We start from the raw sequence: 72,089 nt of genomic DNA on the forward strand, positions 1-72,089 counted from the left end.
GATAGAAAACTATTAACACTAAATTCCAAACTTCGTCTCTTCACAGGCAACACGTTTACTCAGTGACACAAATGTCAGCATTTAACCAAAAATTATAACCTTTATCACAAATTATAATGGTACTTCTATTGTTCTTACAGATACCACGAGTTGAAAAGCCAGTTTAATGGCCCTAGTTCGGTCATTTCATGCTTATATTAGAGTTTATTGTCCGAGTTTATCTGCGAACTTCACACAAATCTTGCTAAAACTCTCAACTCAATGTTTGGAAATATTTATTGTTTCATTTCAAACGTGTTTACCCCAATCGCAAACATTTTCTTTATTTACAACAGCACTAGAGAGTGTAATGAGGCCCTATATCAGTCCGCATTTTAAACTTCTATGACTAAGAGCACCGAAGTATTCCGAGTGACATGATGTATAACCACTTTTCGCGACCTTTTGAGCACCTTCTTGAAAATCAATGGTATATTCCTATTGTAATCCTGAATAAACACATAAATAATATCACAATTGTTCAAACTGGGTTCAAATGCAAGAAAAAGCTTGTTTTTCATGGGTCACATGGTAATAAAACGCTGATATTAAAGAGGGTAATAAATATGTCATTGTACGCTGCGTAAATCCATTAACAAAGACATTATTTCAGTCGTTCACGTGTTTTTGTTTTTTGTTGTGTTTGCACAAAGGGGGCATTTCAATGGCAGTTTCTTCTAAATTCAGACATGCATTAAAATAATACATATGCTCTCTTTTTAATTATATAACAATGTTTATTAAGGGATTTTTTTCAAATCGCAAAATGATTAATGTTGAACATGAAGACAGTCGTTTAGAGGTTATGGATGGGGGCATATATATTTTTATTTATAAATCACGTCGACAATGTGTGGTATTGGTGATGCTTCATTGAACGAAAATGACCATTCCGTACTTGATTTTCTATTTTGTCAATAAACACAGCTCCAGGAAAAGCAATGTTATGGTTCAAGTTTCAGTGGTATAAGCGTAATAGCAAGATTACCGTTATTGTATCAAACTATCTAACCCGAGCAGCTATGCTAATATTACTGCCAATTAATTAAATGAAAATAAAGCACATTAATATCGCTTATTCGACGTGTACCACTTGTTTTCTTTTCACCAATTCGTGGGCACTTGAGTTCCATGATTTACGGTCATGAGCGTTAATATTCTGAATATGACACTTGCGCCGTATAAGTGTGTATTTGCTTTTTATGAACATAAACCGCATTTCAAGCGACCTTCATTTAACAACGGAATACAAGGTTCAATCATATCATTTATAATTTTCTTTAAAAGTACATATAAGTGATACGTATTCATTGTTGATTTTTTATTTTATTTTAATTATGTTTCATTGATCCCCGGGGGTCTTCTTCGACAACATTAAAATGAATTGGACACACTTGAGCCAGTGAAAGCAACAATATGGTATATATCGAATTTTAAAAAGTACCTTTTTATCCAATGCTTAGATAATTTTCCCAAAGGTACCCTAATGAGTTGTGTAGGTTGTTATATATTTCTAATTGAAGTTTAACTGCTTTGAGCAGTGCTATGTGAAAAGGGAGCTTAATGCATGTGCGTAAAGTGTCGTACCAGATTATCATGTGCAGTCCAAAAAGGCTAATCTGGGACGATACTTTCCGCCTAAACTAGATTTTGCGAAGAAGAGACTTTCTTTAAATAAAACATATCATTAAAGCGGAAAGTGTCGTCCGTGATTAGCCTGTTCGAACTGTGCGAAATCTATCGGCAACTTCTCCTAGCACATCCAACTTCTCACAGCATATTGGGTTTCCGGGGGTGATTATATTACCCGTTTAGTGCGAAATGGGTCGTATGCCGTATCCAAGCAGCTTAGCTTATGCCCAGCTTGCACACTTGCGCTGTCTAGGCGGGAGCTACTGTGCCCGCTATAAATTCAAGAAATGTTCCGTCGTCTCATAAGCGGTCAAGGTAGCTCCTGACCAGACTACGCGGTTGCGCAGGCTGGTTTGGAGCAACGCTTTCGCATATTACATAAGACAAATGCGTGCATGTCACAGCTCATATTTATTTTTTTTATCACAATAAACATAGCATTTATTTTTGATGTTTCGTGATGATTTCTATTTTTTATGTCTGATTGTTTCCGCGATAAATGCACAGTTAGCTCCCTTCGAAGGCGCAAAAAGCCTGCGTTTGTTTAAGTTTTAGTTCAATTGCTGCATGATTTTAAACAGCGAAAATGCATTTATAAATTGAATTTTTCCCTTGAATACAATTTTAAGTCACCTATATAAGGCTAACCGGAAATTTCGAAATATGTTTGTTCTTTTATATTTTTAACAACGTGTTCTGTCTTTCAAACCCGTCGATCCTAACTAATGTTTTAAATAATTTAGTAGTCAATTTTCATATAAAACTCATCCATTTACAATACATACCCAATACATGATGCAAAAACTTTAAACATGTGATCATTCTAAACAGAAATAAGACGGATGTTTTACATACATTGTATTTAAATCAAATTATGTACAAATGTAACCATATTGAATTCAGAACTTACATTCCGCTATTATTGGCGCTATATGAAATGGTATGGAATGTGATTTAGCAGGAATATACTCATTTACTTAACTTAATGACAATTAAGCACATATATCTTGCCTACTTACAATGAAGAATATTTTGATTGACGTCTGAATGTGTGATATGACCATGTCGATAATTCTTGATTATGTTATTGACCATTGAATCGCTTACTGTTTTCATGATAAATGTTTTATCATGTATTATGTGACTTATAGGCCCGTTTGGGCCGGATGCATGCCTTTTTGTAATTGTCTGTTGTTATTTCTATAAATGTTTGCACATGTCACTTTAATAAAATATTTACTTACTTACTTACTTACTTACTTACTTACTTACTTACTTACTTACTTACTTACTTACTTACTTACTTACTTACTTACTTACTTACTTACTTACTTACTTACTTACTTACTTACTTACTTACTTACTTACTTAAAGATCATTCGATAGCTCGACTTGAGATGCATACACGATTAACGAGCTGTTAGGTAAAGGAAAAGGCAATATCTGGGAATATTACATGTAAGTAATAAAAGCTGAAAACGATTTCTTTATATAACAAAGAGATGTGGAAAAACAATGAGTATTTGTTAAATTTACTGAAGACGTAACGCTTAACAAAATACTTACATAAATAACATGTCTTTCGTAATTTAACCAAATTATTTCATTTATTTTTGTTTCGTGTTAATGTTAAGACGATTATTATTTGATTAAACACTTAATCAAAAGCATCTAACGGATTATATTCAGGTCAAAGAGAAAATACTCGTTAATGTGATTAAATGATAATCCAACACTGTATAGCAATGAAATGAGGATATGAAAGCAAATACAATTTTAGAATTTGATTAAAATTGGTGTAGCAAATCATCCTTACTTAAAGACATTCGTTCACATACAAAATAATGCACTTAACCCATTTATGCCTAGCGTCTAGAAAAAAGGCATTGGCAAACAGCGTAGACCCAGATGAGACGCCGCGTGATGCGGCGTCTCATCAGGGTCTGCGCTGTTTGCTTAAAGGAATTTCTTAAAGAAATATTCTAAATATAGAAATAAATAGACTAGACATCCATAATTTGGGAAATAAATTGATCCAATTTCGAAGGATGGGAGAGTCCACTAGACATGAATGGGATAAAGACATTCGTTCACATAGAAAATAATGCACTTCAAATAAATACGTCCGTTACGTACACAAACATATAAAAGCAATATTAATTTCTTAAAATGAGATATTAATATACACACAAAAACATACACACGGACGTAAATATTGACAAACAGAAAGGCTGACAAACATAATTCGCCCTATTGGTGCAAAAACGTATCATGTGACATATAAATTGAATGCCATATGGTACCTTTTTGCACCAGTTAGGCGATATAGACAACAGTTGTTTCTTACATAACGCGTTTCTGATTGAACAATAGGGCCATCAGTTCCCTCACACAGTTCAATATCCGTTGGCGCCAATTATATTTAATATGTGACGGATCCAATGAACAGTGTCCTTCAATAAATGTTAGCTAATTTGATCCGCTTCTCAATTTCACACTTTTGAGTTTTCTTTCTAGCGCCGGACAAAACTAATTGTTTTCCAATTTAGCTTAACATTTGTCCACGGGCAAGCAGCAAATAGAATTACCTTAAAAATATTGCCGTCGAAATGGGAAAATATTAGCTGATCCTAACATATTCCGTTTTTCATTGTTAAAGGGGCTTGTTAAGCTAAAGAGCGTAATATGTCTAATTTGAGGGTCCCCACTTGAAAACGAGGGCCGGTGTCACATAAGTGGGTGTGGTAGAATTTAAATGGGCACTGGGCGATGTGGAAAGGCAACATGAGGTAGAGGTAGCGGGTAATACGAGAGTTGACATCGAACATGTGGTATGTTGACAAAGGTGGTCATGAATAAATAATACCAGTTTCGTTGATTCCAAATTCGAATTTTATGTTGAAGTCCCTATCATTTGATTTGCAAAAGTACATGGAAATGTGAATATTAAGCGTCCCCGACATCGTCGGAGTTGTTAATCTAAACTGTTATTTAGCTGATGTGTTTTAGTCCGACTGGAAAAAACGAAATCATAGCGGTTTGATTTAAAAATCGATAAGCTATTGTTTAAAAAATGCTTTCATTAATAAATCATTTTCGCAATATTGCCGTGCACGTATCGACTGCAACATGCAAATGTGTGTATTCTGAAACATGAGCCGTTCCGGTAACAATCCGGAATGTGTCGCGAGAGTAGACTTACCTGTTCCGCAAAGTAAACACCGTCTGTTTTGATTCCGACAAGCCTCAAATTGATTTTGAAGGAAAGCACTTAGTGACACAGGAGATTATCTAAATAAAGCACAAATGATTCCATTCCATGCTGCTGCAAACACAAACAAATTACGTACTCAAGGGGGGGGGGGGAGGGCTTTTCTATGCAAAATTGATATTATGCATGAAGTGGATTAAATTATAAACATAACGTGCTATTCAAAGCAGAGAAGTGTCAATAGTTAGAAATAGTTGCACCGATAACTGAAGTAATGTATGTTCAATTGTCGCTTGAATAAACTGTAATAACCCTTGCACACATATGGATTAAATAGTTTCTGGGTCGTGAGGGAACGCCCAAATTATTCTTGCAAAGTTTTGTATTATTTCACCATAAAGGGAACTTAAAAGCTATTTCGTTTCACGAGCTATGATATTCAGTGACACCCGTTTATACGGATTTATCTGCACCGAAAAACCTTTCGTAGTGACTACAGTGCAATGAGTTGATAGTGAAGAGACTATTTACATAGACCCTGTGATGTGAAATTCATAATCGGAATGTAATGAGTAAAGATAAACATGCATTGTGTTTGGAACTTTTAAATATAGAATCATTGCCTGCTATGACAGTTGAATGCGTAGAGTTTGTGACGTTCGATGTTCAATATTAAAATGTCAATCTAGTTCAGAAATGGATTGGAAAATAACGACACCTACTAATATAGGCACGCCTTTCACCACCCCCCCCCCCGCCAAAAAAGGCCCATTAACTAATACTAAGTTTACTTTGTGGTCTAATCCCCCGGAAAAGGAATGATATGGTGTGTGTATTCCTGCATTTCCAGAATCTTTATCAGAATACAAAAGTGAAACGCCAGCTGTGGAGCAGTATTGCATTTTCATTATATACAATTAGTTGGTGCTTTATTTAAGGCAAGTGACCAAACAGAACGAAACATCACTATGCAAAACAACATACACACATATAAGAATAAAGCTTTGGAACGGTCAATGCAAAGCATTTGGGGTTTAAACCGGTTTTAGAGCGCTCAACTTCTCAAAATTTATAAAACTTATAAGTGTAAATAAAATTTAACCTCATAGCATTGCAACACCAATCAAACAATAATAAAAGGGAATTAAAAGGCATTCATTTTAATTACCATTTAATTACTCAATGGTTGGAAAGAGACCAGAGCAACAGAGTTACAACTTTTTGAGGAACGATAAAATGAATTTACGAACAAGTGTCAACTACATCCCTTCTTTTTAGAAAAAACAAAGAATATAACATCATAAAATTAATATTTCAGATCATCATCGCGCAAATACAGGAAGAAGCAGCAATAATGGGTGTAAAAGATCCATATTACATAGCTTTGTTGTTTATGTGAATGCTTAAGAATCAAACATATAAAATGGTCATTCCATTAATAATTCCAAATTTTAAGAGAAGAAAGATATAGTGAAAGTAGAAATGTCCGAAGGCATCTATCTCAAAAGGTGCGTTTGAAGTTATGTCATGCAGGGTCTGAGATACAACTAAATAATATAATTATTTCATCACATGGAGCAATTTATTTACCGTAAATAAATATCAAATTAAAATACATGTTTTATATTTATAAAAAGTGCTTAAGTAAAATAAGTGTATTGTATGCCACTATAAATCTATGATTTGCTGCTTCATTTTGAAAATAATAGGTGTGAAATATGTTGAATTACACTAGTAGTAAGAGCATAAACATATTTTCCTGTGTGGAATGAACAGTATCTCAACAACAATATTTTCATGAAATAACTATGTGTATACTAAATAATAAATTGTTTTAAAACTGATTCTTATTTTTCGCCTCATGTGCTTTTTTTCTCTCTTTCGTTTTTTTCTGAGTGGGGACATTTCTAAAATCGCTTCCGTTTGTTCGGCAGCGTTATTTGTTTGATCAAAGGCGGACCATGTTTTGCAGCAAGCTTCACGGTAAATTACCGTTATCCGCTTGTGCATTGTCAAATATTTTTTCCACATACAATATCAAAGCTATATGACCATTAACGCAGGTGGTTCGTCCGCCATCTTGTTCTTGAAGCTCTTCAGTCCGGTGAGGCGAAAAATTACAATATTCTCGCTCTCGCGTGATTATCAATGAGACTTGAATCAGACGACATTTCACAACGGTACTTCAAAGCTTAAACCGTTCGTTCCTTATGGCTAAAAGTCAGGCTGCTTCTCTGACGGGTGAAAGTACGACCACTGGCCGTGAAATTATAAATTACATGGTCCAGAACGAGGTACCTCTCAGTTTAAAGGCTATTCATACGAGAGCCCAGCCTATTTTCGAATTTGGCCAATTACAGTCGCGATGTGGTAATAGTTGTCGACATGTGAATTCACTGACATGATACGGCTCTCTCTTAAAGGACGCCCGATTGGTAAACGTCAAGATATTCGGTAACAATGCACTTAATTAAGTGGCACTTTAATGTTCTTCGTAAAAGAAATGTAATTGCGATTTAAATGACTGACATCAGTAAGTGGTTTTCTATATACATGTATGTATGTATATACTAAAAATTGCAAACAGTAATTACAATGTTGATAAAAAATTCATGAATAATACTCAGGAAGACTTAAGCTACCACTTGAATGTGTTTTTTTTTAGTTTTCAAGACAAACATCAATAAACAGCAAGTAAAAACATGCTAGTTATAAAATGTCGCACTAGAAAAGGTATAAATCATATTTGCATTATTTTTCGTCACCTTCCGCATAACGAGATTGCTAAATTGTCCAAATTTACGACAATTTAAATATCAATGTCTAATAGTATTGACATTCTACTATGATCGTTTACAAGCGAGAATTCTGGATGACCACTTCACACCCCTCAATACATAACTTTATTTGAAAATCGCCCAATTGCTGTTCTCACGACTGTATAGATTTTAGCATTTTCGGATAACTTTTATGCTTTCTGCCATACTTGTGTCACGGATTTATTTTATTTGAAATTGGAAATTTATGAATTTGCTCAGAGATAGGCGAAACAGCAATGTTTGTTTTGACTCATGTTTTATGATTCTGAACAGTTTTCCGTTTTTATTAATGCCAAGTCCGCGTTTTAGACGTCGCTTAAACCTACCCGAAGCTGTGACAGAATTCTGGGTGTTATATTTGCTTTAGCATCATGTTTTGCCGCAAAATCCCTCATAAGCCATTAATTCTGTTTCATCTCTGTTTTTATAGGGCTCGTGAATCCTTTTTTTATAGGTTTTTAACCAGTTGTGCGTCACAAAAGTATCTATGTTTAGATTGTAAAGCAATTAAAATTCACATTACATTTGTTTTTGTCGGAAATAACACATCTTTGTGGTTTCTTTCGTTTATTTGTGAAGAAAAATATTTAGATATAAAATGTAAGAAAGGTAATATTATGTTTGGCAAAAGCATGTCCGTTTTATTGAATCGTGAACAAACTCGGTTATTTGTGCTTTAAACTATTTATAAATGATTTTAATTCTGCGTGATTTTTTATTTATAGTTAAAAAGGCAAGTTGTACAAACAACGGCCCGCGACTCTCAACCGAAATAAAATTGTAGTTTAATCCATGTATGCCTAGTGGACTCTCCCACCCTTCTCAATTGGATCAATTTATTTCCAAAATTAGGGATGTCTAGTATATTTATTTCTATATTGAGATTATATTATAGCATCATGCGGCGTCTCATCTGGGTCTACGCTGTTTGCCAAGGCCTTTTTCTAGACGCTAGGCATAAGTGGGTTAAAACAGCATCAGTTTTAATTACAGTGAATGACATTTATTTCATTAAAAAGGTACTTCATTTGTAAGAAATTCATTTAATTTGGTTTATGTTAGAAAGCGCGTGGTGTCAAAAGAATTCCAACGACTCCTGTTATTACTGTTATAACGAGTTGTATTTGTTGTCAATATATTTCTGTCACGTTTTGGAGGGATGTTGGTTTGTTTGATGTCTATTAGAAACATTTTTTTTGTTTTTGTAAAGTTCTAGTTACTAACACGGTATTTTATTTCTTGTATACATGTATATATATTCTTCCTTTTAATGACTTACTAGTACTTGTTATTGTTATCATAGCCATTCACGAAAAAAGTATCCATTGGAAATCTATTTAATTGTGAATTATTTCAAGGTCCTTAAAGGGACAGCCTTTCACTTTGCAGAAACAATATAGGAAGCTATTAGTGGCTCCATTCGGCAATTGGTTGACCGCGATCACAGAAATAGTTTAGATTGTTTTAAATAGGAAAACTTTTGCAGCGATTCGTAGCTCTCTGCCGATACTTGAAATTCACGGTGAGTAGTTGCTACTTAAACATCGTTCATTATGATTTTTATTAATTAAATAATTACACATATATTCGTGACAGTTGCCCATTGCATAAATATATCCTGAATTTTGCGTTTCGTTATTGCTAGATTAATATGAATAATTTGTTTATCATACCATATTTGTTTACCGGGTTAATCAATTGATTCACTTATATGTGATATCTGAATGGTTATTATTATCACGGGGCTATTACAAAACTTTCATGCAGGTCCGTACCCAGGCCATGGGCCCAGGGGCCCGGGCCCCCCAGCTGGCTGTCGAACTATGATTTTTTTTTTATAATCGGCCCACTGCAATTTTTTCACTCGTGCAAGGACCCACAGTACACTTTCCCTCAAAACAAAAGAGCAGCTATGTTTTATTGTCCCTGATAAACAAGGGGATTAACGCTCGCCAATCGAGATAAGCCTCTAGGTAATGTTTTCTTATCGCCTTGTACACACATCCCCGATCAGTCCCCCATTGTGATCATGAATGCTTCATCTATCGATGGTTGATGTAACATGTATTTTGATAAATGCAGCGAATGGAAGCAAATGCTACAGGAGGTCGTAGACTATGGTCTGATAATTGCCGACTCAAGTTTTTTCCTTCTTTGAGAAGGCCCTAGACGTATTTTTCCCCTCTAAAAGTTTAATTGTTTTTTTAAACCTTTTATTGGGAATTTTTAAGTTCCAATATATACTTTTTGCATTTAGAATAGGGCCCTGAATTTGAACCGGAACAAAAACACTGACAAAGGTATTAAAACTGAGTATTTATAATTTTTGAAAGGAAATCACTGAAAAAGACTACGATGAGATAGTTAATGTGTGTGTTTAAAAGAAAAAAAGATTCATAAATTTGCCGAGCAACAGATAAGAATTTGGCAGAATTCAGTATTTAAAATAATTAAGTACCGAGAATTGAGTAATATCAACCTTTTAATGGCTCATTATTAAAAAAATGAAAATTGAAACAACAAATCGATCTCATTATATAAGTTATTATATAAGTTAACCTGATCCAGTGTAGAAAAATATTGTATAATTAAATTATCTCTTTCCTTGAATTTGTTTGAAAACAGTAAAATATTTTAAATTTATTATTTAAGACTTTCATTATTTCCCCCAAAAATTAGGCATTTCGCGCATTTTTTTTTCCTCAAAAATGGCAAGGTCTTTCCCAAAAAATCAGATTAAAAAAACCTGTGACGTTATTGATTAGTGAAAAAAAAATGGTGGAAGCAATACGAGAGTTGATGTGGATAATCGTCAGTTTAAACCTGTAAGTTTCGGAAATCTAAAGCTTTTAATATTGTTGTGAATTCACACCAATGTTTAAAGATAAAGACTTCCGAAATGTGCTGATTTACTTGTTATATTCCATTAATTCATATCACAAAATACGTTTTTTATAAGCATTAAAATTCACCTTGCAAAGTGCCTAATTAAAAAAAGTTTATATATAGGGAGGGGGGACCCCTCCCAAACCCTCTCCGGTTGGGCCCCCTAGTAAAAAAATCCTGGGTACGGCCCTGTCATGTGCTCTTAACTTCAAGTTGTGTAAAGTATCGTATCTTAAAAACGGAGATTGAACATCGATAATTAACCCATTTATGTCTAGCGTCTAGAAAAAAAGGCCTTGGCAAACGGCGTAGACCCAGATGAGACGCCGCATGATGTGGCGTCTCATCTGGGTCTGCGCCGTTTGCTTAAAGGAATTTCTGTAAGAAATATTCTAAGTATAGAAATAAATATACTAGACATCCCTTATTTTGGAAAAACATTGACCCAATTTAGAAGGATGGCAGAGTCCACTAGGCATAAATGGGTTAAAAAAACTCATTACAAAATTGACCACACGTGACCTTTATTCCAGACTACATGTTTATGGCAACTGTTTTGACCAATAGATACACGAGTACCGGTACCTGGTAGTTAAGGGCTAATTTCACACCAGCGTTCCAAGAAAGATGCGCCTGTCTGATTTCCACATGTTGGTAGCATTCAACAGACCACTGTCATAATTTTTAAATGTTAACATGCTTAAATGTCAATTACAGGTATGCCGCAACCGTTTCGGTGATAGTGCTAGTCTTTGACGGTCCAAGAGAATCCATCTGGACTGTGAACTGACGATGAATTAAATAAAAATCTGCGGAATGCTATTTGCAATAGTCTTGAAAAATGGCGTCCGTAAAATGTGAATTAATGATTTTTGAGCCGTTATGTTAATGCTCGAAACATATTGCTGAATCAATTATGGCGCATTTCTCGTGCATTAATGGTGTTCTGTAACTGATATACCCAGTTAATCAAAGAAAATACCGAATTAAATAGAAACATTATGGGCTCAACATTATTTTCTGTTCAGTGATACAAGAGACCTTTGTTATAAATAAGCAGAACTAATACACACATTTATGCTGTTTTTATTAGTTTTATTTATTTATTTATTTTACAAATGCAACTTGTATATATGAATTAAAAAAAATGAAATACAGTAAATGTAAGAAAATGGTCGAAATGAAACGTTGAGTTAATATAATAATAATCAATAAGAAATTTAATATGAATTATTTTTTTCTCTCCTTTTATTCTTAACTTGCTTACAAAAAGGGAAGCAGCATTTGTTCATGACGTCAAGTTTATTCGTTGCATTTGTCGATAGTCTTCAAAACGTAAATAACAAAACACAACATTCAACTCCATTGGGAAATGTGTGTGAACGTAGTAAATACTTTCCGATTATACCAGACGCCAAATAGCCAAAAACAGTAAAACTGATTACGGGATACATTTCAATTACATGTATATATATATTATACACGAACTTGAATTTAATTGTACATCGAAAAATGAATATTTGAAGATTAATAGGTATTTTTCCCATCATTTTCTTGCAATATAGTAATGTATAGCGTAGGCAATCCAGATAACATATATATTCAGACCCAGATTTTATTTGTTTAAATGTTACTGTTTCTGAATGTCAACACCAGAAAAACTTAACATGTTTAAGTAATAATTTTTATTGAAAACGCGGTCACTACTATGCATGTTTTCGGATTGTCATCAAGTTGTTCTAATACTCTGTGTGTCATTCCATCTTTTGCACTTTCTCGTCAAACAGCTACATCGGATTCATCTCGGCCCCACACTTGGTTCTGAAAGAATTTCAAACACATGTACACGCGTTTAAGTCACGTGGATGTTTTCACAACCTTTTCGAACGACTATCTATTGTACCATCCACTCTTTGACATTGTGTTCACCGTTGCGAACTTAATTCATCTTTGTGAACATTAACATGAATATTATTTTGTCGATTTAAAAAAAATTGCTCATTTCGACTGATTTCCTCTTGTTTTAAGTCAACACTGCTCAACCAATTGGCTTAAATAAAAGATTCGATTCACCCAGTAAAGGTGGTAGGGCATTTTTTGCTCACCCTGAGGTGTTAACAAATCACAACCTTGGATCATACGTGTATACTAATTTATTTATTTCTGTGGTCATAAAAAATCTTATTTATGTTTGTTAATTACATGTTTTCCGTTTTGACGGAGCCTTATGCACATGTACATGTTACGCAACGTCCGATAAATCTGACGCAGTAATGTTTGTGTTAATGTTACCGTTTAAGTTCAATACAATTTTAAATCAAAGCGCTGAAGGCACTGAAGTTGTTCGCTGTTGCCGTCCTTGATTAGCTTGTGCACATTGCACAGGCTAATCAGTATGCACAGGCTAATCTTATTTGACATTAATTAAGCACCGTTTTCCCTGAAAGCAGCCAATATGTACAGATTTCAATGATAAACACTAGACTGGCCAATGTCGTCTTAAATGGGCCTTTTCACAGATTTTGGCATGTTTTTAAGTTTGTCATTAAATGCTTTATATTGATAAATGTAAACATTGGATCTAAAAAGCTCCAGTAAAAAATCAAGAATAAAATTTAAAAAAAGGGAAAAAAAGTAGACCGCGTCAGGGCTCGAACCAGTGACCCCAGAGTCCTGGAGTAAAAACCAATTAGACCGCTCGGCCATCCTGCCAAGTATTTATGAAAGACGTATTTTATACTTAATATAAGCAATCTTCGTAGTTGCACAAAATTAAACGACAACAACAGAACTCTCTAAATTATTCAATCGTTTCGCGTTGCAACGTTTATAATTTTCAGGTGTTTTAATCGTCAAAAGATGCATATAATGGCAGTGATTTTTTTTGCTTTAATTTGTTACAGCCTGTGCCTTTTGAATTGGGAAAATTAGCGCGATAAATCGTGAAATTGGGAAAAATAGCGTGATAAACCATGAAATTGGGAAAAATTAAGCATTATAAATAGGATTATAAGTAACAGAAGTGATATTGTTTTTAAGTGCATGTTCAGGGAGTTTTCTAGAAAAGGAGTCTGGTCAAATTGTTTTTTTTTATCAATAAAAGTGGCAAGTTTGGGAATGATTTATGGACAAAAATGACTAAATTCAAGTTATATATTTTGTAAGATGTTTAAAAAATTAAGATGAGACCTAGATTTAAGAAATCATAATTAAGTTATATGAGACTTCTTTCTAAAAAAAAAAAAAAAAAAAATTTTTTTTTTTTTTTTTTTTTTTGGAAGTTGGGCATTTTTTGAAAAATTTTGGTCAGAATTTTGGGAAAAAACGTGTATTTTTGCGATTGGGAAGCAGCCGAAATTCGGCTGTAAATTTGAGCAAAAAAAATCACTGAATGGCTATATTAGCTATGGTAAATGTTCATTATTACTGTTTCCTCACAAATATCATATTTTAAACGAAAATTTGCGAATCAAAAACAACTTTTCAATTTTGTCAATTTATCTAAACGTGAAAAGATCCCTTTAAAAGATGGTAAAAACACACACTGCAGTAATAGAGCAGACGCTCTAACGCATTCGTCGTCTGCAGTGCAGACAGGCAGCGGTAATCGTTCCTAGCGTAGTGAGTTACCGTCCTTGGCGTAGCTAAGCACATACTGATTTGCAATATATGCTCTGTAAATTTAGTCGGCCGCTAACGCGACCAACTAAAAATTAAGAAAATGTTCCCATGTATAAAATCTACAAATTTCGTATTAAGCAGAAACACCGGATTTTACCCCTAAGCGCATTTTAAGGCATCTTCCATCGCGTGATGATTTTTGTTAAACGAATGTTTGCAAGCCGACATTTCATTTGGAAATGGACACACTTGGCCGTGAGCGATTGTTTTAAGGCTTCGTCCATTACCATGATGGGCAGATCTGTAAAAATTCTGACTGGTGACATAGGGTTAACTTGAAATTGATTTCCGAAGTGTTTCCTCTCATTTAGACTTTGGCTACGTTAGGTTCACGTGTGTGGCTTGTATGGCTTGAGCATTTCTAGCAGAAATATTTAGTTTTCTCTTAAATGGCATCACAATAAGATCAAACTAAGATATAAAATAAATCTAGATATATATCTAGTTCTAAAATGATGACGTTTCGACAACAGAATATAAGTCTTTGAGAGTAAATAAATGAAGAAATAAATTAAATTCCGAAAGAAAAGACGTATGAACAAGACACCTTGCTACAGTATTGCTTATACATGTATACAATACCGAGAACTACATGTATAAGTCAAATAACGAATAATTCATTTTAAATAAATAAATATTTATTATGAAATAAATATATGCAATTCAGTTGCGTGAATAATTTGCTACATCATCGTTTAATGTTTCAGTCAAATCGTTCTTGAAAAGTTTCGAAATTCCGTGTCTCTTGAAACCTAACTATTGTGGTTTTCATTATGAAGATCATACGCGCGCTGATTGTTCCAATGAATTATTTTGTTTTCGATTCCTTATTATTACCAAACTGAGGCTTTGATGTTGCACTTCGCACGACCACTTGCCCTTCCTAAAATCCCTATCAAAACTTAGATGTTACAATTCCCAATGATTTAGGGTTGTCTTTGAAAATCCATTGCAAAGATAAGAGGCCTATAACCTATGGGGTATCATCAATAGTACTCTAAAATAACATTTACATATCCCCGCGATAGAGTATGAAAGAGCTCTTCAAAGAAGTCGAAAAACAATATATTACTATCGGCATTTAACTGTCTCAAAGCACTTGTGTGCTTCCGTGGTATTAAATAAACAAAGAAATCTTTGATGAGAAAGACAACGATTTTCGGTGACACTAATATTGGTCTTTGTTTTTAGACTTTATCGGGTACATGTATTGGGTGGCTTGTGAATGGACGGTATGCGGTTGCAATACGTGTTATAACATTATATTGAAGTGTTATACATTATGCGTCGTTTTCCATCTTAAATCGCGATCAACGTTTCCGATATTGTATTGCAATATGATTGTTTTTTTTTAATATTGTGTTAAATTTGCATTATGTTTCCAATTGCATTGCATTGCATGTTGATCGTGTTCCACTTCATGTATTGAAATATATATAGCATTGTGTGTTCCATCGTGTATTGCGATATACGGGTTTCATCTAAATTGCAATGTGTGTATTCCATCTTATATTGCGATAAGTAATCTCTATCTTATGTTGCAAATTGCGTTGTATGTCATGTATTGCAATTTATGCTTTATATTAAGAATTGCAATTCATTGCCAAGTGTTTTATATTACAACAATACATTATAAATTTAAGTTAACGCACAATACCAATTAAAATAAGCTACCCGGTAATTGCGTAATGCTTATTTTGCTTTAGATAATTGATATACTTGTATGTACATGTCAAATTATGTCATGTCAATGTATTATTTACTGGTCTTTCAATAAAACATGCACACTATTTATAAACGACAGAGTGCATATAAATTGCAAAATGAGTTTTTTTTCCAATATTGCAATGTGGTCAGTGCCGGATTAAGAACCGTGGGGTCCATAGGTAGTGAAACTTTTAGAGCCCACGCCCCAGGCCCCAAGTCGGCCTAGTGACTACTAGAACGCCAGTGCCTAGTCGATTTCACTCGATTAAATTAGCTTACCGCTGACAAGGCCGATAATACATAAAATATTGCAAATACGACATCATTATTATTAGATTAAGAATGTAAGAAAACAATCAATATAGTTAGTAAAAACAATTATTTCGTCACGGTCTCATGGGGCCCCTAAAAGTCGCAGTTCCCATAAGTAGTTGTCTACTCTGCCTAATGAATAATCCGGGACTGAATTGGTTATGGCCGCTCTAACGATGTTGGAATGTTGTTAATGTTGTGATGCTATGACAAGTCCATTATCTTAAATATATCATTTTATTTTTACAAACCATCTTAAAATGTTGGCACAAAAAGTGAACTTACCGCCCAGTTATGCCATGGAATATAATAAGTATGTCCCACAAAAGGTCACGGGCATTCCTAGCTTATCAAAACGTGTTAATATCATTTCATGGGTATTTAAGCCACAATAAAATAAATCGTCTAAAATAAATTATTATTTCAAGTGTTAACGAAAGTAATACTTTTAGCCACTAAACTCTGTCTTAAGTCTGTATCGTAACAATAAAGTTATCAGAAGTATTCAAAACAATCCGCTCTGATTATCGGATTAACTCGTAAGACCGATCTTAAAGACTTATACTAAATTGCTTCAGCAGTGTTGTTGCTTAACCATAAAATGTATATTCCGTCCACTGTGAGCTAGAAGGTGTTATAATGAGCATATGCAGAGGCGGGTGATAAGTCCATCTGACTTTCAAGCGAAGGTTTAAACTCGCGGTGTTCTCTTTTAGGAAAGAGAATATGTCATCAACTTGTTGTTTGTTTTTAAACGGGATGATTGATTGATGGATGGATGGATTGAATCCTTCATAATATCAATTCATTTATTCATGCCTATATTTTACTCCTGCCCTTATAACACATATTTTGAGTGTTGATTGCAATTCAAAAAGTGCGAGCCAGGATACATAACTAAGTGCATATAGTGCATATACTAAGATATACTAGAGACCGCGGAAGAATGAACTTTCTTCTAAACAAGCATTAATGTCTTGTATTTAAAATATTCATGTTTGAACATGACAATACTAAAATTGTTTAACTTCAAACACTCGAAACAGTGTGTTTATACATATATTTGTAAATAACATGCGTGTACCGTCGTCATGCAGTTTCTACGTTCAATTACGAATACGTCTAACATCATGCAGGTTGAACAACTAACAATCATATCTATTCATCAAATCCGGACGATGAAAGTCGAATTAAATGATGCTCCTAATGAATGGATGTACAAGGTAACGTCTGCAACGACGTGATGGCGAAATTTGCCAACGTTTCGTTGAGGCTTCTGGTGCAGAAGTTGGTGTAAAATTAAAAAAGACCCCCCCCCCATCATGCACAGCGCATACGCACGCAAGTTAGTGAGAACACCGGTGGACACATTGTAACTAGGTAACTTCTTTGGTTGGTCTGCTTTGAAACTGTTCACAAATCATATCGTTCTCAATAAAATGTTAACGAAGCAGTATGGCATTAGGCTGACGGATGTGGCGCCCGGTTATTTTCATTTACAGTTTCAGCGGTTTGTTTTAGAGTCATAAATTTGTTACATAACATTAAATAAGTTTTAATAACGCGGCTCGCGACATTGACTTGCGATGCCGACATACAAAAACGTCAGTATTGTAACAATCGAACAAACGTATATGCTCGACGGTGCGGAAAAATATCAGAAAGTAAGCAGTCAGAAAGCACGAACTGAGATAGATTAATATTTTTCTTAGATATAACAACGTAACCTAGTAATCTCACAGCCTTGTTTTCCTTCCATCTTCTTTGTTTATCTGGCTATCTATATTGCTTTGCTAACAAGGTTTCCAGCTTTCTATTTGGCGCTAATCATTTTTGTCGGTAATTAAGTGATCCTTTCGGTAATTATTTAGATCTTTATCGAAATCTTGCAGATAACGATACTCGCAGTGCGTTCACATCGGCACTCCGAGAGGCATGTAATCAGGTACCCAGTGGTCGCCTAGTTACCGCTAACGAATTAACGGCGCTGGTCAAATACAAGAGCAATTATCAATAAGGTGTCAAGACTTTGTGTTGATCAATATCAAAATGTGGCTCGTTGATCGCATCCTGGTGGTGGTAAATTACGAGATATTAAAGAGCAGGAAAGGGACAACAATTAAATTATAATCATATAGTTTAAAGTTTCTGAAACAGAAGGACACTCTGTCGCATCCAGTAATGGAATTCTCTTATTTTCATGGATCCCGCTCCATGTAGACATACTGATTTTCGAAACCAGAAACCAGTCTCGTTAAACATGATTATTTACCTTGTAAACGGGGAGATGATATTATACCGTGTGATTCCATTTTCGCAGAAGCGTTCCTTTTAGACCCCCACATCTACGATTGCTTAATTTGTGCGATGACATTAATTGCATTGGTATTGTGCAACCCGTGCCGTTTATTTCAGGAGCAAACTGACAATTTACATCTACGTTTAACTACGAACTCAAGTCGTGGCTCGGACTTGTCGTAAGATCTTTGTCAGGACATGGCCCTGAATGCTTGACTGTGGCTTTTCTAGCGAGGGCTGGAATCTCCGATATTTTCAACAACGCATAAGGAATATAAAATGTAATGGAGGAAAACATCGTCTGACGAACACTGTACCATTCTTTTACAAATACATTAAATCTCTTTGACATATGACCGCACCATGCACGTAATAGTTTTTTTTAAATGTTAGCCTTGCATGTTCAAGCATTAAAGCGCCGCGTCATTCGAACATTAAAATTAGGACAGTTTAGCTCCAGATATTCATCTACATCCGAATACCCTAATGATGAGTCATAATGTCCGCTTATTAGACCACGAAACTTTGCGTGACTTAATTGCGGAAAAGTAGCTCCTGACCAGACTGCGGGAATGCGCAGGCAATTACATGTATGAAGCTACATTAGCCGCATATGGTTTACAACCCATTTTCGCACGACGCCTCTCATATATAACATCGATTGGTCATGGCTTGTCTAGTAAAATATTAATATTAAACTTCGGCATATTTTAAGAAACGACGTCTAAATTAGTGTTGCGTTATTTTGTTTATAGAACATACTTTCACGGTTACGGTTATGTGATAAGACAGAAAAATTAAGTACTTAAAAAAAAATATTATACGATACTTGATTAATGTGTGTTAATGAAAAGGAAACATATACATGGGGGAGGGGGGAAGTAATTATTTACAATTTGCTTTACGCTTAAGAACATTTACTCCTCTCATATACTAGTATTAACTGCTGTTGTTTCTGATTATTGTATTAACCTGCGAATATTTATTTAATATTTATTTAATACGTCATTGATATGGCATCGAAACGTCCTGATTGGATGCAGTTGGCGAATAGTTGAATGATAATTATATGGACACTAAAATGATTTTCTGTTCTATTAATTATCCAGACTTATTTAGGCTCGATTGGTCATTGTCGGCTCGGGTACTACTTACATGTACCCCGGGTACTCTTAAGTATACTTACATGTACCCCGGGTACGGTAAATATACTTAAACATACCCGGGCTATATTAGACTGTACCCGAGTTGTTTTCCCGCCCAAAATCTGATGTCGTAATAAATGATACCGATACTGTTTATCTTAAACGAACTTCTCTTAAAAAAAACACTACATCACCATGCCCTTTGAGTATGAGTTATGATGATATAGAGGCCATTTGACAGAAAATAGACACTAATGTTAACAAAATTAATTTAACAAAAATAGCCGACAACGACCGATTTAGCGTTCAAATTCCCGGGTACGTTTAAGTATATTTACCGTACCCGGGGTACATGTTAGTATACTTAAGAGTACCCGGGGTACATGTAAGTAGTACCCGAGCCGACAATGACAAATCGAGCCTTATGCTCGTTAGGGTCTTGGTATATAATATATCGCATTTTGCGTTGTACATATTCAAGGGATTCGTGGCACTGTTTGATAGGTCGTTATTAAATAAGTCGCGTTCTGAGAAAACTGATGATGCATGTGCGGAAAGTGTCGTGCGCGGACTGCACAGGCTAATCAGGGACGACACTTTCCGCATTTATGACATTTTTCGTTAAAATGAAGTCTCTTCTTAACAAATATCCAATTTATGCGGAAAGTGTCGTCCCTGATTAGCCCGTGCGGACTGCACAGGCTAATCTGGGACGACACTTTACGCACATGCATTATGCCCAGTTTTCTCAGAACGCTACTCAACTACTTAAGTTACGTTAAAATTTGGATTTAAGATCGTTTGTTGTAGCACAGACAAGTCTTTTAATTATGGTTACATGACCTATAAAAAAGTACATAACTTAAAGGGGCCTTTTCACAGATTTTGGCATTTTTTAACTTATTCATTAAATGCTTTATATCTATAAATGTAAACATTGGATCGTAAAAGCTCCAGTAAAAAATCAAGAATAAAATTAAAAAAAGGAAAAGTACATTGCCCGGACCAGGTTTCGAACCAGTGACCCCTGGAGTCCTGCCAGAGTCCTGAAGTAAAAACGCTTTAGCCTACTGAGCTATTCCGCCAAGTACACATGCTTGACGTATTTTATACCTTATATAAGCAATCTTCGTAGTTTCACAAAAGTTAACGACAAAAACAGAACTCTCCAAATTATTCAACGCTTTATAATTTTTAGGTTTTAAAATCGTCAAAAGATGCATATAATGGCTATGTTAGACCATGGTAAATGTTCAGTATTACTATTTCCTCACAAATATCATAACTAAAACGAAAATTTGCGAATCTGAAACAACTTTTTTCAATTTTGTCAATTTACCAAAGCGTGAAAAGATCCCTTTAAATGTATTAAACTGAAATATTGTCTTCTTCATCTAACCCCATACTATTTCTAACTAAGGGCAGGCTTAACTTTTAATATAAAAAAAGACAGGTCCGATTTCAATTAGTTTTTTTTTATATCCCATATGCAGACTATATAATATGTGTTAAATTCTATTTCTACATAATAGTATATTTCCTAGTAGATGAATACGTGCTGTATACTTTTAAGATGTTAACAATAAAGTGTACGTGAAAGGAATCATTACAAAAAAAATAAACAAGGTTAATTTCCGTAGTAAAAAACTTTAATTGAATCCTGACAACTTCTCATGCCTCGGAGAGTAAAATAAATTGCTTAAATTGTATTTAATACAATCAAATTGATAGAAAGAAGACTTGTTTTCAAAATGATAGAAAGAAGACTTGTTAAAAAACAAACAAAAAAAAAACATGCCATTGAGATCCCTTTTAATTATTTTATATTTGAATTATTAGATGTGAATGCGTAGTATTTCTTGAAGTATTAATAAATAAAACCAATTAATCTCATGGTTGTGGAATTTTGCTTTTGTTGCTTTGCAAACGTTTTACATGCAATACTATGTATGAATGATATACATTTTTCTGAATTGTGCACATAGGAATAGTTAGTATCAAGTTGCGAGTAGTTTTGTTTACAATAGTATTACCGGTAAATCGTTCAAAAATAGATTGCAGACCTAATTGGCGCCTTATAATAGAACGAAACGTTTAAGCACACACGTTAAAAATGAATTCCCTAGTTTATGTAGCAACCAACACTCTTAAGGGTTCATCAAGTTTATTATTAAATAAAAATGGATTATAATATCCATCAAAAGAATATACATTCAACAAAATGTAAAAATAGCACATATAACTAAAACAACAAAAATGTTTTTACATAAACGCATTGAGACAGTAAGCACATTGTATTTTAACTTGTCAATAAATCCGTTTTTAATTTAGAATTGATTAAAAAAAATTGAATTGAGTACAAAGAAAGAGAACGCAAGTTGTAAATACGTGATAAAAGTAAATAATCCGTTACGTACGTTTATGTACAATGCGAATACGAGGTAGAAAGAACGCCGTTAGTTCACACAAACGCGAATGAGAAGAATCAATTTGATTCACATAACAATTTGACTTGCAGAAGTTTTTATATAAAAAAATATTAAATATTAAAAAAAATAAAGTTTACTTATCAATTACAAGTTTCAGTTACTTTTACTGGATAAACTGCTTCTTGTGCCAGTTCAAATTGTTCGGAATAAAATTTCACGGAATAACATTTATATTATTTGTTAATAAAAAAATATTGTTGATAATGTTAAAACTTTATCACTTTTAAAAGTTTGAGATTAAATACATAATTCAACTGCGATAGATACATTACTTTTAAGTAATAGTATTTTTCGTAACATCAGTAATAATTATTTTAAAAGGGTCTATCTGATGCTTCTAAAATTGCGTGTAAGTAGTACAGTCTGTTCGATCACATTAAGACGCGACCCTCACCTCTGCCAAGGCTGGACTCCATGAAACCCGTAGACCTGCAGGTACTGTCTGTATTTCTCCATGTCTAGGGCGTTCATGGCGGCGGCGGCGGCCGCCTGGTTAATATAGGGAGCGAAATACGCACTTCCGCCGTAGCGGCTCATGTCCATTGCCCCTAGACGAAGGGAGGCGGCCGCTAATGGATTCAAACCGCTTAGCACTGCCTGGGAGGGAATGGCACTGGCCTTAAACGGTAGCATCGACGTGACCGGCGACGATGCCGTCACTTGAGACATCGGTTTTGGTGGTGGACTAGATTCCGCTGGTTTTTTATCTGTGTTTTCACGTTTTGTTCCGATTATACTGTCAATAGAAAATGTCTTTGGCGTAGATGATGATGACGTAGCGGGAAATGACGTCGGGGATTCCACGGGCGACTTACCGACTGGTGATGGGGTAAGCGTGTGCACCGGCGACGTAGGATGGGAATGGCTCAGCGGGGGTGACATATATGCGGGATGACTGGCGGCCATGTGGGCGGCGCGGCTCATCTCGCTCTGTGCTCGAGCCAGCTCGCTGTGGGTTGCGAACGGCATGTGGCCCGGCAGTGCGGACGACATGAAGCTGTAGGGATATGGTAGACCGGGGACACCAACGCCGGCGGAATGTGCGTTTTGTGGCAAGAATCCGTGATTGTGAAAATAGGACTGAGATCCGCCCATGTATAAGGGCGATTGCGGCATCATGTCAGAAACGTGGTTCCGCTTGTAACGCTTACGTCGCCGTAAGAAGCTTCCATTGTCGAACATGTCTTCGGAGGCGGGATCCAGCGTCCAGTAGTTGCCCTTTCCGGGGTTGCCCGGCTCCCGTGGGATCTTGATGAAACAGTCGTTCAGTGACAAATTGTGACGAATGCTGTTCTGCCATGCTGGGAACTTTTCGTGATAGTACGGAAAACGGTTCATGATAAATTCACAAATTCCAGACAAAGTCAATTTCTTCTGTTCCGATTGCAAAATTGCCATAGTTATAAGTGCGATATACGAGTATGGCGGCTTCACAAGGTTCGTTTTTCCACCCTTTTTACTACTCGTCCCCTGAATGTTTGCAACTAGCATCTGCGCCTCACTCGCGGAAAGTTCCTCCATGGAACTGTCGTGAAAATCATTGCACTCGCCGGAAATGTCTATATCTTCGTCGTCGTCGTCGTGAGATGCCGGCGACGTGATAGGAGACTGCGCCGGCGACCCGAGCGACCCCTGACCGTCGCCGACGGGGTCGACCAAAAGGTCATCGTTTTCATACTGCCTTACAGGGGTAGAAGATCGTGCGGGAAACCGCTCAATCTGGTCGGAAGATCGAGACACTACGTCGGCGTCTGTCTTTCCAAAAACAAATCCATTTGATATATTGAAATTTATTGGTTGACTTTGAAAGTTTTCCTTGTTATATTCGCCGTTGATCGCTCTTATTGTGTCGTTATGAAGCTTCTGCCTTTTAGCCGACGTCAAGTTCACTCCCTCGTCGTTAACGTCGTTTCTCACGTAATTCCCCGACGGTGGATCAGTGGCGACCGTCGGCGAGGTATTTAGGCTATGCATTTTCTGCTCCATATACATCGTATTGTCAAAACTATTCGCGTGAATGTTTCTCGTGGACGACTCTGTTTCAGAGCGCATTGCAATTAATCATTTATTATTTTTCTAACTGTGCTTCTTTATATAGTTTAGTACGTTTATATGCCTATTAAATAAAATCCACTTTCACATACAGCATTTCTCAATGCAATAAAACTGCATGTGGCTGACACTCTTTAGAATTCATTCACTGATTATTTTCAAACATCAATTGACTTCGCTTAAACTTCGGAAATTGTTTAAAACGATATCGCAACACGCGAAATATTACTTAGCGGCCACCCATCAAATTATCTCGACGGCTCGCAAAGATACCTCGCCAACAGCCAATTAGCGATCGTCTCTTACAATAATGGTCACGTGATATGACTTTACCATCCAATACGAAGGCGAGATCGCGCTGATGGGATAATCTATCCACAAACAGGCTCCACCCAACAAATCCACAGGAACCGTAGCACAGCGAATGGGAAATAAGATTTAGTTATTTCGAGCGATTACCGTAACGTTACAAAGAAAGGCTGTGAAAATCGCCGGCTTTCAGAAACTTGGCAGATTTCAATTGACTTAGCGTAGCTTTACAAAGTTTTCGAAAGAATGCAAGAGAGATCTAATCGGTTTTGGATTGTCACCAAAATATATGTTTAGAGAATGACACAGAAAACAAAGAAAATATTAGTGTAGGAAAACTTTTCTTTAATCCAACGTCTTATTGTGTGGATTGACAAATATAAGAAGGTATAAAACATTCTCAAACCTTTCCATTATTGAAGAATAGAGGGTCTTTCAAATATTTGTATTATAGAGAGATCGGCTGTAATAATATTTTTAAATGCTCGCGTATTTCAATATAGAATTAATAAATGAAAATAAAACAGCACCGAGAACTAAATATTTTCACAACAAATATTAGTATTAATCTTTCAGTAATAGTTTCGCAATAAAAAGATACGAATAAGAAAATCAACATTAATACAAACCGACAAATACATTAAATACACAGTACATTAATTTAAAATAAACTTAATTCCAAACTCTGACAATATTATTAATGTGAAGGTATTTTCAAACGAACCGGAGACTTTGCATTTAAAAAGTTGCATATTTTCTCTCATTAGAGAACGAACTGTCAACCATTTAAAATGTTTTGTAAACTTCTTACCTAAATTTTGCCGTGTCTAGATAAACATTTTTCTTTGGAGTGGACACCAGAAGACATTAGAAATAAATACATTAGTGCGTGTTTGTTTTTGGAATAAAACGTTTGGGAAATATTGTGGATTATTTTTGCATAACGTCGTTTTACTGCTGTTAACATTCATTTTCCCTTCAATTTGATTTGCGGTACCGTGAGAAAGTTTTAATAATTATGAAAACTACGTCAACACCATTTTATATTTTTTAAATGTTTTTCTAGTCCCCTAATGGGTATTCACTTTTAAAAATTATCAAATTTAAATTTCACATAGAATATCCATGTGCATATCTGAGATATCGCCGTAGGTGTGGGAAATAATTTATTTAATGAAATTAAACAATCATGTTTAAATGATTTACTGAATCAGAATGAATGAACATGAAGGAATAAATGTATAAATAAATGTATGTATAAATAAATAAATAAATAAATAAATAAATAAATAAATAAATAAATAAATAAATAAATAAATAAATAAATAAATAAATAAATAAATAAATAAATTTAAAAAAAAATGAATGAATGTGTGAACGAATTAACGATCGAACGAATGTACGAATGCATGCACGAATGCATGTACGAATGAATGAATCCTCTTAAAGAGAAGATATTATGCAACGGCCATTTTACACACGTTTCCCGTGCGTCAGAAAATGAACATGTTCGAAGAAATGAGCCATACCTCTTGAATGTTTATTCCTCGGGACCAAATTTCAGCAGGGCGTACCTTACCACCGCGACCCGCGTAAGCGACATGTATATTTTCCGGCGTCCGGTGCGCTTATCTCACGTGCCACAATATTCAGTGACCTCCCAAGTGTCCACACGACGGATCGCCTTCTGGCACTATCGATCTATCATCTTGCATGGGTAATCTAAGAATCATGGATTTCACAAGTAGCACTCTATTAACTATTCAATCAACGGTCTTAATAGGATATTTCACAATCTTGTCTCGCGGATGATAGTTCTAGAGCGGTTGGGGTACGGAATATGTCCGGTTTTATGACATGTCCAGTTTTGCCTCTTTTATTTGTAAAAAGGAGAGGCATCGAGGGGCGTCTTGTTAGGATGGAATCTTTAATGAGGCTCACAGATTATTGTATTTAACGCGTAACAAAATAAAATTTAATAAACACAGATCATTGGGTGGCACAGATTGCATTATTATTGATTACTCTACATGTCAATTTTGATACAAATGCTTCATGAATGAATAATGTTTATGCACGGACTTCATGAAAACGCATTTAAGATTGGCGTAAAATTAACGCTTTTGATTACTAATAACTCATAAAAGTAAGAGTAATGTACTACATTTTCCATGAAATGTTTAATATATGCCCGTTAACATAATGGATTATGTTAGACCATTTATATGTGCCGAAGATCGATCAATTAATGTTTATTTATAGATCTTTGATATGTGCTGCTATTTATTAATCAGCATTCATGGTAGGTGTTTATTGTTCCGGGTTGCATAGTCTTTCCACGTCTAAGAATATATTATTTGACGACTTGAAACATGATATGCGGTCAAGTTGCTTTGATTGACAAAATAAAATAATTATACTAACACAACATGTTCTTGTGGGAGGGGGGAGGGCATTGGTATACAGCTAACCTTATGTTGCTGTGGTATAACTCGCTGGAAGAAACGGAAGTTGTTCAACCGTTGTATCATTGGGCAACAATAACTATTTATCAAATTACTGGTCTGTTTTGCCTTAAAGACTTCTCAAGATGGGTAACAAATTTCCAGAGGGAAATGGTGTCAATATTTTATCAACATGTAAGGATCGCGAAGCTAAATGTTTCCGCCGTAAATTACTCCGGTCTGTTTGATCAGACAGGGAATGACCATTAGTTTAAGGGAGTGTTGAAGCGTTATTTACTGCTTCTGTTGAAATGAAGATAATGACCAAGACAATGAAATGTAATTTTGAAGATTTCAAATCATAAGTTTCATAATGCAGCCGTTAATCGTTTTTTTTTGTTCGATTACTTTAGCAGGTATTATTTATAGGCATATAAAGAAATGCCATATTGAACGGTTAACCTAATACACACCTCTGTATGCGCGTAAAACGTAAACTTAACCGACATGAATTATAACTATGTACCTCGTAGGATAATAAAGGCGAAATTATTCAATTGTGCATCAAAAAGTACATGTTTTACGTATTCGGTCAATCGATTGGGCAAGTATTAGAATCAATGGCCGCGAATCCACGCAGCCATTTATATTAAATAAAACAATATCTAGCCTCCTGAAAAAAGGACATTGCAAACAGCGTAGACCCAGATGAGACGCCGCATAATGCGGCGTCTCATCTGGGTCTGCGCTGTTTGCTTAAAGAAATTTTTGTAAGAAATATTCTAAATATAGAAATAAATATACTAGACATCCCTAATTTTGGAAATAAATTGATCCAACTTAGAAGGATGGGAGAGTCCACTGGGCATAAATGGGTTAAAGAAAATTGTTTTGTAAATGATTGGCGATACCACACTTCGAAACCAAACACATAGAACAAATCCTGAATGATATAACATTGTCGTTTGTGTCCTGCTATTCGTCTGTTAAATCTTAATTGGGCCTTCGGATTAAGGACTGTTTTTGTTGAGTACAAAAGTATTATTTTGCAAATTTTGTAATTATATTTTTTATAATGAACGTTAACAACTATAAAAATGTCATCAAACTGGCATGTTCGACCATGTTCTGTTTCTGTCTTAGGCCGTTTCGTATCTGTTATCGAAGTAAGTATACATTAATTTTAAACCATTTATTATCGTCGGCATTTCGTGGATCATGTATACCAATTCAACTTACAATAATTGATAGCCGTCAACCAAAACTCCGTGTGGTTAATTCTTAGTTTATTATATTAGGTCCGTCAGCGCTAGGGGCTACATGTGTTTGTTACCGGACTGTGCACCATAACTACTACCAAATTAATGTACTCACTCATGTTTGAACGAATTTCAAATGAAAGTTGCAATTTCTTGCTTTTTTTTCTGAAAGAAGATAAATTTCGGTGTGATCTTGTGCTGTGTAGGGATACCCGAGTACCCAAGGGAAACCCCACTTATCGAGTATGGTGACCAACAACAAAGCTCACACGCGTCGAAAGCGGGGATTGAACCTGGGTCGCTTGGCCGAGAAGCGCGTGTATCAACCAACGCGCAAACCGGACAGCAATCAACACAGTTACTCGTCATCTTATTAGCGTGTGCATTGAACCCAGATCATAATGGCAAGGAACGAGCGAATCGAACACACCCGTGATTACTAAGTTACATGAAGAAACATGAAAACATCAGAGATGATGGTCGGTTGGTTGTTGTGATATTGCGCATGCGCGTAAGACTTACTTTAACGAAGGTGAATAGCTAGCCCAAGTTATTAAGAGCACACGAAAGCGTCTAAAATTTTGTTACGCAAACGGGCGTTTTAATGTTAGAGTATGTTGATGTGGTGAATCTTCGATAACCCAATTACTAAATTATATAATAATATACAAGCGTATGTTTTGCTTGAACCTCCCAGGATAGTTTCTGACTCACGGCCTCTTGCCATTTATCGTTCTGCACAATACATGCTCGTTATCTGCTCTAAAAAGACGACAGCGTCAGCGAAATTCGATTGCAACGGGCAAACAAATTTTAATATCCATATTCAAATAAATTATCGAAATCTAAGTTTAAAAACGAAAACATATTTTAAGCAATTCAGTACATCAATTATAGCCTAATTTGACAAAAATCCGTACAAACAATCTAATTTCAAACTTTCCTTAGCAAAATTAGGTATTTTGTAAATCGATAAATATTATTAAATCTTCAAAGTTGAAACATCGTACAACATGCTGTTAGCATATACTTTGTAATACCACTGGAATTAACATACTTGGGTCGCGCCGCAGAAAGACATAACGTTTTCTCACTCGGGTATTAACAAACAACAACACTACCCGACGTGTTATCCGCTTGTTTGCCCGATCTGATATCATTCCGTCGGTGATACGGCGAAAACGAAAGCAATCCAGCCACTAATGGTAGCGCAATGCAGATTAATGGAAATCTAAACACGTTATTATTGCAAACCATAACCCATTCACGCCCGCTGTTTTAGCGAGTTCGCATCGCGTCCAAACTTATCTCACAAGGTCACCGGATTGCATCCGTGCAGTTTATAAACCGTGGATATTTCTGATTGAAGTTCGAGTCCCTCGGAAAATTGTATTAACTAGATCTGGATCTCAGACATTTGTACATATATATTTTCGAGCGCCTTGTAAGATGTTCACAATGTTTGCCACAGTTCGCATACTTTAAAATTATTGACCCTCCTCCCGTCGACGATAGTTATCAAACATTACCAAAAATAAACTATCCGCAAATAATGTTGAAATTTGAGCCCCAACCGCCCGCCCCCTCCCCTCCCCCGCTCCGTCAAAAAATGTGTCCCTGTCGGCAAACTTATCTTTTAAGTTCGAGCCCCCGCGGTGACATATATTTATGCATTGTGATAGGCCCTCTAACCTAGCGGGCGCCCAGAGTGTAGTGTTAGTTTTGTTACTGATCCGCGGAGTCTACTGGGTATCAAGAGCCATGAAAATGGCGGTGACTTTTGTTCTTTGCTTATTAGAGGATTAAAAACGTTTAATCGTATTATGTCGTTGAAACGTATTTGGCAATATGTCGTTAAACTAACATATTTTAAAGTGGGGTTATTAGTTTTAAAGAAAATGAAAGCTCTAGTTAGTAAGATTACCCCAGGTTTGGTGTAAACAAGAATGTTACTGCCGCTACGGAAGACGCAACATGTCACGTTGCTCCGAATTGAAATACTTATTAGAGCTTACACCATCAAACAACATCTTAGGAATAATTGAAAATGGATTGTAAAAATAGCCTTCGTTGCACATGCAATAGAATATTAAGACTATTTGCTTAAATTACAATGTAGTACTAAACGCAGAGGTTTCGAATGATAAGTTTACAGAAAAATCCTCTTACCTCGATGCCAGAAGTCGTGTACAGATGCAAAAAATCTTCTGTTATATTAAATAGTTTTTATATGTCACTTGTCTAATTAACGGTACACCAAAAGTATTTGGTATAATAAAATGTTAGGCTCTGTATCAAAAGTGAGCTTTTTTCATGGGCAACATTGGCGGGACTTAGCTCCACTAAAAAGAAGCGTTCAATTCGCGTTTAATGTATCCTTTGCTAGTCCAGAAATCTGTTAAATTGTGTTAGGTCTTTGGATAGACTCTGGGTATAACGAAACATGACAGTGGGGCAATAAAACGGTTAAAAGCGGCATTATAAGCCACTAAATGCATATCAGTACGCACGTTATTATACAATCTTTTATATGACTCGTTAGTTAGCGTATCCCCCTGTCAGCCCGTGCGCACGCGCGCTCCCATGTTTTAGCAACCGCGCATTGTTGATGTATCTTTCACCGCCTAGCTCAACTCTCATAGCTCGGTTGCTGAGAAAAAACACAAACACTCGACGAAATATTTGTCTCCTAATTGGCTATAGTGTGTGGCTTTCAGTAGTAAAGTGAGAAAATAATTTCATTTCGAGGACTACAAGTTTACGTTTCTTGTGGCGAAATATTTGTATATACTTTGCGACATGTTTACATGACGTTTCTGACACCGGCTGCATAGTCTGTATCCTGCGTTCGAGTAAAGGATACGAGCAAGCTTGATTACGAATGATTGCGACCTTTATCTGGAGTATATTCATAAACACTCTTAGTCTGGAAAAAAATGCACACAGAACGAGTCGTTAAAACCAACATCATATTAGTCATTATCTATACGAAGACACAAGTGCGCCATGCCACATTGATGAGTCTTATTATTGATACAGCATTATATTTAATGATAATGCATAACAATTGAGCGAACTCAAGCGAAACAATGTCTTATGCCATACGCGGCGAACGTCGTTCCAGGAGCTATCCTATCCGCTATTAATCAAGCGAGGTTCTATGACGTCATTAGAGGACAGATTATCTGAGACAAAATAGTCTGGGGTCACACTGGTCGCATATGGCATACGACCCATTTTGGCATGACGCCTTTCATACATATATGAGAAGTATCAATGAAATATGGGAATACAAACCAAATATGTCATAGTAGTTGTACTGGGCATACGGACGTGATGCTTATACCTGATCCTTTTCGCAACCATTTTCTCTTCGGATCCTCGGGGCCAATTAACGCTGAAATGTTCAATACATTTTCACATTCGATTCATGTTTAAGCTGCATTCCTATTTTTTTCTTCTGATTGGTTGCTTGTAAACTAATGTTACAATACCAGTATCTAAACATGTTCTGCCAGTTTCAGTGTTTAGCAAATACATCTTGTCAAAACAAAATAATAAATAAAATCATGCAACTGTCAATAGATTTTTTGTTTATTCTTGAAATAGTCAGTGTAGCAGACAAATAATCTGATAAAAAGCCACAGATACTGGTGTATTTCGGCCACGAAGGCGAACCGCAATTTAACTCATGTATGCCTAGCGTCTAGAAAAAAGAGGCCTTGGCAAACAGCGCAGACCCAGATGAGACACCGCATCTGTTGCGGCGTCTCATCTGGGTCTGCACGGTTTGCTTAATGGAATTTCTGTAAGAAATATTATAAGTATAGAAATAAATATACAAGACATCCCTAATTTTTGAAAAAAATGATCCAATTTAGAAGGATGGGAAAGTCCACAAGGCATAAATGGGTTAAGCCGTTCTTCCGTGTACACGCAAACAAAAACGTTAACTTTTTGGATTCTTGCAACCTCGCATCGTGATCTCGGATCGCACATCGTATTATAGCACCTTCGCACGTCAGTCTTAAAAACCTCGCATCGTGATTTCGCATAACGATTCTATACAGAAACAAATATGAAAAAAAAACGAAATCGTTTACGCTTTGAATCATCGTTCGCGGATCACGTATCGTACAGCAGACATTCGCGTTAACGTTGACCTTCGCGAGCATCATGTATTCCTACCGGTACTCTATTTAGGCATTATTCACGAAACGTGCTGAAGAAAATCATTCGGTTATCTTTATAATGCAGCCAAACATTAATAAAGTTACACGAGATAGGCTCGAGATAGGCACTTGAAAGACCATATTTTTAAAGACAAATAAAACTTATACCTAAAACTCTAATATAATTATGATTTACCCGCTCTGGTAGGACACTCAGAAGCAGTATTTTATATATAAAAACCCTCTAGAAACCGTTGTACAGTAGCACAAGTGCATAATATATCTAAGAAAATTGCTTGCCCCCATTTATATTTCTGCAATGAAATCTAAAACAAACATTTCGTATTATTTTAGTGAGGGTTATTTAATGCTACTTCGGTTGCCATTTACTAATATAGTGCCAATCTAGCAATATAGTCTGAATACATGTCAAACATGCAGTATTGCCGAATATATGTTTGCATAATCCACGTAGACTGGTGCACAGATGGAAATATGAGTTTTTCTTTTGAAAAACTTGATACAAAAATCTTGGTCAGGAAGTCTCAAGTTTCATAGTGATTCCGACTAGACACTTAAATACACATAAGAAACTGTACAAAGTTACATTATGCAAACCAATTTTCATTAGTGATTGCTTTCGCGCGATGCGTGTTTTTGATAGTGCTATTTTCGGAATGGTGCTGCGTTTTTGCACAATGTACTATAACCTATGTATAACAAAAAATATTAATCAAGTTTTGTTCCATTTAGTACAATACAATGTATCGTGTATTGCTTTGAGGTGCGCTGTCATTAAGGGTCAGCAAAACATATGACGTTATATTAAATACACCCTGGTTCCAGCCTCCCATATAGCTAACTGCATTTTGATTTAATAAGAGATCCTTCTTCAAATATATTGCAAGCTATTGGTGTCGGCAAGGCTGTATTTTCTAATATCTGAAATGTTCATAAATGATTGTCAAATATACGACCAAACGATCATACAACAATATTTCTCCTTGGCGGTTATAAAACTCTTGATATTTCAAATTTTCTCTAATAATCTCAGACAATATATCACACTGAATGGACGATATCGACATGACATTATTTAAAAGAAACAAATTTGACCCGATGATGTGAGCACTTTGGATGATGACGAACGATTATTTCTTCGATTTCATGTCAGCATTTTATGATGTGGTTTTTCGCGTTATAGGATCTTTTGTTGTTCAATCTAAATTATGATGCCGCTGCTGCTGCTGCTGATTATTATCAGTAGTAGTACTAGACTAGTAGTATTGTGATTGTAACTATAAAATAAAAAATAAATAATAATAATAATAATAATAATAATAATAATAATAATAATAATAATAATTATTATTATTATCATTATTATAATTGTTGTTGTTGTTGTTGTTGTTGTTGTTAATATTATTTTTCATAGTCGTATACATAACAGTAGGCTTTTTGGTGGGAACCATGTTATGACACGTTTGTTCAAGGCGGCCATAAAAATGACAAACAGAGAGTCAATATTTTTATAAAGACCGTTTCACTACACAAGAGTGATAAGTCCGGCTACCTACCATGATAGTGTCACACTGATAGGGGTGTTGGCAACGGGATGCGAAGTTTATGATGACATAGCGGACGATGATGAGGATATGGTGATTGCTTTACTTACTGTGAGAAAAACACACAGACGGGCAGCGACGGTGCGAAAGTGGTGTCAGCGTGTTTAGTTAAAGGTTTCGTGCACATTTTACGACTCGGTGAGTTAATTAAAAATACAAACATTAGGAAAATAAGATAAGATGACCGTAACAGCTGAATACAATTTAACAAAAACAAAAGAAACAGCACGCAAGTTAAAATGCGATCAGAAGAAATCCATTAAAGCGAGCCTACAGGCGCCGAAAGAGGATTTTTGGAATAAGGGGCGTAGTATTTTAAAAGAATTAACCGTTCAAAACCAAATCAAACTGAACAACAAATGTTATAGTAACTTGCAAATGGCAAAGACAACATCTTGACGTCAAATAATTGTACTTATGTATTGTAAGTCCCCCCCCCCCCCCCCCCCCCTAAAAATATGATTATTGCCTGTTTGTTTTTTTTTTCACAAGAAACTTGTGTTCCTTTTTGTGCAGATGACATTTTGCACTGACGTGTTATTGTATCATATACTACACAAATGTCTCCATCAAAATTAACAAATCAGTGAAAGATGCGTACTAAAGTTACCCATTCTAACTTATAACTAACTTTTAATTGATTTCAAGTAATTGAAACATTTTCAACCCTCGTTATTTAAAAAAAAAAAATATATATTATTTTTTTTATTTTTTTGGGGGGGGGGGGTCCGCCCTATGTAAATATGGTTATACAATCGTATAAAAAAATAGCTTTACAACCGCCAGTCAAGGAAATTTGAGTGTTATACAATTGCAAATAAAATAAGTTTGTACTTAATTTATACTTGTACACATTACATACACAATATTAGGATATCCCCACTAATATGTTCATATTCAGTCATACGACTCATAGAAACACTTTTTTTGTTTCTTCAACAAATGCGAGTAAATATGTCGGTATCGGCGTAAAATATGTCGATATGAAATAATTTTCTGTGATATCAACATTTAAGTTAACAGGAAGTTAAAAATATATTTTTTATTTAACATACATAGTTCGTATGAATTTAAGTGTTTGTTCATGATTGCGAAGACAAAATATTGACGACAAAATCGTATTTTTACTCGCTTTAAAACACCAAAAAATGAAACAATAAACAAGTAAATTTATGTTGTTTTGTAATGCGACGCTTTTTGCGCAATGTTTCAGTATTCATTGCCTAGGTTAGAGTTAAGAAATCTAAATTTTAAGTCACTTTCTTTTCGGTGTATGGAGAACATATTTTTTAGACACATGTCCATGCAAAAAGTAAATGCTTCCTTCTAAAATATTTAAAACAATTATAGTTGTCATTAAACTTTTAGTGGCCATACACACAAATGGGATTTTCCTGCATAAATAATACGAAAAATTAATATAGTACCGCTGTTAAAACCGATGGAGACTATAGTCGTGGAAAAAGTCAAGCATTACTGATCTGATTTAAATCTTAAAAAGATGGCAAAATGGGAACTTGCAAAGTATCTTTGAAAATGGTAATTAAGAGTTAAAACTAATGAAAAATATAGCCATGAAAACTCAGAACGTCTGAGCTAACACTTGTGAAGACTGAAGCCATGCAAACTATTAAAGAATCTCTTGGTTCGGTACGTTTGAGTTGCGTCACATCGAATCGTTAAACAAATAATTTCATTAACCTCTTACATTCCCTGTCACGATTAAAGCGTTCGCCTTTCGAGAAAGCCCTTGAAACTTTGATTTTCATTTTAATTACTTTGATAAGTATATGGCTTACACTGCGTCCCCCGTTTTAAATAAATTCAAACGCAAAATTATTGCTTTATCCTAGGAACATTCAAGAGGTAATATACGGACAATAATACTCGGTGTACATTCATGATATATATTTATGGAGTTCTTCAAATACTGAATAGGAAATGTAAACAAGTGGTGAATACTTTTATGAGATGATTGTTATTTATATGGCGTTCGCCGGGTCGGAGTTGCTTGAGATTATGTGAAGAAGTAAATGTTAATGTCTCTTAGTGCGTGATTTTAACGCTGTTTAATATAGTGGTGATAGTGGTTCTGATAGGTTCGTTGCTTTAACACATTTATGCCTAGCGTCTAGAAAAAAGGCCTTGGCAAACAGCGTAGACCCAGATGAGACGCCGCATCACGCGGCGTCTCATCAGGGTCTGCGCTGTTTGCTTAAAGGAATTTCTGTAAGAAATATTCTAAATATAGAAATAAATATAATAGACATCCCTAATTTTGGAAATAAATTGATTCGATTTAGAGGGATGGGAGAGTCCACTAGGCATAAATGGGTTAACGACGACAGCTCGGACAGCTTAGGAAAGAGTGTGAGGGTCTGACATCTAAAACAAGCATTTATTCACCCAGTTATACAGAAATTTCATCAACATTGTATTGACTAAATTGATAAGGATGAAAACGTGGGTTAGACAAAAATCATCAAACACTATCAACATGAACGTGAAAGCATATATACAAGCATTTCTTCTTTACAAAATCACATCATTTGGCAAAATTTAAGAGTCTAGATATAAACTCCCGATTCATTATTAATGATTAATCAACAATTAATTAACAATAACAAATAAACATTTTCATCATAACGCTATGAACCTCTTGTCTAATGTGTCTTAAACGCAGTTGTATTTCCCACTATATTTAATAGATAACTAATGTTTCAATAGCAGGTCGCAGTGGTGTAGTGAATACGGTGTTCGCCTTGCGACCGTGAGGTCTCGGGCTCGAACCCCACTGTTTGAGCGTTCTTAAGATCTCCCCAAAGATACCAAGTACTGGTTCTACCCTGAAAACTGACTCGAGACTGTTAACATGAGCTGTCGGCTTCCGATGCAATCAATCTAAAATAAATAGATTCAAATTTATGTATAAATCTTAGTGATATCTCTTGTTGCTAATGCGATTAATTAAGTGTAAAGTAAAATTGCATAGCAAAATAATTAGAGCCATGTAATGCGAAAATGGGTCTTAAGCCACATATGGTAAGCGTTGCCCCAGACCAGCGTGCTCATTCGCAAGGTCTGGTAAAGAGCTGCCTTGTCCATTATAAAGTCAAGGGAGGTTTTATGGTCTCTTCAGCTGACATAACACCTCATCTGAGCATACAAAAGCAGAGGCATATGTGGAACTAGACTGTTCGGATATGTCATAAGACACATTTTTGCTCGACGCGGCTCATAGAACTTACCAGTGCTCCAGCTAGGATTTAAAAATGGCAGGGGGGGGGGGGGCGTTTTGTCAAAAGGGAACTTTCGGGCGCGCTGTCTTTTCTGGAATGCTCCTTGTTGCATGTTAATTTATATGTTATTAATAATTGTTAGAATATATTATTTCCATTATTATCATTATTATTATACCAGTTGAATATAATGTCTACAATGAGAAATAAATTAATTAGTTGTAATGTAATAAGTGATTTTTAAATAATCATATGTAAAAAATAAATAATAATAATGGCAGGGGGGCCCTCGGAAGGGCAGGACGGAGGTTCGGTGCAGGGCGAGGCGCCCTCAAATTTAGGCTTAGCTGGAGCACTGCTTACGTAACACACCTGTGTATTGCCAAATTACCGAAGTAATAATGGGTTAAAACAAACATGGTCGATGACACCATAATATCGTAATCCGGGGCAGTGTTGTAAAAACATCGTAAATCGCGTTCGAAGCTTCTTATAATCTGATTAACAAGAATAAATATTTAAATTGCTATAAATCTCTCACGATCTCTGCAAAGACTTCGATTTAATTAGATAATCGCCGGGTAGCTGTGTTTAGACAATTGTTAAATAAATGTTATATTGTGGTAATTATAAAGCTGTTGCATGGAATTACGGGCCATTGGCAAGTGATACGATAAAAGATTGAGATAAAACGGGCTGGGAAATGTTTGTTCAATTTATGGACGATAATCGATTCTAACGCAATAAGTCGAAGATTATTTCTACCATAATCTACTAATGAAGACACACAAACCTGTTTAAAAACGTCAGATACTTAAAGGATCAGTATGAACATCGTAAACATTTGTAATTAACACCATTATTACACGTTGTTACATCTTAGTGATTTTAAATTTCATTTTCCAACATTAAACTACATTTTAAAAGGACGACGTTATTAAACCTTTGAAGTATTTGAACAGAGTAGAACACTTTTTTTCCTTTTCAAAGTAACGTTGACGCTCAATTTTAAGTTCATCAATATTCCTTATGTTCTTTAACACATCTTGAAATGTCTGCCCTCTTGTAAATTAACAATCCAAATTGTTATTTTGGTGAGCCTTTGAACAGGCGGGGATTCATAATACATAAAAGCGAGTGCATAACGAGACAATCGTAGAGGTAAAACAATTTCATTAATTTTACATTGTGGTGGGGCATAATGTATAAGTTTGACAGAACACTATGTGTGTGTATTTCTAATTTTGTTCATTAATGAAAATAAATGCAGATGTCAAGTTTTGACTGAAGTCAAATTAGATTTGTATTCGCCACTTAGATCATCGACTCAACCGCACCAAAATCACTCTGTAATAAAGCAAATGTACACGCGAGCTTTTCACTCACTTCAAGTAACAGTTATAAACAGGATAGTTTCTTATAATTGAAAAGAATCATTGCAACACAAATATGACCATCATAATTTATTGTAAATCTAGTTGCTTAATCGCTACTAAGTTCTTTCTGACAAAGCTTTAAAGGGGCCGTCCAACAGATTTTGGCATGTATTGGAGCATGTCATTAAATGCTTTATAATGATAAATTTAAACATTCGACCTAAAAATCTCCAGTAAAAAAAACAAGAATACAATTTAAAAAGAAAAGAAAAAAGTAACCCTAAACAGGGCTCGAACCACTGACCTCTGGAGTCCTGGAGTAAAAAGTCTGCCGCCTAGACCACTCGACTATCAATGCTCATGTTTACAGCGGATGTATTTTTAGTTTGTCACGTTAGCGGCCGACTAAATTTACAGAAGATGTTTTGCGAATCAGTATGCGCTTAGCTAGCTTAGCTACGCTAAGGACTGTTACTCACTATGCTAGGAACGATTACCGCTGCCTGTCTGCATTGCAGACGACGAATGCTTAGGAGCGTCTGCTATACTACTGCAGTGGGTGTATTTACCAGCTTGTGAGTCGACATTGGCCAGTCTAGTGTTTATCATTGAAATCTGTACATATTGGCTGCTTTCAGGGAAAACGGGGCTTAATACATGTAAAATAAGATTAGCCTGTGCACACTGATGAGCCTGTGCAATGCGCACAAGCTTATCAATGAGTACAACCGCGATCAACTTCAGTGCCTTCAGCGCTTTGATTAACCTATATAAGCAATCCTCGTAGTTTCACAAAATATAACTACAACAACAGAACTTTCCAAATTATTCAATTGTTTCGCGTCGCACGACGCTTAATAATTTTCAGGTTTTCAAATCGTCAAAAGATGCATATAATGGATATTTAAGAGCATGGTAAATGGTCAGTATTACTATTTCCTCAAAAATATCATAACAAAAATGAACATTTGCGAATCTGAAACAACTTTTTTAATTTTGACAATTTACCAATCTGTTGGACGACCTTTAACCTTCTTAGTACGCCACACACTTCCTACTTCATAATACTTTTCGTATTACTTGACATGTATAAACGTTCTGGTCACACACAGCGGTCCAGCCTTCTATGCGTTTTTGACGATGAGGGAACAGATAACCATAAAAAAAAATTCACAATGGCGACCTATGTAAAAGACCGAGCCAGTCCGATTGAGATAACTCGATTTTTCAGTTACTTCCCTTTTGCATTCGCCACTGCGAAGGAGATTGCTCGTCATTGATAACATTCTCCTAGGAGAGTTGTCGTTCGTGTTTCAACATTCAACAATGGCCGCCCCCATGAGAGTCTCGATTCAAAACTTTCTTACTGCATAAATTGGCTTGTTTCGCTATTTAGAAGTTGTCATTTAGGATATATGAATTATTTATTCACTCAATCTCCGCTTATGACAACAATAGTTGGAATTCGAAGGATATATACTAGATGTGAATGAAGGACTTTCTGGATCGTAACAGCTTGACACGGCAAAACTGGCATACTGGTATTTTTAGTTAGCAATATAAGTCACATTGTGCTTTATAAATTGTATTCGAGCATTTTGCGACTTATTGAATGACTATGATACCCGATATCAACATTTCATCGGGGATTTGCAGATCACCAAGCTGTCCTGAAATTCAACATTGATTTCAAACTCTTTACTGGTTTGTACTCTTTATAGTGTTAGTACTTTTTATCATTTTAAAGTTAAATGAACTGTGTCACAGTAAAAGAGACATTAAGGCGAGTGTGGCCAGTTTGGATCTAGTTCAGCCTGCAGTCGCTTGAAAGCTGTTTGCTTAAAAGCGTTTTTCTGACAATAACAAATAATTTAATTGGATACTGATTTGACTGCGCTTTTCCTGTGACCTGGCTCAAATAATAGAATTGTCATTAATCAAATTATTTATTTCGAACATAATCAATTGTTTTTCTTGTCCCTCGGGATCAATGACTCCAGCACTTTCCTGTTGAGAATTGAATACTGCAAAAGGCGATGCTAGGGGGCGTGAGAGATGTTGCACCTTCCAGTATCGCTTGATTGTTCATTGTCGGCTCGGGTACTACGTACATGTACCCCGGGTACTCTTAAGTATACTTACATGTATCCCGGGTACGGTAAATATACTAAAATGTACCCGGGAAATTTAACCCTAAATCAGTCGTTGTCGACTATTTTTTTGTAATAAATATATATACACATTTATGTCAATTTTCTGTAGCATGGCCTCTATATTGTCGGAACACATACTCAAAAAGCATGTTGATGCAGTGTTTTTTGAAGAGAAGTGTGTTTAAGATAATCGGTTGCGCGTTTTACGACATCGGATTTTGGGCGCGAATACAACTCGGGTACAGTCTAATATGGACCGAGTACAATTACGTTTATTTACCGTACCTGGGGTACATGTAAGTATACTTAGAGTACCCAGGGTACATGTAAGTATACTTAAGAGTACCCGGGGTACATGTAAGTAGTACCAGAGCCGACAATGACCAATCAAGCTCCATTATCCCTCATGAACCAACTCAAAAAACCGAGTCGGCAATATTTAACTTAATTTTTGGTTTGGTTGCTCTCCAGGGATCGAAAATTTCAGAATCTTCCTAAAAGCCCTACGGGTTTGATCCCCAGAAGCGACATCGAAAACTAGCATACTTTGTTATCTAAAAGGCTGCTAAACCTGATATACAATGATAATGTGAATTTTTTCTCACATGATGTTCATCAGTCATATTATATAAAAACGTACAGCAGTAGTAAACAACTGGACAATAATTAATGAACGCATCTTTCATTTGTCTTTGACACTTTGATTTTGACATGGCTTAGATTTAAATATGTGACTGGACTTTACCAGCACTCTTGTAACAGAGCTAAAGTTTAAATGTACCATTGAAGATCTCCTTAATCCAGATTTGCTATTATAGACGTGTGGAAAGTTTTAAGGGTGTGACAAGTAAGCAAAAATTGGTCATTACCCAGAGGCAACAACTGATCTTTGACTGTATTAAAACAAGAAAAATCAGTGCCTGATTTAGATTTCCTTAGATAGTTCAATAAAAACTAATTTCATAAGCCTGGTAACAGTTTAACGGTAATGCTACCAATGTGTCAAACCAGGGCCATGAATTTGAAATCTAGGACATGCATGGTCATTTCTTCATGAAATCAGGACACAAAATTGTATTTTAAGTCCTTAATTGACCTGGCTATAGTTCTCAGATTATTATAAGCTCAATCAGTATATTTATATCATTATTTATGCTTTGTGTATTGTAAACATATACACAATCATGCAGTTACATGATAGCAATAAATAATATCAAAGCTACCCATACTATAAAGGTCATTGACAAAGCCTATGGTCAAAATGTGAACACATTGAGTGTAATCGCCCTCTCGTGCCAGCAAAAACAACTCATTTTTGACAGTTCTACTTTCACTTTCATTTTGTGATATCAAACTATGAACAATTATGTGGCTGAGAAATATATCGCCATTGCTTTTTATGCCCCCGGTAGGGTGGCCTATATCAGTTGAACTGTCAGTCAGTCAGTCAGTCAGTGTGTCAGTCTGTCCGTCCGTCCGAAAACTTTAATGACCATAACTTTTTTAATATTGAACATAGCAACTTGATATTTGGCATACATGTGCATCTCATGGAGCTGCACATTTTCAGCTGTGAAAGGTGAAGGTGAAGGTCATCCTTCAAGGTCAAATGTCAAATATAAAGCGTCTGTCTGTCTGTCCGAAAACTTTAACATTGGCCATAACTTTTTCAATATTGGCGTGCATGCGTATCTCATAGAGCTGCACATATTGATTGGTGAAAGGTCAAGGTCATCCTTCAAGGTCAAGGTCAAAAGTCAAATGCAATATTGAAGATAGCAACTCCATATTCGGCATGCATGTGTATGTCATGGAGCTGCACATTTTGAGTGGTGAAAGGTCAAGGTCATCCTTCAAGGTCAAAGGTAAAATATATGGCTTCAAAGCTGCGCAGCAGGGGGCATTGTGTTTGACAAACACAGCTCTTGTTTAATATATTTTCTGCACAGTTCTTCAAAAAACTTACATCAATACACGATTTTTTTCGTCAATTCAATCATTCCTGACAAACTTGTGTACATATTTCGCTTACATTTTGACGCGCGTAGGTAGGACCGCATTACCGCTTCCGAAATGTGTATTCATACTATTGCCTTCGAGGAACTTATCTGATGTTTGACGGAAAGGGCCGAAAATGTGCGAGTGTGGGTCAAGTTCCACACAGGTACTACTTTCCCGTTTCCCCATTTTTTTTCCGTACCTAAAATTTTTCGTACCCAATTTTTTTTCGTACCCAATTTTTTTTTCGTACCCAATTTTTTTTTCATCCCCAATTTTTTTTTCGCACCAAATTTTTTTTCGGTCCCAATTTTTTTGTTCCCAAATATTTTTTCGTACCCAAATTTGTTTTCATACCCAATTTTTTTTCGCAAAATTTTTGTACCAATTTTTTTTTTCGTACCAACATACACAATTGTGGGGATTGTGGGGATGAAGATAAACTTAACTTGATGCTTTTATATCCATCCTCTCAAAAGCATCGTCACACCAGTACTGTCAGTACTTTGATTATACTCTGATTCCAAGCTCTGAATTCGCTTAAACATTCTTACCCGGATCCCGAGTAATAAATAGGATACTACGAAGATGCATTGTAATTATTGTAAACGTTAAAACTTACAAATAAATAAAGCGTTATTACCATCTTACAGCGTTCTAAAACGTTTCAACGTTTAAAAACGGTAGAACATAAACTTACTAGACTGCGATGTCTAAGACGAAACAAAGTCCATTTTTTTGCTAAATTACTATTAAAAACAACGTTCTTTTTGCGCTACGTTCCTACCCGCTTACACGCAACTTTTGTTAAAGGAACCTTTTCACAGATTTGGCATGTATTGAAGTTTGTCATAATTTTTTTTATATTGATACATGTAAAAATAGGATCTAAAAATCTCCAGTAAAAACAAGAATACAATAAAAGAAACAAAGAAAATTAACCCTCAGCTGGTCTCGAACCACTGATCCTTGGAGTAAAAGTCTAACGCTTAGATCACTCGGCCATCCGTGCTCATACAATAAGTGATGTATTTTATACCCTATATATTAAAAGCAACCCTCGTACTGTCACAATATATAACGACAACAACAGAACTCTCCAAATAATTCAATCGTTTCGCGTTGCAACGCTTTATAATTTTCAGTTTTTTGAATCGTCAAAAGATGCATATAATTGATATTTTAAAGCATGGTTAATTTTCAGTATTACTGATTCCTCACAAATACCATAACTACCACGAAAATTTGCGAATCAGAAACATTTTTTTTTATTTTGTCACTTTACCAAAACGTGAAAAGCACTAAAGGCCCCATCACACTAGGCCACGTTCTAGTCCAAATTTTTGACGCTCTTCTTTGCGCGTCTTATAAATGAGACTAGGCCACGTTCATGATGACCGCGCTGCGTTCTGAAAATGTCGTAGGACTTAGCGAGGACGGGGTTATTGCTACGCTCATACCACGTTCCCACTAAGTTCTTACTGCGTCCAACACGTTCCCACTATGTTCTTACTGCGCGTGTATTCAGGCGGGTACCACGTCCAACACGTTCTTGCTATGATGCTGTAACTACGCTCGTACTAAGTTGCTACTACGACCGCCAAGATAGCACTGCGTTCTTACCACGCGCCATCACGTTCTCGCCGCGTCTGCATATATATATACTGCGATTCGGCTCGATCTGATCATTCAATCTGCGACTTTCTTCTGAGTAAAAGTAAAGTATTTTACATCATATAATATGCCTAGAAGGAAGGTGGGCTGCACATCAGCTACGAAAGCAAAACCGAGAACTCAACGAAAATTCAATGACAGAGGAAAGTGGTGTTTCGGATTAGCCTTTGCGAATTGCACAGGCTGATCCAAGGCGGCATTTTACGTAGGTATCACTACAACAGCTTTTCTCATGGAACGACCCAGTTTTATTATACATTAACTGCGGTATGACTTATGAATAAACAGAGTTAGGATTTTATAAATTAACTCGTACATATTAATGCAAATTATATTACATAACCAATTTAACAAACCCTAATTGAATTACAAATACAAAGTAAATTATACACATCACATAATGTCAAATGTAATAATTAGTAAAACCAGGAACACATTTAGTTATCAGTCTTAGTATGTCCTTAACGCTTATCCAACTCTATTGTTTTGTTGCCATATGTTCTTGCCATGGCATCGCTCCTGCTGGACTGTTTAAGTAGAACTTCACATACTCCCGTTGCCTCTCCCTGCTACAGTATCACTGTTAGGTCCGTTGATTGCTTCAACTTCATGCATGTTTGCATTGGCTCTCCAGAGACCTGGTACTACATTATGTTGATCATCCTGCGCGTCAAGTTTGGCTCGTGTACAGTTCTCATTATGTCAGGTCTTTGCATCATTGTGGTCAATACAATCTGCCATCTCTGTGCATGTATACCAAAAGCGTTCTCTACTACACGTCTCCCTCTTGAAATTCTATACATGTATATGTTTATCAACTCTTGCTTCGAAAGTCCTCGGTGGGAGTATGGTTTTCATCAGGTGGATTCGTAGTCCAAAAGCGTCATCACTCAAGATAAAATATGGCATGTCCTGATCATCATTGGGTATTGGGTCTGGATCTGGGAATCCGATTGTTCCATTTTCCAAACACTCCTTCAATTCGGACTCGTATATCTGAGCGTCAGACATGGACCCGTAATCACCAATATCTGTCCAAACAATCTTATAATCGGCTTCCACCAAAGCCAGAAAAACCACCGAAAAGAAGCCTTTGTAATTGTGAAACAATGATCCAGTGTTATGTGGGCATCTGCTAGCCACATGTTTGCCATCAATTGCTCCACAGGCGAGTGGCACATTCCACATTGTCTGAAACTCTTCCGCATTAGTGCGCCATTCGACTTGTGGTGTTGGGCATGATATGACTTCGTCCTTATATTCGTCAACAATTGCCCGGCACACTTCAAGAATAAACAAAGATACTGTGTTCCTAGCAACTCTTAAGGCGAACTGCAAGGAAAGGTACTTGTCGCCAGATGCCACGCGTGTCGTAACGTAATCGCAAGTTTCAGACCTTGATCCAGCGCTTTCCTGCAAGAGGTGTCTGTCCTTTGACATCTTGAACCAACTCGGTTGAGAACCTCATCAAACATTTCAGGAGGCATTCTAAGATGCTGTTAATTCTGCCATATGTCGGTCATAATAGCCGAATTGCAGCCTTCTTTCTGCTTAGAGCCAAGGCCGCACCCAGCAAGACCTGGGCTGTCTTCTATTTCTTCTCCGCATTCTCCTTCTCACAAGCAATAGTGCGCCCTGTCCATCGAGAAAAGCCTGTTGTCCAGCCAATACAGCAACATGCTGGATAAGTTCTTGGGTGCTAATTCTATATTGACATGGAAGTGAAAGGGAAATGAATCCAGTTTTCATACTCGACCACCAGAACGTGGCATGGTCGTAGCTAGAGCCTGCTGCAAACGTACCTTAGACGTTATAAGCACCGGTAGAGCGTACTAAGAACCTAATGCGGTCTTTTGAAACGTAGTAGGGACGTATATTTGTCGCAACACTAGCGTGGAAGGGTTGTAGTAAGAACCCGATGGACGTAGCAAGAACGTAGTGACACTCTAGAGACAACGTAATGCGAACGTGACACACTCGTCCACGTCTGCACTACGCGTGAATTGCGTCAGTGAGGTTCTTACTAGGTTTAAGCTACGTCATTACTACGACCTTACAAAGTTCTAACCATGTCCTGATTTGACCACGTCCTCGTCACGTAAGTTTTGAACATGTTCAAAGTTTATCCACGTCCTCCACGTCCATGAAGACCGTACCACGCGCAAAGCCGTGTCTACTGCGTCGTGGCTACGTTGTACACGTTCGCACTGCGTCATATTTTTGAGGACGTACTGGGAACGTGGCCTAGTGTGACGGGGGTATAACGTTTTAAGTACGCAGCAACGAACTTAGGTATAAAGTTCTTACGAGACCTCACACAAATTACGATACACGGATTTTTACGATGAAAAAAACGTTCTTAGCACACCACGTAAATTCCTTCAATTCTGAGACTACATGAAAATACTTCTTATACCTTCTGAAAGTTCCCTCAAAATCGGATTTATTTATACTCGAAGACAACACATAGCATATTATTTTGCGATTTCATTTGACGCTTATAAATAAAAGCTCTTTTTGAAAGTGCTCTCAGGTCACGGATGTCTGGTCTCACTATCATATTTTTAATTTTCGGACACCTATAACAAATATTCTTTTGAAATTGTCAATTCACCAATAGGTGTATATGTTATTTAAAAAAAAACATGTTCACTTTATTTTTTAAATCCTGTGCTAGCACTTACCGTTTTACATTGCCCCAACATCTGGCAAACATTGTAAGAACCGTCTTGAAATGTCGTTCAATAATGACTGTGACCACTAAGGTAGAAACTTGTGTTTTCTACGCAAACATTGTTAACGAAGACTGTATCTCGTTATAAAATACATAACAAAAATCACTATTTGATTAAAACGGTTAAATTGGTTCTGGACAGATTTCGTTTCCACCAGCTAAACAAATGTTTAATTTGTTTAACACAACTCAGCGAAAATACTTTCGATATTTCAATATGAAACAATTTCTAAAGTGTAGGCATTCAAACGAGTTTACATTCGCTAATTGAAGCTGTGTAAATGTTTCTAAAGCGCAAAAAAAACACGTGCTAAACATAGAGCGATTGTTATTGAGAAATAATTGTCGATCTGTTAGTAACAGGCACTGAGCGTTCCGATTGGAATCACAGGTGTTTCTACGCGTTGAAACATTTCCAGCATTTAAAATTTGTTTTGAATTTATTGTTAGCCACCACAATGCAATTAAATGCAGGGTGTCTGCGGCATAGTTTTTCAGCAGCAGGCAAATATTAACTTTTAAATGGTTATGGAATTTTTAATTTCACGCGAAGTATAACATTTGATTAATAACTAGCTCGAAATCGCTTGTTAAGCACGTTCAGTGGCATTGAAGTGGGAGGAATATTCACCATGCTGATTTTGTATTAACATCGACTTATATTGTGAAAACAGGTCCACAATTTCCCACTTCCGACATGAACTGTCGTCATGAAAAGTCAGGTCAGCTCCACATGTTTGCAGAGAAACTCACTGGTGTTTGATTCATAAATATGAACCAATTAAATGTGTCTAAAAAGGGCAAAGACCTATTAACTCTGTCCTATAGTCAAACACAACTGTATAAAAGTTGAATACAAGATAAATATTGATGCAAAGCATCAAATGGCGTCGGGAATTTCCGTGTAAAAGGCATCCAATGAAGTTACATGGAACGATTTAATTTCTACTGTAAATATTAATATATTTGCCGATTATTTAAAAAAAAAAATAGAAAAAGATACTGGTATAACCATTATCTATAATTTTGTGTTATTACCCCAAAATAACCATTATTTATGATGTTTTGTTATAACCCCCAAATAACCATTATCTATGCATTTTATTTACATAGGTATCTTTTTTACTGGCATCCGTGTGCAGTTTTCATTAATGGAACAGAACTGTGTAGGTTTTAAAAAATCTGCTTCATCTTGTAAGCGTAATTTCATATTTTTCTCAACTTCAAGGGGAGATGATTCTGAATTAATTCTTACGTTGCTTATTTACGATAGGGGTTGAGTACTCATTGATATGAAAACACTGTAACAGTTTGAAAAAAAATGAATGAAAACTGTAAATTGCATAAAGAAGCTGCATTTCACAATACTTTGAAATTCAGTAAAAGATCATAATAGATTTATTGCTCCGATATTCATCATTTTCAATAGGGTTCGAGTAATACTGATATAAAAACACTTAACAAGTTTGGAAAGTTTCAGACGAAATTTGTGAAATCTGTTAAACAAGTGGAAATTGTTTATTTTGTCAAATTTTATAGAAACAAATTCTGGACTTATTGCCCCGATGTTTCTCATTTTTAATGAGGTAAAAATGCTCATTGATATGAAGACACTGTAAGTTTGGAAAGAATCTGATGAAAAATGTTGACATAATCACCTAACCAAGCAGTTTTTCAATTTTATTTTTAAATTCAAAGAGACATAATTCTGGACTTATGGTCTGATATTGATATTGCTCATATAGAGAGTTTGGGTTGGGTCCTCATTGATAAAAAACCTGTGCAAGTTTGGGAACAATCGGATGAAAATTTTAGACTTCGAACAACGATTTCAAAATTTCTCAAATTCTAAGGAAGATAACTATGGACGTAATGGTCGGATAATGCTAAAGGGCCCATACCACCTGAATAGTAATACGTGTCGCGCTTCGAGCTCTATATGTGGTGCTTAAAAAAACAACTCCGCGGAGTGCTTGGGAAACGGGTTGCTGGGACACAGCTCCTCCTTGATAAGCGGCTGCTTCCTTTATCGCAACTCATTGTTACAATCAATAATACGTGTCGCGCTTCGCGCTCTATATGTGGTAGGGATAGAACTTAAGGCCTATGATAGACAACCATAAAAATACATGGATAATAGATGTGTTGTTTGCATTTATTTGTTAATATAAAAATACGTGTATTTTTTATATAAGATATTTAAGTGATGTAAGAAATTTTAATTAACGTTGTCACCACGCGGCATCCATTAATTTTAATAAAAATGTCCAATTATAGTAAAATTGAATTTAAAATTTCTACATAAAATAAAGCTTTATTATATTTATTAACCTGACTGAAAAAAATTGTCAGCCGCCGAACTGTTCCGTTCGTGCCGGAACCCGGGATTGAACCGGGGGCCTTTAGATGATTGTTGCGTAAACTTCAGTCTAACGCTCTCCCAACTGAGCTCTTCCGACTGACAACATTTATGTACTGCTATTTGGTGAAGTTGTGTATAGCGATCGTTATTATATGTCTATTAATAAACTAATACACTGTACGTTTTCGAACCACTACGCCTGCCAATAAACTTGCTTGCGCGATAGGTCGTCAAATATCGTACTACATTGATTCTCCACTAAATAAGCAAATTAGAAAAAAACACAAAATAATTATATTTTGATTATGTTTTTTTTTAATACAAAACCAGAAAGTTTCGCGTATTTGCCCAGTCCCTGTGATCTTTCCCCTGTGATCGGTTGTGGATCAGTTATTAATTAAAACAATTAGCTTTGCATTATTGGCAATAAATGTTGTAATAAATGTAATAGGCACAAATGCAGTGCTTATTTACACTAATTTACACAAAAAATCACCACTATGCAAGATATTCTTAAAACAAAAATATATACATTGATCCGTAAAATAACTTCTCCTCCCGTAAGCGAAAAAAAAAGCATTGCATACTAGTCGCCGCTCTCCAGAGCGACGCCAATAATGATAATTTTTATCCGTATTAAAGGCTGAGTATTTTACTCTCAATATCAAGTGGTTACTTCACAGCCCGTTCACATAGTGTTAACCTTGTACAAATTTGAAGTTTTCTATTACTCCGTAAAGCACAAGTCCCATAGGGAGGTCGGATCAACATGGGTTATATCCGTCCTTATCAGATATGTGAACCATGAAGCCGCCGTGTAGGTTCGTGGCAATCGCTGTACGTCTTGGTACGTCCGAGAATGTGCTTGGGGCTCCTAGAGGCCAACAAAGTTTGGCGAAATTCAAAACTGCCAAATTGGTCAGTGATGCTTTAGGAAAATGGCAGCATCCGGGATGGTTCGTGTAGCCGCCGTATATGGCCCGGGATCAGCCGCAGTTTGCATTGGTTGTCCCTGTGCGTCCTTGACAGCCCGGGAACAAATTTCAGACCGGACCATCAAGGACCACGACGGCAATTATACGGTTGTCCCAGGACCCTTCGCGGCGGTAGCACGGAACACGCCGGTATACATGTAGTTTATTTTATTTATTTTATTTCACGGATCAGCTAGGAGCTACAAAGGCTCATTGGGTCATTGTCGACCTGAAATTGCTCGAAGTCACCCGTGACTAGAAGCCGATTCATGTCACCCTGGGGTGACTTAAAGCCGATTCTAGTTACCCGGTCGGCTTGAAGTCACCTCAGGGTGACATGAATCGGCTTGAAGTAACCCTAGGGTGACAAGAATCGGCTTCTAGTCATCCCCGGGTGACTTGTGGGCCATTTCAGATCGACAATTACCCAATGAGCGTTACGAAGGCGTAAACTTCACAAACATGAACACAGTCGGTGAATACACTGCGGATGCACTGAATATCACGGACGATCTCCGAATAACACCGGCCAAGCCGGATAGACAATGTGCTAACAACGACCTTCACGTTGTAAACGCGGTGAAAAGACATGGAGTATCGTGAAGTTAAAAGGAATAACACAGACGATGATGTACATACATTGTACTGGCAATTTGGAAATCGATACAAGTTTCTCCCTGGGCTAAAGACGATGCAACATTGGTTATGAGATGACGACAGAGGACACGCTGATGCTGATAAGATGTCAGCTTCTACTGCAAAAATCTCAGGTTAAAAACAATATCCTGATTGCTATATCGATAATCTGTAAGGTTTGTTATGCGATACTTGCAGCATTCGCCGAGAAACTAATTCACTGTCCTGGAACGCCAGGTGCGTGAAACCGATGGCAGCTGCAAGACTGTGTGGGTACCTTGGACGGGAAGGACGTCGCCATGCAGTGTCTTTGGGTGTAGCCTCATTGTACTACAACTACAATGATTACCATTCCATATTCATCATGACCTTAGTCGACGCCGACTACGAATTTCTTTGGGCGAAAGTAGGCAGCAATGGATCAGCCGGTCATGTTTAAGATTTTAACAACAGCGAGCTGATGGAAACCATTGGATACGGAGTGTTTGACTTACCTGATACTGAACCTTTACCGAAAGACAACAAATCAATGGCGTTCTACAAATCTGCGTATGAAGAAGATGCTCACGAAACCTTTCTCTAAGAATGAAGTGTCACGTTCCGAGAGAGTCTTTAACTACCGACTGTCCAGGAGGCGCCGGAATGTGGAAAACGCGTTCTGGATTTTCGCTCATCACATTCGATGTTTACACAATACACTGTTGTAGTCACCAGAGTCAGAGACGTCCTTTCTGCTGACTTGCATCAGCTTACATAATATTCAGGGACTGCAAAATGAAAATGAGCACGTGAGTCAAGCTGACCAAAAAGGCAAAACTCCCAATATAATGCCAGGACAATGGCAAAACGACAACCCGCTCATAGATATGGTGTCGGAGTTTTCTCCAAACTACAAAAAACCAAAAAGGCAGAACAATATTACTTCGAATATCTGCGCCGTGTTTTTGTATTCCCTCATGCTCTTCCTGAACAACATATGGTTCTCCTAGAGCCAATTGGCCATGTCGACCTCCTGTTCCTCTGAAAGGACGAGGGGAGTATTCGTTTGTGAACGTGATGGTGACCTTGACCTCGAGCTTGTTTCTTTTTGTTGCTGCTGTTCTTCATCGGTAGTGGATGCTGCTCCTGACGATCTTTTGACAAAATGGCCCACGTTGACAGTACATTTCATTTTTGCTTGCATTTTGACGTTTTAGCAGTCTGCATGGTATACTTGGTTACACATTCGAGACCCAATTGAAGAATGATGAAATCATCGAATATCAACCTACTTTTATAAAAGTTATTGTCGGGCCGGGGCACATCGTCCGCACCGCTGACGTGTTTGTCCGTGTCGTTGTCGTGCAGTTCCGGGATGATCCGTGTAGATTTCGTGTGGGTGGGTTATTATCCATATCTCTGTCGTTTTGGTCTGTAATAGTTCGTAGCTCTGCTGGGAGTGCCCGGGAAGTCCGTGTGGGCGCCGTTTTGATGGCGTGTTGCTGCCAGGGTTGTCTGTGTTGGTACGGGGTTGTCCGTGAAGATGTCGTGTTTCCACCGAAGAGATGGTCTTTGAAAGACCACTGTCGCTAAAAAATCCCAAAATTCCACGGATTGTCCGGGAAATTGATCTGGGGAAATCCGGAACGATCAGGGAGTACCATATCCATTCTTGCTTATATGGGACTGCTGTTTAAGTATGTTGGGAAGCATGAGACATGATTTGTGTCTCGTTGTACACAATGAAAGTAAAATTTAAATTTGTTGATATTGTTCTGGCATTTAGGTCAAATTATGCTTATCAATATTCCACACGCATTTAGAATGTGTAAAGAGAAGTCACTGACATTGGTAAACCGATATTGTTGATTACAAAATATCGCGTTTTTCTCTTATATTTTCATTCCAGTGATACGTCTACGTTTCAAACGTATGTGTCTACGTGTTAAAGTGATAGTCCTCGTTTCAAACTAATGTTTCTGCGTGTTTAAGTTATAGTCCTCGTTTCAAACTAATGTTTCTGATTGTTAAAGTGATAGTCCTCGTTTTAAACTAATGTTTCTGCGTGTTAAAGTGATAGTCCTTGTTTCAAACTAATGTTTCTGCGAATTAAAGTGATAGTCCTCGTTTCAAACTTATGTTTCTGCGTATCCAAGTGATACGTCTGCGTTTAGAACTAATGTTTCTGCGTGTTTAAGTTAAAGTCTGCGTTTTAAACTAGTGATCTGCGTATCAAAGTCTACGTGTCAAAAAAGAAACGTCCACGTTTTCAAGTGATACGTCTTCGTGTTGAAAATATTGATTAACCCGCCCATGTGATAGATCATATGACTATGTGGGGTTCACAATTAAACGTTAAGGGATTTAAGTGGTGCTGTTTTCAAATAGCTTTAAAAAAAGTTGTTTGTCTTAATTTGCAAATACGAAGTGTTTACATTCTGTCCAGCCCATGTGTAAACCCCACGTGAACCCCGTCGATCCTGCACCATGTACAGGTATACGTATCTAAGCTAAACATCTACGTCTCTAAGTGAAACCCCAATGTGACCAAGTGATACGCGAAAGTGTCTACATATTAATTCCACGTATCAAAGTGATTATTAAAAGTATCGCAACTTTACTATACACAACTCTTGCGCACACACAATACTAATAACGGAATAACAATATACATTAGTGCCATCATTGATATGGTTCAACTACATGAATACATAAACCCGAATAAAACGTTATTTCAAACTTATATTTCGATTCCCACACTTCCAAACCCAACCCCACTTGGGCTCACATTTGCAGAGTAAACTTTAACGGCTCTTCAATGAGGAAATAGGACAACTACTTGAAATAAGATACAACGTTTTTATTCGTTGAACAAACATTCTTGACATCTGAATGGCGAATCTTATTCAAGTAAGCTCGTTTTTCCACTTTATTAAAATTTTCTTACCCCGGTGTGAATCTTATTTTAACAAATTTACAAACCTTTCATTAGGAGAAACATGTTTAAGGTGGTACTATTAAAACACACGTGGCAAAATAGGAGAGCGCTGAGCCCTTTGAATTTGCTAAAACACTTAAAATGGATAGTATGTTTTCGCTTTGTGGAAAAGGAGGAAGAATAAATATTTGCGCTGTTTTTGTTGACAGTTTATAAGAGAAATAAAATATATTAAAAGTTTAAAGCTCTTGGTAAATATTGCAGCGAGCAAAACGGTGTGCCATTACAGTACTTCGTTGAGCAAAAATATAAGCGCACAGTTAATTTTCAAAAGATGTCAGAATAGGCGTTTGTTATAACGACATTGAGGTTGTTGGATACTTTCTTCAAATATATACAAGGGTATATATGAGTAACTTTAAAAACAAGCGAAATTGGTTCATGCACACTTCTTATTTTCAATGAAGAAAATTGTGTCCACTCGAAATGAATCAAAAGACTCAATCCCAGTTAACATGGACAATTGATGTCGCCAACCCTAGTTGAATAATTGTAATGTATCATGTTGCTTTACAAACTGAACAGTATCTAATTACAGTAAATTGGTATATGCAGTGTTAATTTCCGGTAAAGGTTGATTCCCAAGCACAGAAATTCATAAAATAATACTGTGTTGATAACGGATAGCAACTAAAAACGGCCTGTCGCCAGATGCTATTCTACAACTGTTATCGTATTTAAGACATACTAAAACACATTAATTAAAAACGTTTAGGCTGTTAAATTTACGAACGCACATGCCACCATCCAGGTTACCAATTACAAAATGATATAAAAAGTTTTTTTTATAAAATTTGCCTTTAAAATATTTGTCTTCAAATTGAATAAATCTACGGGACAAAAGATCTTAAACCAATTTATTAATTATATACGTGCATAATTTCTTTTATTACGCTTGTAAATGGTTCTTTGTTCATGCACACATTGATAAAAAATCAACTTTATTTAACTGACATAGACGCAGTAATTAAACAGCTGTGTCAAAAGTGGAAATCCAAGCGTAATTTCTATTCGGTAACGTACGGGACGTTGAAAAATTGATCTATAAAACACTGAACATATTTAGTTTAAGGCAGATTGATGTATTAGCGTCGTTGTCAGCAATATGGAACAGTCATCTAATGTACGAAATCTTCAAAAAGAAAAGATAGAACTTGCTACTCAACAGATTTGTGTTGAGACAACATATTTTTGTAACATACGAGCAATAACATACGGGACAATTAAACGTTAGAATTTCACAAATAATGTTATTTTCTTTCCGACAATTAGCCACTTTGAGTTTATTTTAGCTCTTACAACTTACCCGGATGAAAACAAAAGTTAGAACGCGCCATTTTAGCAAATTTTCATAAGTAACGACATTGGTAAAAATAAAGGAAAACGTGGTCATCAGAAAGGTAAGCATTTAATTGTCTTTTTATATAGTGGCTTTAACAATCAATGTATTATTTTAAAGAAGAATGTGTTATCAAAAAACTATGGGTGAATTTAAAGCTATTATCGTATAAAATTACACATGTTTTGAATCAGTAAAGCATGTCCCGTATGCTACCTTAATACGTCCTGTATGTTATTCTTAAAACCCTTGCAAGATGTACATTGAAATACAGCATTTATTTTATGAATTAATAAGTCGTTAGCCCATATTTATGAAAAATGAGTTAAATACTATTTTATAAACACAATAATATATGCTTCCTTTTGTTTTTTTTGTAAATGCGTAAGTTTTTAAAATTACCATTTTGTTCAGTAAAAGAATAATTTAGTTTAAGATTTAATAAACATGTTCAAATGTCTGTTAAGTAGGCAATACATACTGACATTAAGAATATATTATTTTCTATTTACCAGAAATACGATCTAAAATTTAGCTAAGTCTCCATGATTAATTGTGTTAGATATAATGATAGATGTATGTCTGTCCCGTATGTTATACAGTATTGTCCCGTATGTTATTTAAATGAAGCGCATTGTTTACACCTGTGTGTACTTAATAGAACTGAGTTTTATTGAATAATATTGTGTTAATAAATGCATGAATATATCATTTTAGAATGGCTAAATCTAAAGCACAGCGCATGCGCGAATATCGTCAAAAGAAAAAAGAGCAGCTTGGTGACAGCTGGTTAAAGGCAGAAAGAGAACGAGTGAGGGGATACTTTGTTCCAATCGCAGATTTGGACGATGAAGCACGAGAAAGAAAAAGAGAACGCAATAAAATAAGGCAGGCCAGATTCAGAAATAAAAGAAGAGTGGACAAAGCAAATGAAGCAAGTGTAACCAATGTAAACAATATGAGCAATGACATACAACAGCCTTCAACCAGTGAAAATGTTGTTTCCAGCTCATCTGATTCCGTATGGACAGTAAAAATGCCATTTGTGGTTAGGGAAAAGGTATCAATTCGTGGCAGAAAAAGGTCATCGAGAGCCTTAGCGAAATCTTACAGAACTATTGAGACATTGCAGGATAGAAATGAAGAATTAAAAAGAAAGCATAAAAGTGCTCAGAAACGACTTCAGCGTTATGAAAATCGTGTAAGCAGCGCCAACACACCAAAAAGCAAAAGTGACAATCTCTTGAAACGATCTGGAATCAACCCAAAAGATGTTCCTGAGGTAAGAAAGAAACTGATATTAGGAGAATGTTTGTCAGAAGAAATAAAATCAGCAAAGAATGCTCAAGAGGGAAATTCTGCCAAAGCTCAAATTGTTCATAAGGTAGCTTCAGGAAAGGTCATTAAGAAGTACAGGATGAAAAGCACACTAGAAAAGGTTACTAACTTAAACAGAAGGAGGAACATAAAGAACAAGAATGTGTTGCCAATTAAACGGAAAAGACTTGACGACCTCAGGAAGAGAGTGAATGATAAGATACAAACATTTTTAGAACGAGATGATAATTCCAGACAGCTTCCAGGAAAAGGAGATGCAGTAAAGGCAGGCAATAAGAAGATACAAAAAAGAGTGCTAAATGATTACATGTACAATTTGCACTTAAAGTTCAATGCAGAATCAGATATAAAAGTTTCCCGGACAACATTCTATAAAGCACGACCGAAGTACGTTAGTCTGGTGAATTTTACATCAAGAAGTGTTTGTCTGTGTTCCAAACACCAGAATTTTTGCTTTTTACTTCGATCACTGAAATGCTTGAATGTAACAAGCTGTACAAATCCAGATACATTTGTAGAATTATACCAAGATAGCCCAGTCGTGCTAAATGAAATGCTTGATAAGATACCAGAGGGCGAGGAAGTTAAGTTTCAACAATGGAAACGTGTTAAGCTGCAGAATGGAAAAGAAAAACAGCGTGTTGTCGAAGTTAAAACCTCAAAAGCAGATTTTGTTGAAATGATGCTGGAGACATTTCACGACTTTAAAAATCATATTCAAAGAGTGAAAGAGCAATACGCCGCAGTAAGTAAAATGAAGGAATGTCTACCTAAGGATCAAGTCTTAATACAAATGGACTTTTCTGAAAACTACAGCTGCAGCACACTCGAAGAAATACAGTCAGCCTACTGGAATAGTAGCATGGTTACTCTTCACCCTGCCGTTATTTATTATCGAGGTGAATTTGATGAGTTAAAACATACAAGTTACGTTCATGTGTCCGAGGTCCTTAATCACAATGCCCCGATGGTGATATGTATCATAAACAGTCTCATAAACATAGTGAAGGCAATTATCCCAAACGTGACCTCAGTTCATTTTTGGACTGATTCACCTTCTTCACAATACAGAAACAAGACCATATTTGACCTGGTGAGCCGATTCAGAGTTGAGTATGGGGTAAAGGCATCGTGGCATTATTTTGAAAGTGGACATGGTAAAGGCCCGTGTGACGGCGTCGGTGGCACTACAAAACGAAATGCAGACAATGCAGTGAAACAGGGTAAAGTTCTCATACAAGATGCTTCCGATTTTTATGCCTGGGCAACTCAGAATGAACAAGGTATTCGCTACGAGTTTGTAACAGAAGAAGATTACAACTTGACTAAGATAAACGTAGACGAAAGAAACAGCAAAATAAAACCAGTAAAGGGATGTATGAAAATTCATGCAGTTGTTGGGACATACGATGGAACAATAGCAGTCAGAAATACCTCGTGTGCTTGTAGTAACTGCTTCGATGGGTCATTCAATATAAAATCACCTTGTACGTGGGAAGAGCATAGAATTGAATTAAAAGGGCAAGCAGGTAAAGGCATAAAGTTGTCAGATTCTAATGAGAAGCCCAATCAGTCGTGTAAGCCAGCAACAGTGGACAGCGTACAAATAGTACACGAAGTAATTAATGAGAACATTGAAGTGAGTGTAAACTCTAGTAAAAGTCAAGAGGATATACCTTCAAAGCATAATGACATGGCAAGCGAAAGGGCACCGTTTGATATGGCAGCAGAAATAGATGGCCAAAACAGACAAAACGATTTTGATATTGAAGTGAATAAACTTGTTGTTGCAAAATATGATGACATGTGTTATATTGGAAAGGTAATTGAAGTCTGCGATAAAGACAATACGGTCCACATAACTTTCATGAGTGAGTGTGGCAAGAGCAAAGGAAAATACAAATGGCCTATAGTTGAAGACAAAGTATGGTTGAAAAAAGGTGATGTCGTTCGATTGATCCATAACCCTATACCAACAAGTAAAACTGGGCGAATGTTTACCTTTGAGCAAGACATTCTTCAGATGCTTTCTAATTAATGTTGGCGACTGTGCTTCCGTTGCAGCAAGTTGTATATTGAACATTAAGCGGGATAACTTACGTGACAGAACTTTCTTTTAGTACTTTTAGGATCTATCACAACATACGAAGGACAGTCTACCAAGTCTACAAAACTTTAATATTGATTAGCATTTTGCATTAAAACATTTCATTTTGTATTACATTTCCAGGTAGGAAATATTAATGATTTATATTTTTTCAATTTGTTTAATCGCCATGCGGAAAATATATAGAAATAAATTTCAATAAATATATTTTAAAGAAAAAAAATATATACGTAATTGTTGTTTCGAAATGGTAACATATGGTTTACGAAGTTTAATTGCAAATGTTAATACTGATGTGGTTATAGACAACAAGTAATCACACATTTACACTGTTGTAACCAACGGGACGAACACATGTCATTTACGGGACATCTGCATTTTATGAACCATCTTGTGTAATCCTGTAGTTACCGATTTGAATTTTGTGCCAATGTTTCTCAATAACGTTTATATAAAAATGCTTAGGTGTTGCACTTGTAAAAATTGTGTGTTCATTGTTTTATTTAAAACGGAAATGACCGCATTTGAAAAAAATAAATAAATAGTTTTCTTTGGGTCGTATTGACTTGTTCGTTATATATATATATATCGTACGCCTGTGGTGACAATACCATTTAATTCTATGTCTAATAGGTCTTACTGTAAGTTTTACACCAATGTGGTATGACTGTTACTTCATATACATCCCCTGACTTCGTGCATTTGCTTCTACACCCTTAATTGAATACATAGTCGTATTTAATTAACTGTACTCAACATGAAGTGCCCTATTAAAAAATATAAATACGTAAGTGGTAAAATTTCAAATGCTGGTTATTAACACCTTACTTGATAAAATAAGGTAACTTCCATGACATTTTATTGAGATAAAAAAAATAACATTTTTTTATGCTGATAGTCTACGTTTACTGGGAATGAGTCAAAAGATTTAATGCATAGCTACACGAACATTATTGAGATTAAATTATTTTAAGCCTGACGAAAAAGAAATCATAATACGCAATTTGGCTCGCTAAAAAGACCATTTTCTCATTTTCGGTCAAGAAAAGTACCAGTTTAAATATAAAAAAAATCGGTATAACACAGCCAATTCTAAATTTTATTTTTACCATGTTTAAACACATAGAATATCGTAGACAAAATTAGCCGTGTTCGGTGAAAAAAGGGTTTAATGCATGTGCGTAAAGTGTCGTCCCAGATTAGTCTGTGCATTCCGCACAGGCTAATCAGGGACGACACTTTCCGTTTTCAAGATATTTTTTCGTTTCAAGAACGTCTCTTCTTAGCAAAATTCTAGTTAAAGCGGAAAGTGTCGTCCTTGATTGTCCGCACAGGCTAATCTTGGGCGACACTACACGCAAATGCATTAAACCCCCTTTTCACAGAGCACGGCTCCTAAAGATTCAGATATATTAATATAAACACAACACAATCACGCCGGGTATGCGAATACTTCGTTTACGGATGGCACTTCACTAACAGAGAACAACAAACGCCACGCGCTAGAGGTAAGTTCCTCTGTTTTATTTAAAGTTATATCCTAAAGATTAGTTTTTAAGACAAGACACATGGTCGATTTGATAGATGGTGTATCCTTTTGTATTGGGAATACACAATTTCACGGAAGAATGGAACAGTTTTGCCCAAAAAATAGAAAATTTGATCGGAAAACAGCATAAACTGGATGAACAGTAAACATTTTAACAAAATAAAACTACTTAGAATTATTGCAAGAAATTTTTTGCTATTCCAGCATGTAGAGTAATCACTGTGCTTCAAATACTGAAATTTTGATAGCATTCAATGAAATATAAACAAAGATAGTACATTTTGTAATAGGTGGCATACATAAAGTTGCAGCCACTTTGTTTACCGATAAAGGGCACTTCAGATTACGGAGACTTTCAACAAAGCGGGCACTCTAATAACTGAGTTTTATCTTCTACCTCAAATGCATTTATTTATATTATGGCTATTCATACGAAACATTTTTAAAATATATTTTTCAAAAATCACATGACTATTAATTTATACTATGTTTATTATAATTGCAATTTTCAAATAAGATAATATTTATTATTAAATAAATGTGTATGGATAATGCGAATCAACACAATCGTGTTTAATTTTACTTATATCAGGGCTCTAGATAACGGTAGTGAAGGGGTCTTTATGACGCAAATACACATTTGTTCTTCATAAAATCCTATGTCGGTTGTGCTTATTTGAATCGCATCATCAAGACGATACTTATGCGTAGCAACAAAATTAAAAAGAGAATGGTAAAACTCCCTGTATTTTGAGCCCTGCTTATAGGGAGCACTTCCCTTTACGCAACGCTAACGCTTGCTCGAAGTGCGATTCACCTGACCCTAAATCACTGTATTGGTTGAGTTTTAAGAATCACGGTTAAAATTAAATCGTAAAATCAACTGATTCTGGAAAAAAAGGAATGCGTACATAAAATGTTTAAATGTCATATTATGGAGTCAGTACTTAGTATACCCACACAAACGAAGTTTAGGGTGCTATATTGGATAGAACTTCATATGCAGCATGTGTTGTGTTTATATTTAAAAAAAGACGGATATGCATAATTTTTACACCACTATCGTGTGATTAAATCAACCCCGCCCGTTCTTTTATTGCTATTTTCGTTTATTGGCATTGAGCCAAAAAGTTCCATTAGAATTTCGAACCTGCATCGCTGCTGATATTAATCTCTGAGAGGCAGTTTAAGCAGAGTGATTATTCATGACATGCTATCTAATATAAAAGAAAATAGCCTTAGTACCTTCATTTGGACATAAAGATAAATGCTTTAGATCAACCGCTTAGAACGTAATTTAAAATATATGGTCATATAGATTTTACTCATTAGACATATCCAATCTGTTTAACATTTATCTTTCACATTTATACCAAATCATAATCATATTTCAAAGGGATAAGAACATGCTTCGGTTATTCGTTTTTTATTTGCGTACTAAGTACATACATTTTTATTTATTGCCTGCTTACTTTAACAGTATTCCACAGCGAATTCTGCATTTTTGATTCAAAAAATACGAGTGTGTTATATCTGGAAAAAAGTGTCTAGATGTCAGGAAACGAAGTGCCATTGTTTTTTAGATGATCGGTAAACAAAGTGCAGATGAAAAATGTGCATGCGACTCTTAAAACATTTAAATTTTCTCAAATACATTAGTAAACTAAAATGTAACATGTTGTAACATTACTGGATATATTGATCTTTTATTTCGAACAGTAAGCACGTTCTTGATTTATTTCCAAGTATGTTTATTTTGTTTAAATATGTACTGATCATTCAATTCATGCTGATTATCGATGAAATTTTGTCGTTTTTTTTTTAAATAATTCACCGTTTTTCCGCGAATTTCTTTCTTCGCAATACGAAGTGCTATACCATTAATCACCCAAACAATGTTCTGTGTCTAAAAACCAAATAAACAGAACATAAATACAAAAAAGCTGAAGAACTCACCTCTCGCGCGTGGCGTTTGTTGTTCTCTGTAAGTGAAGTGCCATCCGTAAACGAAGTATTCGCATACCCGGCGTGACAATGTGGACAATTAAATGATTTGACAAAGTTTTTGGATTGTGTGCTTAATTATAACGAAGTATAGCCAATACTTACAGTATACACGGTAATTTGAACGAGCTCACTTCACGTCAAAACGTCATTGCCAATGTCATTGCAAGCTTCCAATATCGGAGCATCACAAGTTTAGAAGTAATTTCCATGCTGATAAATACACGTCTGGTGGCATGAACCTGATTTTCGTATTCTACTTTTGGTGGAGTTTAGTAATTAAAAATGAAACTGATCGTCCCATTGCCTCGACTATGCAGTGATTAACCGTATGAACATTTGCCAATAGTCGTTAATACTAACAACGACGCCATTTATTGTTGATGGTATTCCGGGGTAAAATCTTAAATGTTTTAAGTCCATGCGTCTGTTAATGTGTAAAGCAAGGAAACCCCTACTGCCCGGTTACGGTGACCCTCAACATTGCTCACTCAATTTTGACTCGACTAGAACTCAAAGAGTTCATTAGCACCACTTATTTCATTGATGTGACCATCTTGCATTTCTTTACAATCAAATGCTTCCCTATCAACTGCGTGGTGAACGCGCTTTAATGCAACAGCGTGACGTGTGCTTAAAATGACGACACGCACCATGACTTATCGGTAATTATATTTGATGTTAAAGCCACACACCTTGCCTCTGACCTTGAAATGAAATAAATGTTAATAAATACATATAGATGCAATTTGAAAGTGTGCACAATTGTCATTAAATAGCCTAGTTAGCAAGTAATGTATTTTTTTTCCAAACGGTACCGCTTTTAAAACCGAAAGTAGGATTTCAAGACGTATACGTCAATTTCGACAAACGCGATTAATTTTTAAGTTTTAAAGCGCAAAAAGACAGATTTCTACTTTGTACCCACCAGATATATTCTAATTAGCATAGATAAAATGAAACCTATAGCCTAGTTAGCAGGAAATGTATTATTTTTCAAACGGTACCGCTTTTTGAAACCGAAAGTAGGATTTCTAGACGTATTCGTCCATTTCGACAAACGCGATTATTTTTAAGTTATAAAGCGCAAAAAAGACGGATTTCTACATTGTAACCACCAAATATGTCTAACTGGTATAGATAAAACATGTTTCTTATTTATACTTACATTTACAATGCAAAATAAGTTGTGTGGCTTGTTGCGCTCTTTCAATTACTTGCACTTTTAACCAACATAGATTTCAACTATAATGAAATTCATAGAACATTAGTAACGTGCGCCGGTCTTACATAACCAATTTCCTAGTATTTTTTAAAAATGCTTTATGATTTAAAATTGTGTATGAACTTAAAACGTTATCAAACCACTCGTGTTTCGCATTTGTGAAGTAATCGTCGGGGCAATGCCGAAAATAGCAATTTTCAAAGATTTTAACGAAGAACAATCAACAATAAATACAATAATAAAGTATATTGAAACGGTTATATCAAACTGTAGTGCTTTGTTGATTTAAACTCCTAAGCATTATGTTTGCATTTCCTCCCACGATTTAAAATAACCGATACTTCAAATAATTCTGCAATGATGGCATTATAAAACGAATAAAACATTCAACGATTTATTTTTAAATCACTTCTCTAAATTAAAGTAAATACATCGATGACAAGGTTTCAAGTGAAATGCACGCATGTTCGCGCATTTCAAGGCCATTCCAAACAAATCTATACGAATCGGGAATGAAATAAAGATTATATAACAATCTATTTTAATTCAATTTGCACTATCATACAATTTTGTGTTGGAAGAAGATATATTATATACTAAACAAAAACTACGAACCCTATTTCTACAAAAGCTGACAGTGTATCTAACAGGTCACGGGTTCTATCTGTGGGAGCGTTCTGTAGATCTCCCACATAGACATCCAGGAAACAGACTCGAAAGCGTTTCATCTAAGTCTTAGGCTTTCTCTGCAATCGAGCTTAAATAAATAGGTTTAAGAAAAAAACAGGCATCATTGCGATTGCGTGCTTACAATGCCCTATTGAGCACAGCTGATATATCTAGGTTTGAAGGCATATGCCCGTGATCGACTAATTTATTTGGACGGTTATCTTCCCAAGATTATGTATTTAAATGGTACTGTGTAATGTGATTCGTATAAGCAGAGACGTTTCTGGTATAAGCGTTCATCTACAGGTAACGGAACGAGCATCGTCTTATCGCAGGAAGTACATGTTTTTCTCTCATCTGTAGTGCACAGTTCACGTTTCTTTACAGTGTAAGGGAGGTTACTCGGATGTGATCTACAAGAAATGCTTATCATGCACACTACGCAGTTCGTTTTGGTAAAATCAGATTTAATCGTACCTTAATCAAGTAACCGGTATCTGTCCTAAACTTTTCTTACATTCCGTGATATAATTATACACAATGAACTAAATAATTAACAATTACAGTAAGTAAAGGCTTTTATTGGAAACGCTTCCATCCATTTGTGAAGGCTTTCTAGGTTCTCCGAAATTTGTTCGACCGAGCATTTAAAGTCGCCGATTCGTCGGTCCATTACTTTTAATTTACGGGGATGTTCTTGTCGACTTCTGGTCATATTTGAATAACCCTTTACGGGGAAAAAAATATCCATAAAGCGTGCAGTTAACCATTTGGCTAGTGGTCGGTCAGCTAGGACTATCATGTTGCCTGCGGATGGATTTCGTGAAGACATCACCTATTCACTCGGATTGGCCCTTTTATTATTGGACTGGAAATGACGAACATCTGTGGGTAGCTTCGCCTGAAAGAAGCGTCTACACTCTCGTGTGTTTTCTTTCCGCGCTGTTTCCCGGAGAAAGAAGGCCAATCGGATGTCAACCGAATACGCATACGCCTTTCGTAATATTCAAACAGTGGAAGAACAGTCCAAGAAGTGCGGCGGTGGCAACAGCGAGGGATGACCTGGACGCACCATACAGACTGTGGAAGAGTCAGAGTTGCCATAAGAAACATTTTCCAGAGTGGCGGTTCTTAGTACATAAATGCTTAACCCGCTTCGGAAACTATCAACGGTTGTGGGACGCCTTTTTGACCAATAAATGGAATACAATTATCAGGAGCTAATGGCAGTAACAAAACTTTGCCTGGCTATATTTTTGGGGGAAAGGCAACATGTTGCAAGATTATAAATAGTCTTATGTATGCCAATTGGCTAACCTGTACTGATTTCTTTGGATCTCAATGCTCTCCGTTGTGAATGCCAGGGAACCATATCTATGGATAAAAAATAATATTAAATGACCACCCTTGCTTCCATGAAACAGCGAGGTACTCGCATAATGCAGCATCATAAAGACCTATGAATAATCTGCGAAACACTCCTGCTAAAATTGCTACTCTAAGAAGTGTCATCTCAACAATTACGGTATTTTATTTATTTGATTTGAGTAATGGAAACAGCATATATCTGATCAGGCATTTATCTAGATGATTCTCGCTCTGGGTATAATTGTATATGGGGTTACAGCTCAATACAGAAAGAATCCTGTATACAAAGGGTACTTTCATGTCAAAAAGGACCGTAACTTCGTAATAGAAATATCATTTGCGTTGCATTTTTACGTGTATCATCCTCTTATCCAAATATATGCTCATACAAAATTTCAATGAAGTCTAACGATCAGTTCCGAGATATGGCTCCGGACAGAAGTGTTCTGGATGGAATAACGGACGACTCCAAAACAATAATCCTTAACTCTATGGGGGGGGGGGAGAATAACGCTTCTGAGAAAAATTAAATTGTAAGTTAATTTATAATTGTCAATAAAAATCATTAATAATATTTGTAATGCTTTCCATCAAAAGTTTAGCCAAAATGTGTATTTTTTCAACATAGCTTTTATACAACCATCACGAGACACAAGCCAGCCAGATGTAGAGGTAGCATGTTAGCTTTTGCTACAAGAGGCTCGGTGCTTAAACACCTGTTCCTGCAATTTTGTTTTTTCCTCATTATTATAACTATTTGAAACTAGTAAAATATTACAGTTTTGTTGTAAATTAAAAATTTGTGAGTAAATGAATTTAGGATTCACAAGCGTTCCGCCCCCAAGGGCTTTGAACTAGTGACTGCAATTTCAATTCTACTGTCGAAGGCCAATGCACAAGAGAAGTATCAAGCCAATCAGTCAATTTGTTGACAAGTTATTGATCAAAAATGATTTTCACTCTTATTGTGACAGTGTCCTTAACCTTTGACCTAGTGACACCAATTTCACAAGGAAATCTACTGTCCAAGACCAATGTGCATGAGAAGTATCAAGCCAATCAGTCAACTGGATGACAAGTTATTGATCAGAAACAATTTTCACACTTATTGAGACAGTGACCTTGATCTTTGACCTAGTGACCCCAATTTCTGAAGGGGTCATCTACTGTCTAAGGCCAATCCACATGTGAAATATCAAGCGAATCTGTAAATTTGTTGACGAGTTATTGATTGGAAACAATTAGAAACTTATTGTGACAGTGGCCTTTGACCTAGTGAGCCCAATTTTATAAGGGGTCATCTACTGTCAAAGGCCAATGCATATGTGTAGTATCAAGCCAATCGGTCAATCAGTTGACGAGTTATTGATCAGAAACGATTTTCAGACTTATTGAGACAGTGACCTTGACCTGTGACTTAGTGACCCCAATTTCAATAGGGGTAATCTACTGTCCAAGGCCAATGAACATGTGAAGTACCAAGCGAATCAGTCAATTTGTTTATGAGTTATTGATCGGAAATGTTTTTCACATTTATTGTGACAGTGACCTTGACATTTTACCTTGTTACCCCAATTTCAATAGGAGTCATCTACTGTCCAAGGCCAATGCACATGTAAAGTATCAGGCCAATCAGTCCATTCGTTGACAAGTTATTGAACGAAATCAATTTTCACACTTATTGTGACATTGACCTAGTAACCCCACTTTCAATAGTGGTCATCTATACAAGGCCAATCCACAAGTGAAAATTCAAGCGTATTGGTCAATCCATTGACGAGTTCTTGATCTGAAACCAAGTGACAGACCTACCGACATCCAGCAAAACAATATCCCCCCTTGTCTTCGAAGGGAGTATACAAATTCATGTGAATTCAGTTGTTGTATTTTTCTAGCCAAAAGTATTTTGAAGCTGAACACATTTTGATTTAATGTATATCCACAACTTGGAAGGGTAAAGCATGCAAATACATTATCCTTAAAGATGAAAGTAAATGGTTATATCTGAAAAGATACATTTAATGCAAAAACAACAGGTGTGTACTTGTATCACATATTTACTTCACATGTTTTCTAAGAACGTAGCCAAAGGGAGGCCTACGTATTCCAGAATTAGCAGAACAAACAAACAACAATCTCTGTCCCCTTAAAACATGTACAAATCTTATTATTGTTTCAGTAGGTATCAAATCTCTTAACACATTCAATTAAATATTGATGCTTCAAAGCTTTTAAAAAAACTTAAATTCCTGATGATCATCAGCAATTCTTCTCAGAATTCGACCCTGTTCCACAGCTTTAATCAAGACCTAGAAATGTTCTCTCCCTTTTGAAACTGTAACTAATGTTTTCAAAACTTTATGCTGTCTGTGTCTGAAGCGATGGGTCAGGCTCTAAACCTTTGGCTATCCTGCGCTTTCTTCGCTCAAGCAACCTTCGTTCTCTTTCCCATTCCTTCCATCGAAGAATGGTACTGAAAATAATGACACAACATTCCAAGAAGTCTACTTATAATTAGTAAAATTTGAAAGTGAAAAGGGAACAGTCCCCGTCATGACACATATTTAAAATCCTTATTCTGGGAAAACAGGGCTTAATGCATGAGCACAGTGTTTTCCCGAAGGAGGACAATTTATGCACAAGCATTAAGCCCAGTGTTTCTAGAACAAGGCTAATATCATAATAATGCCAGCAAATTTTGACTGCAGTAGGGCATTCAGCAGTGTATCAAAGAGTAATGTTTAGGGGTTGTATCTTTAATCAAACATTGCACACTGACAGGTGGCTTAAATCATTTGAGTCGCGTTCTGAGAAAACTGGGCATAATGCATGTGCACAGGCTAATCAGGGATGACACTTATTGCTTGTATGACATTTTTCGTTTAAATTAAGTCTCTTCTTAGCAAAAATCTCATTTAGGTGGAAAGTGCCGTCCCTGATTAGCCTGTGCAGACTGCACAGGCTAATCTGGGACTACAATTTATGCACATGCATTATGCCCAGTTTCCTCAGAACACGACTCATTTTATCATATCAAACAAATTTCTTCTTATTACACAACAGAATTCCATAGTTTTACCAGTATCCAATATTGCAGACAAGAGCAGATCAGCAGAGTTAGATTTACAACGAAAACATGGAGCAACCAAGAAAAACAACCAAACATTATATTAAATATATCTTCCTTAAACATTGGAAACAAATCAAACCGTTTGATGAAATAATTCATGATTTAAATATTTGCTAGTGTATAACAGACCTAGACCTTTTCGAGGTGCGAGGCACTGCTTTGTATGTTCTAATAAACATATTTAGCCATCTAATTTATGGAGTGTGTGCAGCTTTTAAATTTTCATACCCAATCTGTAGTCAACAATTTCAATATGAGCTACGCACGTGAAAAGGGGGTTTAATGCATGATCTTAAAGTGTTGTCCCAGATATTCCTGTGCGGACTGCACAGGCTAATCTGCGACGACACTTTACGTACATGCATTAAACCCCCTTTTCACTGCATGCAAGTTTTAAAATTGTACGTTGAAAAAAAGAAGGGACTACTTATTGAACAAGTTTGTGTCTACAATGAGACAGACAATCGTCCAAGGTGATTTCAGTATGCCCCCCTCTAATTCATTGTTTAATGACCAGGAAATAAGAACATTCTAGTCTATATACTACCGGGGTAGTATACTTACTCTTCTTTCATGCAGTCGTTATATTCGTGTTGGTCGTGGTCGCATTTGCCGGCCAGCTTGGCAAAGAATCCACTCTCAGTCATGCACTGTAGATAGTGCACATACTTGTGTGCGCAGTAGTCCCTGTTCTCAAAAGGTAGGCGTGCGTCAACCATCTCATCATGGGTCAATGGCATCTCTAAAATTAATTAATTTATCCATTATTCTATATAAAATTATATAGTTCTTTGTAGGATGTGTTTTGTTTTCTAGAATCATATCAGCATTAGTACTAAAAAATTTTCTTGGCTAGTGTTGAAAAATGAAATTAGGCATGAGACCGACATGTCATTAATGCAAAACTCTTGTTTTTGAAACAATACATTTAATGCAAAAAGCATGTGCACTAGCGTTAGTAGATATTATATCAAAACAAAGAACTTTGTAATAAGAGTCTTGTTTTAATGGGAGATTTTTACCCGGCAGTAGGTCCATGCAATTGAAAAATTAACAGAACCTCCTCTTTTTTCTGGACCAAACTTCACTTAAAGCCCCATAAACATTCAAAATCAACAAATATTTCGTAAAATAATATTAAGTTATTAACACATAAAAATCAATGTTCCGTATAGCACAAGTCACAATTTCAACGCTAGATGTGGTCTGGTTACCCAGATTTAACAAGATACAAAATGCTCGTTTGTATACTTTGTGTGACAAAAAATTACATGTGAATTTCCTGCGACGATATCTGAAAATTACGAGCGAAGGCTTGATTGGCAACTGAAGCACAACATAGTTTTCATTAATAATCATTACATGAAAACTTCCTGCTCTAAGGGATTCAGCAAGAAAAACAAGAGCTGTCTCCATAGGATGACATATGCCCCTGATAAACGCTTTGATAGAAATTATTAGCATTTTTTAAAGACCTAAATGCATTTTTCAAACCTAAACGCGGACCCTAAGTTCAAGGTCTAGGTCAAAGGGGTCAAAATTTGTGTGCGAAATTGCGAATAGAAAGGCCTTGTCCATATACACATGCATACCAAATATGAATGTTACATCTGAAGCGACATAGAAGTTATGAGCATTTTTTTAACCTAAACGCAAAGTGTGATTGACAGACAGACAGACGGACAGACAGACGAACACTGCGATCACTATATGCCCTACTTCTGGGGCATAAAAAGAAAGAGCGTGCGCAAATGAAAGTGTATGATGGGCAATACATAACTGTGAATCTTAAATCTTTATCTTTAATTTGGAGCCCACTTGCATGTGCTTGCTATAAGGTCCACGCTTTCGCTCATAAATGGTCGGATATCGTAGTAAGAAATTCACATGGAATAGATTTTCACACAAAAAATAAAACCAGCATTTTGTATATTGTCAAAACTGTGTTACCATACCATATCTAGCGTTAAAATTTTGGCTTTTGTTATAAGGAACATTGATTTTTTATGGGTTAATTTTGATTTGCGAAAATATTCATAGATTTTGAGTGTTTGTGGGGCTTTAATATCAACTCTGCAGGCTAAGACCAGTAAACCAAGTTTATGAATAGACAGTGAATGATAAATTTATTGTCTTAAATGATGTTTCATCATTGTAAAAAAATATGTTCCTGGTCGTGATTTTGTATAATTGCTAGTTGCAGCAATAATAAATCCAACTCCAAGCTAATGACACTTCGGAGTTGCAACTGGTAGCGAGTTTTTTCATGTAAAATTTGCAGCCTTGAATGATGGCAGTTGCTGTATATTTTCCTAAGGTGCACAATTTGATCACCACTGCAAGGTCTAAGGAACACTGATACTGCAAAAACTTATCAACATTTACCTGTTTAAAGCACAAACTCATGCGAACAGTACCATTAAAGCAAGATATAACTGCTTATAATTTAGATTGTTATTCTTTTGTACGCTCTATCCACCATATTGGAACACTGTCGTAATGTTGCCAACTTCAAGTGTTGCTATTGGTTAGGTGCAGTACACCAATCTTTTGCATATTGTGCTGTGAGATGTAGCCTAAGTCAATATGATGTCCAACAGATGTCGAATATTTACTCTGTTCCAAATTTCTACATAAAAATGTCCGCAAGAATACTGTGTTGAAACATCGTTGTGTTTTCAAGTTGCATACAAAGGATAATGTCCATACACAGCCATTCAGAAAAATTTAATGTGGTTTTGAAGTTTATTCATCGCTTTCCTTAATTGGTAAAGAAAGATGTCTGTTTAGTGATGCACACTGAATGGCTTCGCAGAACTGTGGTTGTGTTTATGTGGCAGTCCATTTATATGGACTTATGAATACCTGCATGTAAGTCAGTGAACACAACTTGACGCTTTTGAGGTTTTGTTCTTCAACAGCCTGCTGTTCTCATTTGGACAGATTCAATTTGATAACTGTTTCCTTGTGAGTTGTCTTATAGTTCAACAGACAACAATACTTAACAATCTCAAATAGAAATGTCATCCAATTTAAAACAATTTGTACACGTTTTTTTTCAAATGACTTGTTTGTATGACAAAATTTACATAAATGTTAATGGTAGTGGTTAATATATGTTCGCTGTTAATGTTTTATTTGAGGTAAGCCATTGCTT

General features: G+C 36.1%; 2 protein-coding genes and 1 long non-coding RNA gene across 3 annotated transcripts in view; 1 reads left to right on the plus strand and 2 right to left on the minus strand.

Moving 5' to 3' along the window:
• Positions 1–437: 437 nt before the first annotated feature.
• On the plus strand, positions 438–11,603 carry LOC127861524 (uncharacterized). Its single transcript, XR_008040252.1, has 3 exons — positions 438–469; positions 3,046–3,129; positions 11,305–11,603. It is a non-coding gene; the product is annotated as an uncharacterized LOC127861524 (long non-coding RNA).
• A 10,274-nt stretch (positions 11,604–21,877) lies between these two features.
• On the minus strand, positions 21,878–24,455 carry LOC127861517 (forkhead box protein D1-like). Its single transcript, XM_052400075.1, has one exon. The coding sequence runs from the start codon at positions 24,269–24,271 to the stop codon at positions 22,610–22,612; it is 1,662 nt and encodes a 553-aa protein (XP_052256035.1). The 5' UTR covers positions 24,272–24,455; the 3' UTR covers positions 21,878–22,609.
• A 43,388-nt stretch (positions 24,456–67,843) lies between these two features.
• Positions 67,844–72,089, minus strand: part of LOC127861522 (NADH dehydrogenase [ubiquinone] 1 beta subcomplex subunit 7-like) — a 4,504-nt gene continuing 258 nt past the window's right edge. The window contains exons 2-3 of the mRNA XM_052400085.1: positions 69,497–69,674; positions 67,844–68,275 (exon numbers count right to left, since the gene is read on the minus strand). Coding sequence (XP_052256045.1) covers positions 68,161–68,275; positions 69,497–69,674 — 293 coding nt within the window. The 3' untranslated portion in view covers positions 67,844–68,160. The remainder of the gene's footprint in view (positions 68,276–69,496; positions 69,675–72,089) is intronic.

Source organism: Dreissena polymorpha, chromosome 16 (assembly GCF_020536995.1).
Source record: "Dreissena polymorpha isolate Duluth1 chromosome 16, UMN_Dpol_1.0, whole genome shotgun sequence".
Classification (NCBI taxonomy): Eukaryota; Metazoa; Mollusca; class Bivalvia; order Myida; family Dreissenidae; genus Dreissena; species Dreissena polymorpha.

Bases quoted from the DNA above. Each gene is read 5' to 3' on its own strand.
- LOC127861517 (XM_052400075.1), bottom strand. From the start codon at position 24,271: ATGCGCTCTGAAACAGAGTCGTCCACGAGAAACATTCACGCGAATAGT.